This window comes from Neophocaena asiaeorientalis, unplaced genomic scaffold, assembly GCF_003031525.2.
Source record: "Neophocaena asiaeorientalis asiaeorientalis breed wild unplaced genomic scaffold, Neophocaena_asiaeorientalis_V1.1 scaffold407, whole genome shotgun sequence".
Lineage (NCBI taxonomy): Eukaryota > Metazoa > Chordata > Mammalia > Artiodactyla > Phocoenidae > Neophocaena > Neophocaena asiaeorientalis.
The window spans coordinates 293,151-364,055 of record NW_020174060.1 but is presented as its reverse complement, the minus strand read 5'-3'; the positions used below and the strand labels follow the sequence as shown (position 1 = coordinate 364,055).

The window sequence follows — 70,905 nt, the reverse complement described above, 5'->3', positions numbered from 1 at the left end:
TTCTGGGGATCAGAGTGGGAGGAGACTTACTTTTTACTATAGATCCTTTGATCTATTTCAGTATATTGTTCATTCAACAAATGAACAAAGAGACAAATAATAACATTTGTAATATCCTCCAATAAACAATAATTCCAAAGGCCCATTTCAAAAAACAATTGCCCAAGTCTCCTATTTTTCTCCACTTTCCTTTTCTAGGTGCCAACTTAAAATTCAAACAGCTCTGTGTCAGAAATGTTCCAGTTCCCCCTGCAGATCCACTCTCTTCCCTTTTCAGTCCTTCTTTGGCCGGGGACCACATCACTGGGCTCCACTGTTCTCTGTCTGTCTCTCAGGCCCCACCAGTGGGGCGGCCAGCAGAGGATCTGTGGGAGCTAGAGAACTAGATGAGGGAATTTGTCTCCTGGATCCCTCTCTACCTGGTCCGATCTGAGCAGCTGCCACCTCCAACCCAAGGTCCAGCCACAGGCATCAGGGGCTCTCAGATCTGACCAGTAAAATATACCTGTGTAGGAGTGTTGTCACGCCAAGCCTGTGGTGTGTCTGCAGTAAAACTTTTGACTGTTTTCTGGGGTCACAGCTTGACCTGGGAATGAATTTTAGGTTTCAAAAATGCCCCAGTCTGGTGATTAGGGTCAACGGTAAAGCTGTAAGAGGTAGCCATAAAATAAACAGACTAATTCTCTTTTGGCCTCCCTCACTCTAAGGTGCGTGCTACCAGAAGAGTTCCAGATGTATTGTGAGAAGGGGAAAGAGGGTTAGATCGCGTGCCTTAGCTCAAAGGGGGCAGATTTGAGTGTTGGTAATAATCTGACAAAACAACACAAAACCTTGTTAAAATAAAGTAATTGTTGAATATGGATTCATAGTCTCTGGTATGTTTCTTAACACATTGGTCTTGTTTACAGTGGCCTATATTCCTAAAACATTTTAAAGGAATCAAATATTTAAAGGATACAGTTTGAGAAATAGCAAGAAAGTATTTCTTCCCATGGGATTAATAATGTCATTATTTTCTTTCTTTTTTTTATTTAATTAATTTATTTATTTATGGCTGTGTTGGGTCTTCGTTTCTGTGCAAGGGCTATCTCTAGTTGTGGCAAGCGGGGTCCACTCTTCATCGCCGTGCACGGGCCTCTCACTATCGCTGCCTCTCTTGTTCTCTGTGGAGCACAGGCTCCAGACACACAGGCTCCGTAATTGTGGCTCACGGGCCCAGTTGCTCTGCAGCATGTGGGATCTTCCCAGACCAGGGCTCGAACCCGTGTCCCCTGCATTGGCAGGCAAATTCTCAACCACTGCGCCACCAGGGAAGCCCACCATTATTTTCTTTGTTACCTGAAATTCTATAGTTTATTTATCTATCATTTTTTATTATCCATTCATCTATATTTTCAAATTTATTGACATAAATTTATTCATGGAATTCTCTTAAAATTTTAAAAATCTCCTTTGAATATATAGTTACAATCTTTTTTTAATGCTTAGTATTTTTATTGTGTTCACTCTTTTTTTGATTTTGATCCATATTAGCAGAACTTTATTAGTCATTCAAAGAATCAGCTTTAGTTTTTAAATTTTGATATGCTCGTATGTGCTCTTTTATATTTCAATAATTTCTGTTCCTTTCTTTATTATCTCCTTTCTTCTGTGTTCTTTGGTTTTACTCTGCTCTCCTTTTTAATTCTTTTGCTTTTTATTTTCAAGTATACATATTTAAGATTATGAATTTCCCTCTAAATACTGCTGTAGCTTAGTCCAAAAGTTTTGATTGTTTCATTGTTATTCAGTTCTCAAAATAGTTTCATTCTTTAGGGGAATTACAAACTACTCTGCTCTGATTTCTGATAAAACATGAATTCCTTGAATTCAGGTGTACCTTTAAAATTTCAGTGAGAAGTTTATAAATTAGAAGAAGACCTAGATATAGTTCAAGGATATACGCAGTGTGGGAAGGGGTAGAGGCCCTGGTTTATTCACACAACACTGACTTGAACTTCACAGCTGTTCTAACCGGGGTGCTTTCCCTTCAGCCCCTCCTGCAGGGCCAGGGCAGGGTGATGTGCAGAAAGGAAGGGAAGGGGGATTCAAGTCTGAGTTCTCAGAGCCGCCAGCAGGGCCCTGCTCCCTGAAGAACTCTCAGCTACCTTTTCACCTCACCCGCCCGTCCGCTGTAACACAGGCCAGCTTCCTGCTGTTCTCCTCCCCTAGCCCTTGAGATCGGTTCCATGCATTCTGGGTCCTTACATGTATTGCCGCTTTATTTTATCCTGTATTTATGTCCTGTGGATGAGACTCATCCGCCTCCCTAGACTGAGGTCTTCTCTTACGAACACTACTGCACAGAGCTGAACACACAGAAGGTGCCTGGTGAAGAGCTGTATGAAGGAATGCGATAAAATGGGATGAAATGGAAAGGGGAGGGATAGGGTGGCATGGACAGAGCCAGTCCTGTCTCTGAGCAGAGGCATGACTTTACACTGACTACTGCAGGAAGCACCTTGCTCATGAGGACTGTTTTGTGTTGACACCATGGCCTCAGTGTCCCTTATGAGATATAAACTTGCCCACAAAGAGTAGCCACGGGCAAAATATTGTAAGGTGAGAAATGCTGGTCTTGAGCGTGGATCCTGTTCTCTGGGCTGCCCCCACTGCACCCACGCCCCATCCCTCCCACCTTACAGTCTAACCAGGACCCCTTGCCCGCCACACAGTCCCCCGGGCCTCCTCTCCTCTCACGGCGCCAGGTCCCCAGGACTTCCTGAACTGAGGTTCGAATAATGTATTAAGGTCCGTTCTTGGCCTCAACATCCAAGTTGCTCTGATCAAAGCCTCAGGACCTCCAGACCAGGCTCCCTCTCTCTTCCAGAGCCATCTCGTTCTAGAAAGGCTACCTCAGGTGCCCTAACAATGGTTTCCATGCCCTCTCTCTTTGGGAACCAGGACACCAAAAGAGAGCTTGTGAGCTCTGGGTTTTCAGGGGTGAAGATTGGGAGATGAGGTGTTGGCATCAGGAACAGAAGTGCAGAAAGGAGGATGAAAAGATAAGCCAGACGTTCTAGAGAGTTCTCCCACAGCTGTTCCTGGTCACAAGCCAAGGTATGGGAGTTCTCATCACAAGCCGTGGAACACATGCTACAATGTCCCATTCCATGATCAGTAGTATTCTATCTATTTCCTAAAAATTTCTTCTAATTTGGATTGCTTTCTCCAGGCTTTGGAATCCCCAGATTACCATGTTGCAGAAGATGGTGATGAAGGCAAAGAATATCAGCAGTTTTATATCAGTATCAACAGTGTCACCATCATCATCTCTACTACTTTTCTAGCTATCCCTCTCCATGAAGCAATTTATATTTTTGAAAATTCTCTTATCTCTACTGTTTTAATCGTCCTTCCAAGATCCCTGTGATGCGGTCCAATTAGATTTTACAATTTCTGTTAAAATATTAGGAACCTGGGGCTTCCCTGGTGGCGCAGTGGTTGAGAGTCCACCTGCCGATGCAGGGGACACGGGTCCGTGCCCCGGTCCGGGCCCGTGAGCAATGGCCGCTGAGCCTGCGCGTCCGGAGCCTGTGCTCCACAACGGGAGAGGCCACAACAGTGAGAGGCCCGCGTACCGCAAAAAAATATATATATATATATTAGGAACCTGAGGTTCGAATGATGTATTAAGGTCAACAGTTGGTTATGGAGTTGATGTCTAGTCCAGGCTTCTCTTTTACATATGTTCTCCTTCATTCTCCAGAAAACAACGAGTATTCTAAATAATATTTGCAACAAGACATTATAGCCAGGAACCAAAGTGATATTGACAAGCTAGCATCCTGCACTAAAACCAGCTGAATAATTATTTTAAAAATTCTTAAATGATAACTCTTCCAAAATTAAATTTAGAAGAACAGACTGGAGGTGTTAAAAATAGGATATTTTCACTGTATATTAACCTGGACATTTTCTGTGAGCTAACACGGAAGACGAACCAATGATGCAAAAAAGCTTTCATCAAAAATAAGCCCCTTTAACCCAGACTTTATTATCAGAAGTCCAGATCCGACAGGAAATAATACTGCCAACGGTTTGACTTGAGCCGACAACACATAGAAAGACATGGCCAATTCAGGGACTAGGTCTTGGATGGTATTGACAATTTGGAGTATTCAGGGGAGTGTAGCAAAGAATATTTTTAAAGTGTATAAAATAGCTATACAGAAAATAATGAAGGAACTGAATAAGAGTTTCCAGAAGAAGATACTTGGCGAGGAGGCGGATCTGAAGAAATTTGCGGGCTGTTGATGCGTAAAGCAGAAAACAGACAAAAGGGCTCATATTTCAGGATTTCTCCACCAAAAGGAGAATCTAAATAAGGTGTTCAAAAATGGAAGAGGGTACCATTAGCAAGAGAAGGTTACAGTTGAACAGAGACCTTGTAAAGTTTGATGATTTTAACCAGTGTAAAACGAGGTTAGGTCTTGCGTAAGAGAGTAATGTAAATGAATGCTAATATGTTTCTCATTTTATAGTTGATAATTTTGATTTCAGTCTAGCAGTCAGTCATCTATAGCATTAAGACAATATAGGATTAATGCAGGATTTGAGAGCCAAACTCTTTGATCTGCCCCCTTCACCCTCAAAAGTAACTCTTCTGCAAATATGCTCCAGTGCTTACATTTTTAACTCTTAGGAATCCCTTGCTTAGGGTTTCATTAATTATGACTCCACAAACCCCTGGTTTAGCACATGTGAAATATCTACGAATACAAGATACATGGTTGTAGGGAACGGAGCACGGGTGTCAGGGGGAGAAAACAACGGGCCTGAGAGAAATGAGTGCACACGAGAAGGTCAGGTTCGGATCTCTGTTCCGAGTGATAGGAGAGCCGTCTCGCTCACGTGACCCTCAGGAGACCTTATGAAGGCATTGCCCTCTCCAGTCAAGCTTGACGTGCAGGCTTGAAGGGTGAGCGGTGAGGTGCTGAATGGGGAAAATTGCACCCCATAGCCCCACCTGGCTACGAAGGATTCTGTTGTCTGGTCTTCTGGTGACATTTACCCATTTTTGCACTGTGTTATCTCATGAGGCTCAAGTGAAAAATGGAAAGGACTGTTAACATTTTTAAATGGTTAAACAAGGACAAGAATAAAAACAAACACATACCAAAGGAACAGTTATTGCCCGAAGTGCCAGTAAGCGATATCACCCAGAAACGTGGCTGACAGATTCCTTCCCTAACCCCTAGCATGGACAAGTGATGGTGAACATGTACCAAACTATGCCCACCTGTTCAGGGGTCGCTTGTCTCTGAACCAGCCCTGCAGCGTGACAACTGTATTCTGACCGGCTCTCTGAGGACCGAGTCAGCTTTGATGGGTTTGTGAGCTGGGGAGCGTGCTCCTGGGTAAGCGGGGGTGTCAGGCTCACTGGATATGGTCAGAAGGGCTGGGGAGCTCTAATGTCACAGGCCTTAGATCATTGGCCACAACCCTAATTTTAACCATAAACAAATGACGCTCAGAGGCCTTATGAGTCTTGCCCATAAACCACAGCGGCAGCCTGATGCCCACAGTCTTCATCTTCTGACCTCAGCCCACGTTCTTTTCACTCTACTTGTGTATTAACAGGAGGCACAAGTCCTGAGATGAAAATGGGAAAGTCCAACACTGAGGGGGTTCACGGGGAAAACCAGCAACGCTGAGCTGATGGGAAAGTCCTAAAGCCGCTCACAGGTTTAATGAGTACTGTGGTGGCACTCAGAGAGGGAAGATCTAATGTATTAGTAGGAAGAGGCGGAGACGATTTTAGGGAAAGTCTAGGAAAAACCCTTATATAGCTTAATGCAGTAGAACAAGGGCTTTTGGAGTTAATACACTCCCCTTTGTTAACCCCAGTATAGTTCTCCAGGTAGGAATTCAAGTTCCTGTCATTGTGTGAGTGTGTCTCACTGCCAGCGGGTCACATTTATAGGAAAGGGGGCCTTGCGACCATCTCTAACCACCCTAGCTTAACAGTCTACCTGCTGCCTGAAATGTCCTCCATCTCTAGGAAAAGGAAATCGTGGCCCAGTGTCCAGAATAAATTAACCTCTGAAGCAAATTCCTCCACAGAGGTGCTAATCCTTAGAAAGGGTAAGACCTGACAGCAGAAGAGGCTGGGAACAGACTGAGGGCTGAGCACCACAGTAGTGGTGTGTATGTGGGGGGTGTGTGTGTGTATGTGGTGTGTGTGTGTGTGTATGTGGTGTGTGTGTGTAGTGTGTGTGTGGTGTGTGTGTATGTGGTGTGTGTGTGTAGTGTGTGTGTGGTGTGTGTGTATGTGGTGTGTGTGTGTAGTGTGTGTGTGGTGTGTGTGTATGTGGTGTGTGTGTGTAGTGTGTGTGTGGTGTGTGTGTATGTGGTGTGTGTGTGTAGTGTGTGTGTGGTGTGTGTGTATGTGGTGTGTGTGTGTAGTGTGTGTGTGGTGTGTGTGTATGTGGTGTGTGTGTGTATGTGGTGTGTGTCTGTGTGTGGTGTGTGTCTGTATGTGGTGTGTGTGTGTGGTGTGTGTGTGTGTGGTGTGGTGTGGGGTGTGTGTGTGTGGTGTGTGTGTGGTGTGTGTGTGTGGCGTGTGTGTGTATGTGGTGTGTGTATGTGGTGTGTGTGTGGTGTGTGTATGTGGTGTGGTGTGTGTGTGGTGTGTGTGTGTGGCGTGTGTGTGTATGTGGTGTGTGTATGTGGTGTGTGTGTGGTGTGTGTATGTGGTGTGGTGTGTGTGTGGTGTGTGTGTGTGGCGTGTGTGTGTATGTGGTGTGTGTATGTGGTGTGTGTGTGGTGTGTGTATGTGGTGTGGTGTGTGTGTGGTGTGTGTGTGTGGCGTGTGTGTGTATGTGGTGTGTGTATGTGGTGTGTGTGTGGTGTGTGTATGTGGTGTGGTGTGTGTGTGGTGTGTGTGTGTGGCGTGTGTGTGTATGTGGTGTGTGTATGTGGTGTGTGTGTGGTGTGTGTATGTGGTGTGGTGTGTGTGTGGTGTGTGTGTGTGGCGTGTGTGTGTATGTGGTGTGTGTATGTGGTGTGTGTGTGGTGTGTGTATGTGGTGTGGTGTGTGTGTGGTGTGTGTGTGTGGCGTGTGTGTGTATGTGGTGTGTGTATGTGGTGTGTGTGTGGTGTGTGTATGTGGTGTGGTGTGTGTGTGGTGTGTGTGTGTGGCGTGTGTGTGTATGTGGTGTGTGTATGTGGTGTGTGTGTGGTGTGTGTATGTGGTGTGGTGTGTGTGTGGTGTGTGTGTGTGGCGTGTGTGTGTATGTGGTGTGTGTATGTGGTGTGTGTGTGGTGTGTGTATGTGGTGTGGTGTGTGTGTGGTGTGTGTGTGTGGCGTGTGTGTGTATGTGGTGTGTGTATGTGGTGTGTGTGTGGTGTGTGTATGTGGTGTGGTGTGTGTGTGGTGTGTGTGTGTGGCGTGTGTGTGTATGTGGTGTGTGTATGTGGTGTGTGTGTGGTGTGTGTATGTGGTGTGGTGTGTGTGTGGTGTGTGTGTGTGGCGTGTGTGTGTATGTGGTGTGTGTATGTGGTGTGTGTGTGGTGTGTGTATGTGGTGTGGTGTGTGTGTGGTGTGTGTGTGTGGCGTGTGTGTGTATGTGGTGTGTGTATGTGGTGTGTGTGTGGTGTGTGTATGTGGTGTGGTGTGTGTGTGGTGTGTGTGTGTGGCGTGTGTGTGTATGTGGTGTGTGTATGTGGTGTGTGTGTGGTGTGTGTATGTGGTGTGGTGTGTGTGTGGTGTGTGTGTGTGGCGTGTGTGTGTATGTGGTGTGTGTATGTGGTGTGTGTGTGGTGTGTGTATGTGGTGTGGTGTGTGTGTGGTGTGTGTGTGTGGCGTGTGTGTGTATGTGGTGTGTGTATGTGGTGTGTGTGTGGTGTGTGTATGTGGTGTGGTGTGTGTGTGGTGTGTGTGTGTGGCGTGTGTGTGTATGTGGTGTGTGTATGTGGTGTGTGTGTGTGTATGTGGTGTGTGTGTGTGTGGTGTTTGTGGTGTGTGTGTGTATGTGGTGTGTCTGTGTGTGTGTGTGGTGTGTGTGTGTGTGTGTGTGTGTGTGTGTGTACATCGGTTGCCACACTCTCTAAGGAGCAGCCTCGGCAGAGTCTAGAATGGCCTTTCCAGAAAAGCTAGTGCCTCTGCTCTACTCTTTGTGACCCTCAGACTCATCAATTCTGGAATCTGTCAAGACTGGAAACCAGGATTGAAGGGAAGTGTGTTCTCCTAAGACTGGGTACTTCAGACTCCCTGATGTAGTCGGGTAAGGAACTGCGGTCAGGAGTGTTAAAAAAAGACATTGTGAACCTGAATGTCCATCAACAGATGAATGGATGAAAAAGATGTGGTACATATATACAATGGAATTCCATGTAGCCATAAAATAAAGAATGAAATAATGCCATTTGCAGCAACATGGGTGGACCTAGAGATTATCATACTAAGTGAGGTAAACAAGACAGAGAAAGACAAATATACGATATTACGTATATGTAGAATCTAAAAAAAATACAAATAAGCTTATTTACAAAACAGATACAGACTCACAGACATGGAAAACAAACATGGTTACCAAAGGGGAAAGCGGGGAGGGATAACTTGGGAGTTTGGAATGAACAGATAGACACTACTATATATAAAATAGATAACCAACAAGGACCTACTGTATAGCACAGGAGACTATATTCAGTAGCTTGTAATAACCTATAATGGAAAAGAATCTGAAAAAGAATATATGTGTATGTATAACTGAATCATTTTGCTGTACACCTGAAAACTAAGACAACATTGTAAATCAACTATACTTCAGTTAAAAAAAAAAAAGACATTGTGCAAGAAAGAAGGAGAGGAAGTGAAAGAGACTGATACTGGGTAACACAGGATTGAGCAGAGTATGGGGGAAAAAGAGGGAGGGAGAGGGAAATGGGAGTTCACGCAGATAGATGGTAACTTCCCTCTTCTCCCAGCTTCACTTCCTTAATTTAATCTCCATGTACCAAATCAAGATTATGCAACTCAGCTTTCTCATGTGTCTGTTGCTCAAGAAACCCCCACTATAGGTCACAGTTCATACTTCTTGGCCTGGAATTGACAGATTTACATCAGGCTTCAAACTTTCTTCGTAGCCCCATCTCCATCTATTCTGCTACCTTATAAAGGACACAGCTGTAGGCTTGGGGTCCTGAAAGTTCCCTTCCCCGCTCTGGCCCCAAACTCATTCTCTAAGTAACGTTGTTCAAGTTATTCAATTTTCTGAATCTTATTTTTACTTCTTTAGATATGGAGATAATAATCTTTACTTCCCAGTGTGGCTGTGAAGTATTAAATGAGAAGAAGGTATGAAACACAGTGTTCAGCCAGAAGTAATCACGTGGTAGCTCACCTCTGCACTTTTCCCCACCAATGCAATGCTTACTTCTACCTTCAAACTATCGTTCATGCCATTTCCTCTCACCTGTCTGTCTCTCCACGTATCCCGTCCTCCCATCCTTTAGAGAAAACCTCCTCTCTGACCTCCTACCCAGCAACTTGAGATCACTGGACTCCTCTTTTCCACAGGTATCAGTCCTTGTCTTCTCATCAATATACGAGGACACCTGCAGAGATGAAGCCACATTGGTTTCTTCTTTTTTCCCTTACGTCGTCCTCTGACGCATGACAGGCACATCAGAGACATCTGACTCTACTTACTGTTTATGTACATGGCCACCTACTCTGATCCCCAGAATCACGGAAACTACCCCCAGGAGCTACTTTGCAGAATTACTGTGTACTAGGCCAGAGCTGCTCAACGTGCATGAATTGGAAACTCGTTATAAATGCAAAGTCTTGGGCTCCCTCCCCAACTTACTGAACCAGAAACTCTGGGAGTCCAGCAATCTGCGTTTTTTCAAACCCTCCAAGTGAGTCTGATGCAAGGTCAAATCCGAGAACCACTGGGCTAAGGCATTTTCTGTAGAAGGTCTTTCATCTCGGATTAAATCAGCTAACGGGAGACCATAAGCGGGATAGACAAAGCACATCTGAAATGTAAAGGTTTAGGGTGCGAAAGTCAGCATTGGACCCTCTCATCTGAGATGAACCTAAAAGAAAGAAAATGTAGAAGTGCTTTGGGCAATCAGGAAATGTCCTAGATGTCCTACATAGGGAGAAAGCCAAAAAGTTAAGGTGCCTCAGAGATAACCCCCCTACTTCTGTTTATAGTTGGGTAGAGGGCACCTGATGGTAACCCAACTTCAACAATACAAATGATGACAATGCCCTAGGGCAGCAGTCCTCAAAATGAGGTCCTTGGGCTAGTAGCATTCGTATCACCTGGGAACTTGCTAGAACTCCCACTTTTCGGGCTCCACCCAAATCCTACCTGTGTTTTCCCAAGTTCTTCAGACGATTCCGAGGCAGGCTAAGGCTTGAAAACCACGGTGCTAGGTGCTGGGGCTACATGCTTTACATATATTTTTCCATTTAATTCTGACAATCCTATCAGTAGTTTAAGTTTTTTCCCATTTGAAGATGAAGGAAATTAGAGTCAGATTTGCCTAAGGACACATAGCTGGTTAATGGCCAAACAGGAATTGAAATGGTCAGATTCCAAAACCCCATTGAGCATACGGAGGATGTCTTTTGGTCATCGGTGGTCACTGATGGGTAACTAAAAATGACGGAGCGGTTTGGGGGGACCTGTGGAAGACAGGAAGTTAGAACTAGAGCAAATAGAGCAATCTCTACAATTTCAATGGATAATATTTGTAGTGGAATAACTGAGGACATGGAAAGGAGACGTGACCCATAGGCCAGAACCCCTCTTCAAGGCAAGGGGCTGGCACCCCTCGGCAAACCAAGGGCGGGCGAATAAGCCAGGACTGCAGGCAGTCCTGGATACTCTGGGCACTGATCCATGAAATGACCTCAGTATAATCAGAACACAAGGAAACGTCCTTGTGCTACTTTAGTATAATCAGAATGATGGGAACACAAGGAGATGTCCTTGTGTTGCTTCTGAGCTCAAGGACGAAGCACGGCATGTCTTCAGGAAAGCCCACTGTTGCTTGTGTAATCAATAAAAGCATATGTTGCTGCTTTGGCATTTCTGGAATGTTAAGAAAGCGAGTCTTAAGATGTAAACATAGATAATGCGTAAATAAAAGCTACCACAGCAGGACGGACGGCGCTGTTTTGCCTGAGCGAGCGGCAGCCCTCTACTGCTGTGCTTCGGCACAGTTCATCCCGTGTGATGAGGTTGCTTTCGGAAACCCTGTCATAAGATAAACTGCAACAATATGGCACAGTTCATCCCGTGTGATGAGGTTGCTTTCGGAAACCCTATCATAAGATAAACTGCAACAATGTTCAAACCCAGGACCTGGCAGCATGTTAGATCTGAGGTGCCCATCTCTTTTAAAATATCCTACACTTCTGAGAGCAATGGGTCATAGGCTACACTAACCGAACCTTCCAGCCTATACCTGGTGTTTGAGGACTTGAAGCTTTACCTCTTCACTTGAACTACTTCAAGCCCCTTGGACATCCTTCTAAGTCTCTCCCTTTGTGCTGTTTTCTTTGCCTAAGCAAAGAGCTTTACTCAGAAGAGAGGAGCGACAGTTCAGAGATGGTGGGCTGCAGCTGAGGCTTGGCAGAGGGGATTTCAGTCCCTTCAGATCGTACCAGATAAATAGGCTCTCTGCCCTCTGGCAGGATGGAGCTTGCCTCAGGAGCAGCTCGGGGTCTTGTGGTTTCCTTTCACAGACAGAATCGCAAACAGTTATTTTTCACTCTTGGTTAAAAAGAAACACCCAGACACCAAGTTCTTCTCAAGACATAGTTGAACTTAGAACGAGAAGTGAAAAATGAAAGAGTCTTATGCAGGAAGTGGTTGGAAAGGAAATGAAGGGCTGACAGGGTGCTGAGCACTGGGGAGGGTGTTAGGAAATAGATTGGGGCAGAGACCTCAGTGGGCTCACCTCAAGGCTCACAGCTGGGTCCTTCTCCAGCTCACTTGAACCACGATAGTTCTGTTTCCGTGCACTGAGGGGGCGGGGTGGGTGGGGAGGCAAAGGATGTGAGAGAGGACATTGAGGAGGACCCCAAAAATGACACCCAAGTGCAGATGATGTAAAGCAGGATAAGGGACACGGTTTTCGAATCCATTCTTCACATAACTCACAATCGGGGCCGTGGCACTGCAACCCCAAGTCAATGTCAGAGTGAGTTTCCATTGTTTTGCAAGAAAACATTCAGGATCCAAACTTGACAACTGCCTGCTTCAATCTCCAGCCTCATTGCTACACAATCTGACTTCCTGCCTCTAGGTTCTAGCCATCCTCACCTTCCTTAATACCTGAGAGTTCCGTGCTGTCACTTGCCTTGGAATATGCTGCTACTTATTCCTGGAAACACCGCCAATCCCTTTCCTCACTCACTTTTCAAGTTCAGCTCAAACAATTTTACTTTTTCTCAGAAGTCTTTCCCAGCTACCCCCCTCCCATTAGTTTAGTTTATCCTTTATACATTCCCAATAGCACCCTGGCATTTTGCTTCGTAACATTCACTATGCTATAGTCTTTGTTTAACATCAGGCTTGCCGAAGAAAGGAAGAAGTGATGGTGAAAGGTAGTGATGGTAAAAAGATTGTTTTCTTAAAAGATAGAACCAGAATTCTTCTGGAGTGCAAGTATCTATTTGAGAAAAACACCATGGTTGATACGTTTGGAAGGAAAATGAGACCCCAAAACCAGATACAGCTAGAACCAGGCCAATCAACGGGAAAAGAATTTCTTTGTTTTAGAAATGAATAAGATCACTCATGAAGAAATGCAAAATTTAACTATTATCAAATAGAAGCCAGCAATAACTTAGATGAGAAAGATTAGTCCCAAATATGCAAAGAAGGTTCAACATCAGGAAATATTTTCATATAATTTAATGCATTATAAAGCTATGGAGCAACATAATCCAGTTATCACCTTAGTGTTGGAAGGTAATTTGGTAAAATTCAGCATCTAATAACTGGTTACTTTTTTTTTTTTGCGGTACGCGGGCCTCTCACTGTTGTGGCCTCTCCCGTTGCGGAGCACAGGCTCCAGACGCGCAGGCTCAGCGGCCATGGCTCACGGGCCCAGCCACTCCGCGGCATGCGGGATCCTCCCGGACCGGGGCACGAACCCGTGTCCCCTGCATCGGCAGGCGGACTCTCAGTCTCTGCGCCACCAGGGAAGCCCCCTGGTTACTTTTTAAATTTCCATCTCAACCTCAAAGCCCACACCTTATTTAACTGGAAGCATTGAGGTATTGCCACAAAAGTTAGAAACAAGTTAAGGAGGCCTACTATACTGGGATTATTGAACATTCTTCTGAATACTAGCCACAGAAAACAAACAGTGGACAAAATTGGATGGTTATTTTCAAAACTCCAAGAGGAAGAAGTAAAACGATCATTTTTGGCCACATAAAGAACTTCTACAAATCAATGTCAGAACGATTTACAACAGAATTTAAACATGAGTAACAAACACACGAGAAGATAATAAAAAAGGCATAGTTCTTTAACATACAAAAAATAACTCGACCACATTCATGGTGAGTAACGCATATAAAAATCACATGAATAGAAGTTTTCATTGATCAGATTGGCAGATAAAATCATGAACAAGGATATGGGGAAATTAACAAAATGCTGGTGTAACTAGCTTGGTTAAAATTTTTATTGTGGACAATCCAGTAATATCTCTCAAAATTACAAATGCATCTACCAATTGTCTAGCAATTCCATTTCTAGGAATCTATTCAGGTGATCCAATCATCTATTGCTATATAACAAATCACTCCAAAACTCAGTGGCATGCGGCTTCCCTGGCGGTGCAGTGGTTGGGAGTCCGCCTGTCAATGCAGGGGACACGGGTTCGTGCCCCAGTCCGGGAAGATCCCACACGCCGCGGAGCAGCTGGGTCCATGAGCCATGGCCGCTGAGCCTGCGCGTCCGGAACCTGTGCTCCGCAACGGGAGAGGCCACAGCAGTGAGAGGCCCACGTACTGCAAAAAAATAACAAAACTCAGTGGCAAAAGCAGTTTTATTATGGTCATGATTTTGTGCCTCAGGAAGTCGGGCAGAGCACAGAAGTTCTCCCCTGCCTCTTCTCCACGCAGACTGGGGCTTCAGTCGGTGGGGACACTGGCCTAGCTCCACACCTCTGTGCCTCCCTGCTGGTCAACTGTGTTCCTTGATTCCTCCCTGTTGCATCTTTTGGGGCTGGAATGTTCCAGGTGGCTTCTTCACGCCTTCACCAAGGTGACAGGACTTTACTCCTGGTGGTTTTGATTCCCGAGTTCACCATAGTAATGTAAAGTCTGAGGAATTTAAAGGGATTATTGTCAGCTTTGTCCATTGAGAGAGGAAGCAGATCAAAGAGCGGTCACTGTGGCTACTGAGTGCGGGTGACTTTGTGTGGGAATGAACTGGTGAAGGAGTGGGTAGAACAGTCCACACTTGAGGTATGTCCATGTCCAACTCCAAGGAGCTGACAACTATCCTTACCTCATGGTATGAGATGTTCCACAAGGAGACGATTGTGAGCCATCATTTGAAACCATAGACAAAGAAATGTGATGGAAGGAAACTCGAAACAGACATCTCTTTGGGTTCCCTTGCTTGCAAATGTACCTCTTTTTGTAATGTAATACTGCTGATAATTGCATCTTTTAGTGGAATGCTTCTGTTGATGTCTTGTTTGATGTAAAATGTCTAAAACTTTTTAAATTAAAATTTTAGCCATTAGGATCTTCCCTGGTTGTCCAGGGGGTAGGACTCCGCAGTCTCAAAACAGGGGGCCTGGCTTCAATCCCTGGTTGGGGAACTAGATTCCGCAGGCATGCTGCCACTAAGGGTTCGCATGCTGCAGCTAAAAAGCCCGCATACAGCAACTGAGACCCAGCACAGCCTAAATAAATATTTTAAAAATTGTTCAGCCATTAATCTTTACAGGTATTCCATGAGATGACCCTTCTTACAACTCTGAGCATCCTTTGGAACTAGGTCTTCAGCAGCTAGTTCTTTGCAATGTAAAGCTAACAGCTCCTCACACTTTTCAGTAGACAAGTCGCTCAGTCCAGCCTCTTTGAAAAGCTCCAGGTTGGGTCTTTCGTTGTTTGTTTGTTTGTTGGGGTTTATTCGTTTGTTCACTGAGTTTTTGCTTTGCACCCATCACTTCGGTGAAACTTTGAAAGTCAGGCGTCCGTCGTTCCTTCCCTGCTTCACCAGTTCACCCCATACACTTTCACCTGCACTGAACAGCCATTGTGACTTGTTTTTGATTTCCCTCCACCCTCCACAAAACCTCTTTTCTTTTTCTCTTCTTTTTTTTGCGGTACGTGGGCCTCTCACTGCTGTGGCCTCTCCCGTTGCGGAGCACAGTCTCCGGCCGCGCAGGCTCAGCGGCCGTGGCTCACGGGCCCAGCCGCTCCGCGGCATGTGGGATCCTCCCGGACCGGGGCACGAACCCGTGTCCCCTGCATCGGCAGGCGGACTCTCAACCACTGCGCCACCAGGGAAGCCCTATTTTGCATTTTCTTAGGAACCTCCATACTGTTCTCCATAGTAGCTATACCGATTTACACTCCTACCACCGCGTGATTTCTCCACATCCTCACAAACACGTCTCTCCTGTCTTTGTGATGATAGCATCCTAACAGGTGTGAGGTGATAACTCATCGTGGTTTCGATCTGCATTCCCCTGATGATTAGTGATGTTGACACCTTTTCATGTACCTGTTGGCTATTTGTATGTCTTCTCAGAAACAATATCTATTCAGGTCCTTTGCCCATTTTTTAATTGAGTTATTTGTCTGGATACTTATCCAATAACTTTCTTTTATAAACCAAAAATATTTGGGGTATTCAAAAGAGCAATATTTTAAGCTTTTGTTCTGAAAAAAATGTTTTTATATAGGTACTTTAGTGAATTTTACATGTGATTTAGAAAATCGATGGGCTTTGAATTTGATATTGCATTATACGTGTTTTCATAAAAAACAATAAGAAATAGGTCCCTGTTAGTATTTTGACACAGAATGGTTTGTTTTTAGGAAGAGATTACTGATATTAAGTAGAAGACTGCATAGTAAAGGATGTGGAAGAATGCAAAACGGTGATAATAGTTAGTGTGTGACAAAGCAGTGGTGTCCACCCGTGTCCCGGGACTCCACTGCGTTTCCAAACCTCTCTCATAATGAGGTCGGGGCCTGTGATTGTTTCTCATCAGTGGTTGGGAGAGAAAGCAAAGTGCACCACTACTAATCTGGGATATTTAAAGGCTATCTAAGTCCCACATTTTCTCTGCCCCTGCTGTGGTGAACATCATATAAATAAGGGGAAAAAAGCACTTGAGTGATTTCAGCTTTGACCCCTTGGGTCATTCTTCCTGAATGTAGAGACTCAGATTATTATTGTAGAAACTGCCTAGATCATTGCTTCCCAGGGGTGCCTCCCTGACATTGCAGAGCTGGACAGGAAGGAAAAGCAGGGAAACCATGAGTGAGTTATTTCCACATGCGCTGATGGACGTGACTGTTACAGTCAGACAGACATGGGCTTCTCCCGGGTTCCCCTTTCTGTACCCTCCCCGCTCTGCACAGTGCCCTGTCCTGTGCCCCTCACACCCAGGCTCTTTCTGCCCCCCAACCCAGCAGCACTTGCCTTTAGGACAGTCACTGCTACGGTGTGGATGAGGTGCCATTCCTGCTGGGAGGAGTTGAGGGGTGTTCATTCAGGCAAACCTGTAACTGCGGGGACACAGCCCGAGTGGGAAGGAAACAAATCTACCAGCATCCCTGGCGCCCCTTTTCTTCCTGTCCAGTTTAAATGATTCAAACATTGTTTTTTTCACTATTGAGAAAAGACCATTGTCCATGCGACAACAAATTATTCATTAAATTTTGCCATTTTAACTATTTTAAAAAAGAGAATCAGACACAGACATGTGCTGGGGCTCACTTGCAGTGAGGAAACTCAGTGGAGATTCGAGAGGGGAAGAAGCAGACTAGGTTTCCGGTTTTCTGGTTTGTTTGGTTTTCTTTTTCTCTTCAAGCTGAACGGGCAAGTCACAGATTTCACTGGGGAGGCTTCTGTTTCTTTCAAAAATAGGTAAGTCCACACTCAAGAAAGTTCTGCAGTGTTGATTTCTAGTTCCCAGGCTAAAGAAAAAAATTTTTAAACAAATTTGCCCTATTTTCAGGGAAACAATTTAGAGTGATGGCATTTGGCTTAAGTGAAGCCAGTTTACAGGGCCTGTAAACTTCACGGAATTTAGATTACCCATTACTGGCAAAGAGAGTTTTGTTTGCATAGAGCCAATAAAAAGTGCTAACTGGGAAGAATTTGGTCATTAACTCATGCATTTTCTCTGCCTTGTCGCTTGGTACAGGCTGCCAGTTTTAAGACACTTTTCCCTGCGTAGGAAAAGGAACTAACTGGCAAGGCTTCTACGTGGAAAGAGGAAAATTCAAGTAATTAACGGATCAAATGAAGTGTATTTCTGGTTTAAAGGACAGTGTACTTTTCTGGAGTCGTGTTCTTAATTCATTGAGCCTCTCAGCAAGGACGCAGCGTGGAGGGAGGGGTTGGGCAAGCTGGAGAAGGATCAAAAGAAAGAGCAGTCTGAACCTGGGACCCAAGGCAGACCTAGAAAGGACGCAGAGGGAAAGGAAGGTGGGTGGCCACGGAAAGCAAGAGTGGGCGCGGAGGTCCTTCAGGGAGGAGGGTTAGTGGAGGAGAGGTGGGCATGGAGATAAGAAGAAGTAGGTGGGGCGACAAGCGAAACCCATCTTCTGACGCACTGGGTTGACTCTGAGCAAGTTACTAAACTTCTCTGTAAAATAGAGATAGTACTTCTTTCCACCCACCTCCTCAGCCTTGTGTAGACAAAGGAGGCATGGTTGTGAACGTTCTCTAGAAATATACGGTTCTCTCATGAGTCGTAACTCAAAAATGATAGTTTTTTAATTGGTCTCTGGTCTCTCTGTCCCTCAGGAACTGCCATGAGCCAAAAGGAATGCAGTCACTCTGGTAAGAAAGTGACTTCCTCTCTGTGCCTCTTTACCCATTCTGTGCTTATGTTGTATAAAAATCATGCTATACTTTGAAGCAAAGCATAAGTGAGCAGCAGCTTCTTCACTAGAGAGGATCATTTCACAATGTTCATTTCAGTATTTCCCTGGTCTAACCATTTCACTGGTGGTCGGGACCACACCTCTGCCCAGCCACGGTCAGAGGAGCCGTCTTTGGTCCTGGAACAGTCAGGTTACTTCCCCCACCTGAAGACGGAACCCACTGTCTTGGCTACCCGTCTCTCATCTCCAGAACATTTGCCTTTTACAGGGCCAGAACTGGATGATATAGGCAAATTTTGAATGACAAGGTATGTTTTTAATTCTAACTCATCCTCCAGATATGTGTTTCTAGGAGCCAACATGGCAATGCCCTGCAGACCTAGAGAAATCTAGAGTTTTAAAAATCATTATTTTATTTGATAATAGAGTCAGCTTCTATTTCAGAAATGCCATACATTGTGAGAGTAGCTTTTCCCAGACTTTTCCTTATCATTAAAAATATTCCATTGGCATGATCAGTGTGGTAATAACAAAGCAAGCTTATTCTTTTTTTTTTCACCTTTGTTTTTTTTAATTGAAATATAGTTGATTTACAGTACTTTCAGTTTTACAACAAAATGATTCAGTTATACACACACACACACACACACACACACACACACATACATATGAATAGATTTTTAGATTCTTTTCCATTGTAGGTTATTACAAGATATCGAGTATAGTTCCCTGTGCTATACAGTAGGTCCTTGTCGGTTATCTATTTTATATATAGTAGTGTGTATATTTTAATCCCAAACTCCTAATTTATCACTCCCCTGCCTGTTTCCCTTTTGGTAACTCTAAGTGTGTGAGTCTATACCTGTTTTGTAAATGAGTTCATTTATATCATTTTTTTTAGATTCCACATATAAGCGATATCATACAGTATTTGTCTTTCTCTTCTAAGTAAACTTGCTCTTAGCAGGACCATATACAAAGAGTCAACAAGCTCAACATGCCAGAGGATCAGAGCTGAGAGTCATTCTGGTGGGCAAAACAGGAACTGGCAAAAGTGCTACGGGGAACAGCATCGTCGGGAAGGAAGCATTTGAGTCCAGGCTGAGCGCCCAGTCCTTGACGAAGACTTGCAGTACAAGTCGGGGAAGCTGGGGAGACAGAGAGATGGTTGTTATTGACACACCAGACATGTTTTCTGGGAAGGACCCCTCTGATTCCCTGTACAAAGAGGTACAGAAGTGCTACTTACTCTCCGCACCAGGACCGCACGTGCTGCTCCTGGTGACACAGCTGGGCCGATTCACCACGGAGGACCAGAAGGCTGTGAGGAAGGTGAAGGAGATCTTTGGAGAGGATGCCATGAGACACACAATTGTCCTCTTCACCCACAAGGAAGACCTCAAGGGAGGCTCCCTGATGGATTACATCCATGGCTCAGATAACAAAGCCCTAAGCGAGCTGGTGGCTGAGTGTGGGGGGCGAGTGTGTGCCTTTAGTAACCGTGCTAAAGGGAGCAATCGGGATGACCAGGTGAAGGAGCTAATGGACTTGACTGAGAGCCTAGTGATGGCGAAAAGGGGTGGCCACTACAGCAATGGGCTGTACAGCCTAGTAACAGGGTCAGAATGTGCAACTGTGCAGTCAGAGGAAAGATTACAGGACTTCAAAGAGAGCTTTGTAAAGTACACGGAAATTCAGAGGCGTTCAGCCATGGCCAAAGCCCTAATCCTAATAGTGATGTGTATTCAGGTGTTTGTCAGATTGCAAACTCTGTTATTTCGTGTCTTGCACGGAATGTGCAATTTCTTTTACCGCTTACTGTTTACCATGTGCCATTTATTCTGTCGCTTACTGTTAATTATACCCCAAAAATTAATGGTGATTTTTAGAAAGACCATTAGACTGGACCGCAAGACTCCTATATTATAGTTACAATCAGTGGTTCTCTATCCACTGTCATTTAGTGGGTGAATCACACACTGTACCTCCCCTGTAAAATACAGCGCCTGACAGCACCAGACGTTTGAGATTCTGTGAAGTGCTTAAATCTTAACATCATTCTATTTGTTAGTAAACCAAATGGTTTTAAAAGTTACTGTTTGTTTTGAAATATAGCTTTTGAAACTTGTAAACATAAAATTCCTCTCATTTGCAAATCTCTAAAGTCAGTTTTATGTCCCTAAAAACTACTTTTCTTCTTTATACTATTACTATTTCTACTGAATATAACAAAAATAACAATAAAATTTCTACTGGATACAGTACAATAACAAGTAAGCTGTAGAATTCCTGAGATCACATGTCTTTAATTCTGTGCTATGGTTTTATCCTCAGAAGATGGTAAGTGAACACGTGGCTCACTTCTGTAACACAACCAATTCGTGCTCAACAATCACACGCGGACACACTCACACATCAATAGTCTGTTTTATGTGCATCAAATTTGCTTAACATTGAAAGAGGCTCAGCCAGATTTTACCCCTGGTGCCCATTCCCAGTTAGCATTGAAACTCACATAGAGGCTTACGCTTCAGACAGGATGGTGGACTGAATAGTTTGGAGCATCATCCTGTTAAACGCAACTAGAATTTTTAAAAATAAACACAGGGCTTCCCTGGTGGCGCAGTGGTTGAGAGTCCGCCTGCCAATGCAGGGGACACAGGTTCGTGCCCCGTTCCGGGAAGATCCCACATGCCGCGGAGCAGCTGGGCCCGTGAGCCATGGCCACTGAGCCTGCGTGTCCGGAGCCTGTGCTCCACAACGGGCGAGGCCACAGCAGTGAGAGGCCTGCGTACCGCAAAAATAAAATAAAATAAAATAAGAAATAAATTAAATAAAATAAACACAATCTTTATGACTGATGAGCTCACTAGAAAATTAGGAAAACTCCAAGCATGAAGCAGACAATACACATAAAAAGGATGTGGAGCTAAAAGGGGAGTTGAGAGCCATGAGGACAGGCAAACCCAGAAGGCAAGGTTGACCTACAGACAAACGCCTACATCAATCCCAAGATGAAGAAACTCAACCTTGGGTTGTTGGTAAAGTTAGAGAGCTGATTCTGAGGTCTCTGATCCCCAGGCCCAAACCTATATTAAACCTTCCATAATATTATAGATTCTAATATAATAAATTAAATTTAAAGTATTTTTTAACCAAATGTAAAATATTCTGTTTTTTTATTTCTTCTTATGCTCATTTTTGTATGATGTGCTTTTCAAGGAATTTTTCCATTATACTCAAGTAGTTGAATTTATTTGCAGAAACATAAAATATTTTATCATCCCTTTAATATGTACAAGAGCTAAATTATTGGGTTGGCCAAAAAGTTCGTTTGGGAACCCAATACTTGTTCCTCTTCGAATTCTGATATTGGCAATTTATGATTATTTCTTTTTGTTTGATCAGCATGGCTAGAAGTTTAATTTTATAAGTTTTACAAAAATCTAACTTTGATTTTCTCCTTTATATTTTCTCTGTTCCATGCCATTGAGCACTTTTAAAAATGTCTTTTGCCCAGAATTTTTTAATTTCAATGAAATTCAACTCATCAATTTTTTCTTTCATAAATCATGCTTTTAGTGTTTTATCTAAAAAGTCATCACCAAACCCAAGATCTCCTAGATTTCCTCCAGTGTTATATTCTAGGAATTTTATAGTTTTACATTTTACATTTATATCCATGATCTCTTTTGAATTGATTCTTGTGAAAGGTATAAGGTCTGTGACTAGATTCTTTTTTTTTTTTTGCATGTGGATGTCCAGCATCATTTATTGAAAAGTCTATGCTTTTACAACCTAAGTGTCCATCAACAGATGAATGGATAAATAAGATGTGGCACATATATACAATGGAATATTACTCAGCCATAAAAAGAAACGAAATCGAGTTATTTGTAGTGAGGTGGATGGACCTAGGGTCTGTCATACAGAGTGAAGTAAGTCAGAAAGAGAAACACGAATACCGTATGTTAACACATATATATGGAATCTAAGGAAAAAAATGGTCATGAACAACCTAGGGGCAAGATGGGAATAAAGACACAGACCTACTAGAGAATGGACTTGAGGATACGGGGAGGGGGAAAGGTAAGCTGGGACAAAGTGAGAGAGAGGCATGGACATATATACACTACCAAACGTAAAATAGATTGCTAGTGGGAAGCAGCCGCATAGCACAGGGAGATCAGCTCAGTGCTTTGTGACCACCTAGAGGGGTGGGATAGGGAGGGTGGGAGGGAGGGAGACGCAAGAGGGAGGGGATATGGGGATATATGTGTATGTATAGCTGATTCACTTTGTTGTAAAGCAGAACCTAACACACCATTGTAAAACAATTATACTCCAATAAAGATGAAAAAAAAAAAGTCTATGCTTTTAGACAGACTCACAGTTATAGAAAATAAACTACTGGATACAGTGGGGAGAGGGAAGGGGGGTATAAAATAGGGATATGGGATTAAGAGATACAAACTATTATGAAGCAAATAGATAAGCAACAAGGATATATTGTATAGCAATGGGAATTATAGCCATCATTTTGTGACAACCTTAAATGGACTATAATCTATAAAAATACTGAAGCACTATGCTGTACACCTGAAACGAATATAATATTGTAAATCAGCTGTACTTCAATTTACAAAGTAAAAATAAATAAAAAATTTAAAAAGACTATGCTTCCTCCATTAAATTATCTTTGCTTCTTTGTCAAAGATCAGTTACGTTTAAAATAGCTATAGCTGGGCTTCCCTGGTGGCGCAGTGGTTCAGAGTCCGCCTGCCGATGCAGGGGACGCGGGTTCGTGCCCCGGTCCGGGAGGATCCCACATGCCGGGTAGTGGCCGGGCCTGTGAGCCATGGCCGCTGAGCCTGCGCTTCTGGAGCCTGTGCTCCGCAACGGGAGAGGCCACAACAGTGAGAGGCCCACGTACCGCGAAAAAAAAAAAAAAGAATTTAAAATAGCTACAGCTATGGTTGGATTTGCATCTACCTTTACCACCTTGCTCCTGCTTCTTATTTGCCCCATATTTTCTTTTTTTTTTCTTTTAACAAGTTTATATTCACGGACGTTGCAGAGAACCCTCAGAAGCTCCTTGCTGTTCTTGCTACTCCTCCTTCAAACCTGGGTCTTCTGTCTCTCCCTCCCCTAAGAGCTGCCTTTGTTGAATGGCGGCTGCAACTCAGACACTAGGCTGGGCACGTCATTCCCCATTCCTGTATCACTTGTTTATTGATTGTGACAGTGTGCCAGACACCGATAGGCACTTTAAACATGCTTTCTCGTTCATCCCACAGGGCAAGCCCGAAGGGACCAGTTATTATTATCCCGTGTAACTAGGCTGGCCTTCTGCAGGGCTTGGGTTGTTGATAAACTACTGCTCCTGAGCCCCTAGAGGCTGTGCATTATCTGAGTCCCCTCCCCTCCACATGCCCATCTATTTGTCTTCTCAGCCACACAGTAGGATTTTTTTTTAATTGGAGTATAATTGCTTTACAATGCTGTGTTAGTTTCTGCTGTAGAACAAAGTGAATCAGCTACATGTATACACATATCCCCTCCCTCTAGAGCCTCCCTCCTACGCACCCCCCATCCCACCCCTCTAGGTCAGCACAGAGCGCTGAGCTATACAGCAACTTCCCACTAGCTATCTACTTTACACATGGTAATGTATATATGTCAGTGCCACTCTCTCAGTTCGTTCTGCCCTCCCCTTCCCACACTATGTCCACAAGTCCGTTCTCTACATCTGCATCTCTATTCCTGCCCTACAAATAGGTTCATCTGTACCATTTTTCTAGATTCCACATATATGCGTTAATATACGATATTTGTTTTTCTCTTTCTGGCTTACTTCACTCTGTGTGACAGACTCTAGGTCCATCCACATCTCTACAAATGACCCAGTTTTGTTCCTTTATATGGCTGAGTAATATTCCATTGTAGATCTGTACCACATCTTCTTTATCCATTCATCTGTTGATGGACGTTTAGGTTGCTTCCATGTCCTGGCTATTGTAAATAGTGCTGCAATGAATATTGGGGTGCATGTATCTTTTTGAATTACGGTTTTCTCTGGGTATATGCCCAGTAGTGGGATTGCTGGGTCATATGGTAGTTCTATTTTTAGTTTTTTAAGGAACCTCCATACTGTTCTCCAAAGTGGCTGTATCAATTTACATTCCCACCAACAGTACAAAAGGGTTCCCTTTTCTCCACACCCTCTCCAACATTTATTGTTTGTAGAGTTTTCGATGATGGCCATTATGACTGCTGTGAGGTGATACCTCATTGTGGTTTTGATTTGCATTTCTCGAATAATTAGTGATGTTGAGCATCTTTTCATGTGTTTGTTGGCCATCTGTATGTCTTCTTTGGAGAAAGAAGTCTACTTAGGTCTTCTGCCCATTTTTTGATTGTGCTGTTCTTTTTTTAATATTGAGCTGCATGAGCTGTTTATATATTTTGGAGATTAATCCTTTGTTGATTCGTTTGCAAATATTTTCTCCCAATCTGAGGGTTGTCTTTTCGTTTTGTTTATGGTTTCCTTTACTGTGCAAAAGCTTTTAAGTTTAATTAGGTCCCATTTATTTATTTTGTTTTTATTTTCATTACTCTAGGAGGTGGGTCAAAAGGATGTTGCTGTGATTTATGTCAAAGAGTGTTCTGCCTATGTTTTCTTCTAAGAGTTTTATAGTGTCTGGCCTTACATTTAGGTCTTTAAGCCATTTTGAGTTTACTTTTGTGTATGGTGTTAAGAAGTGTTCTAATTTCATTGTTTTACATGTAGCTGTCCAGTTTTCCCAGCATCCGTTATTGAAGAGGCTGTCTTTTCTCCATTGCATATGCTTGCCTTCTTTGTCAAAGATGAGGTGACCGTAGGTAGGTGCATGGGTTTACATCTGGGCTTTCTGTCCTGTTCCATTGATCTATATTTCTGTTTTTGTGCCAGTACCATACTGTCTTTATTACTGTACTTTTGTAGTATAGTCTGAAGTCAGGGAGCCTGATTCCTCCAGCTCCGTTTTTCTTTCTCAAAATTGCTTTTGCTATTTGGGGTCTTTTGTGTTTCCATACAAACTGTGAAATTTTGTGTTCTAGTTCTGTGAAAAATGCCAGTGGTAACTTGTTAAGGATTGCATTGAATCTGTAGATTGCTTTGTTGCCCGTATTTTCATTGTTCCTCTTTTTTTCATTTTTGTGTGTTGATTTTTTCAATATTATTCCATTTCCTCTCCTCTTTTGGACTTTTTTTTTTTAAGTGATTGCTCTCAAAACTAAAGTATTTATCCTTAACATATTATTCTCTACCTTGACTTAAGAGTGGACCATTTCAAAGAAGATATTAATATAAGAACCTTATAAAAGTGTACTTGCATCTAATCTCTACCCTTCCTTTGTGATCTTGTCATTTTTTGCTTCTCCGTATGTTAGAAACCCACAATAGGTTATTAATATTTTGCTTTAGTCTATTTCATTTTTAAGAAACTGAGCAATAATCAAAATAGCAGTCTTTTCATATTTCCCACATATTTAATTTTTCCAGAAAACTTTATTCTGGAAAGAAGTGTGGAAATAGGGAGGGGAGGAAGCAGGAGCCCTGGGTGGTTCTGAGACCCAGGAGTCTCAGGGCCTCGGCCTTGGATAGGTTTCCACAACCGATGGCAAGTCGGAGAATACCAGGGGACCAAGCCCAGAGACAATGGCAAGTAACCAAAAGCTAATCTAATCAGAATGCAGAGGAAAATGGAGACAGACAGTTACTTTGGGGTAGGAAAGCGATCCCAGAAAGCACTAGTAGGGCCGTGGGAATGTGAGAGAGGGAAGGGAAAGGAGCCGACCCAGGTTGTGTTGATGAGCATCTTACCACTGTAGACAATGATAAGGGGGTTTCCACCACAGACCACTGGGTCTCCGTCCTGCCGGGGACCACAGCAGTTGGTCCAGAATATACCTCAGAATTATCTCACTTGGTGGGCAGTGCACAATTTAATAAGCAAGGAAACTGGGGTATCAATCCACTAACTTCCCACTGTCACGGATTGAGGTCTGCTCCTGGGGACCTTAGCTCTCTGATGGGTTCAGGCTGCTCCGCGCACTAGCCAAGCATCTTCTTGTAACCAGGTGAATCCTCAGGCAGAGAGTCACAACTGGTTGAAGGAAGACACCACATGCATGCATGAGAACACTGAACGGCAAGGAGATGTCAAAGAGGCACTGAAAGCATCTTCATGAAATGCACATGTTGGGTGTGAAAGACTTAGTCAAGACTGGTCTATGTGGCTTGGACCGGGGTGAAGCCAGTGAGGAGCCATATGCACCTCAGTCTTAAGGAAGTACTCACTTCCAGGGCCATTCACCCGTAGGGTTGGCACTTGAGAGACCTTGGTAGTGACTGCCGCCTTCAACTTTGTGCCCTGGACACCAAACTCGCCTCACACTAGTCCTGGCACTGCTGATCTAGTGGGAGAATGAGAGACTCCTGGCTTCAATGATGCTGAATGGAAACAATGGGAGTGTCAGTAATTCGAGAGATTCTGTCCCCGAAATAAAGAATGGAAAATAGTGGAAGTTGGGTCTCTTTCCTACCTGAAAAAATGGGCTGGAAAGAAAGAGATGAAAAAGCAGGTCCCAGTCAGTAGATTAGGGCTCAGGACAGCCCTCCTTCCCACACATAGGGACAGTCAACTCCAGAAAGTTTGAGTTAGGTTGGTGACCTGACCAGTCCTAGGGCCAGTCCTTTTGTAGCCTGTTCACCACACCATTGGCTCTTTTGCTGACCTCACTCTCATGACCCTCTTGAGAGAAGACAGAACAACTAGAATGGGTGACACCAGCACAGACTAAGCCTCCTCATTAGGCTAATTTAGGAATTGTGTAAAGGTACCCATCCTCAACATACCGGCTGGCTTCAAGTCCTTCAGTAGCTGAGACTTCCTTGCTCAGATAAAACTCTGCTTCTGGATTTTTCTGACAGACTTGACCCCAGAGGAGCCCTGGCCACATGGATGTCCAGTCAATGGACAGCTGTTGAGAAAAGCTATCATGTTCTTTGTTCTGGGGCAGGAGGCTCTCTGGACTTATTTGATATGGGGGGAAAATGCCTACAGGGTAAAAAGTCATTGAAGATTAGATCACTGAACAGTTCTAGAAGGAGAGTCAGGCCTCGGGGTCCTACAACACCCTTCCCTTCCTCAGGTATGACAAGATATTTGGTATCGAGGGGCCCTGCTGGAGACACACACCACATTAGTCACACCAGGAGGGAGGTTTTGTAAGGGAAATGCTTTAACCCACAGTGAATGTTCCTGTCCCTTTAAGTCGTCACCACCACCTAACCCTCCCTCTGCGCTTTCCAGAGCTCTGAGTCTCAAAGGTCTGAGACTTCCTCTGTGCACACTGGGAGAAAACAGCCTGCAACACTCACAACCAAGGGGAAAGCAGAGATCAGGGCTTTCTCAGATCACCTGTCAGAGTCTGTCACCAGGAAAAGTGAGCCCCGGCAAGGGACAGGAGCTGCAACCAACCAGAAGGAACATGGCTGTGAGAGCATTTACTGTGTGAGCACCTGGGTTCCACCAGGCACCATGTGAGTAAGTGAAAGCCAGAGCCGTTAAGATGGGGCGTCCGGATTTGTAAAGATGTCACAAGTTTCCAGTAGAGGAAGTTCAAAAGAAGGTTTATGAGCATATTCTCCAGTCTGGAGGACACACATTCCTGTCTCCTTCCACACTCCCTCCATACAGTGAGAGAAATGTGTGCTGGAACCACATCTAGGAATAAAATACATTTTAAAAGGCATTCAACATTGCCCAAATGGCATTTTCAGCACAGACAGAAGATATTCCTGTGGCCCCGAAAGCAGTCTAACTTCAGAGCAAGTTACAATGTGGTGAGTCAGGATACCATCAGAATTCACCCCCCAGATTCTCCCTGTCCCCTCTGTCCCACAGGAGGAAACCCTCCAGAAATTTAAGAGGTACAGAACTAGGTCTTCAACCCCTCTCCCTGTATGATCCCTTACACGTCTGCTCCCTAATTCAGGTCTCTCCCACACCAGCTGCAGGGACACCTCAATTTCATCATCTGTACAGTGAAGGGGTCTGAATAAATAGCTCATTTCCAAACTCTGATTTGTGGACTGATTACATCAGATACATCAGGTTCATAAATCGGAATTTCTGAGCATGGTCCCCCCAGAATGGACATTTTTAAAGAACACTCAAGTAATTCTGAAAAACAGCAAATCTGAGAGGCACTAAACTACATGAACTTTGAGTTTTCAGAGGATTCCGAATACAGGATTCTACATGTTTTTTTGTTTGTTTGTTTTTTGTTTTTGCGGTATGCAGGCCTCTCACTGTTGTGGCCTCTCCTGTTGCAGAGCACAGGCTCCAGACACACAGGCTCAGCGGCCATGGCTCACGGGCCCAGCCACTCCGCGAATGTGGGATCCTCCCGGACGGGGGCACGAACCCGTGTCCCCTGCATCGGCAGGCGGACTCTCAACCACTGCGCCACCAGGGAAGCCCAGGATTCTACATGTTTTACGTAGCTCAATAACTAAGAACCATTTGTCGTCCCAGATTGCAGTGGGAGCTCACCTCCTTCTTGAAAATTATTTTAAATGATTTTAACCCCCATTTCAAACGATATGGAAAGTCCAGTCACCTATTCGAGAGTTCTGTGGATTCCCCATAACCCACTTCCTCATTTCCAGCTTTGACAAGGACATCTTGCTTTAGCTAAAGTTTTCTTCTTGGCTCTGAACCTTGTGGGCTCTTTCTTCATTTCTGCTCTGGTGTCAATTATGGGAGTTTGTTGATTTCTAGACACAAAATTAATGGGGGGTGGGGGTGGTGGCAGGAGAGTTACTGCAGAAACACGGAGAGCTTTGGCTTGAGTTCTAGGCAAACCTGCCGTCTGAGTCCTTTGGCCAGAGACAGGTTACTCAGCCAACCTCTCCCTTTGTTTTTGCGTCGTTGTTGGTGCCAATAGGGGGAGAACACAGTTACCTGTAGGAACCAGGTGGGCGACATGAAGAGGTAGAATTTGAAATGGGCGTCGAAGCACAGACAGGACTCAGGCAGAAGTGTGTGGTGGGATGAATGGTCCACAAGGTGGGTTGGAAAAGGCCCTGCAATCTGCTGTTTGTGGAGGGGCTGACTGGGGAGGGGATTAGGTGGGAATGAGGCTGGAGTAGACTGAGGGGAAACTGTGCTCTCGTGTTCAGGCACTCGTGTGATCAGGCAAACTTGACCACAGAATGTTTAATTGCATTAAATAATGTTTGAGTGGGTAAGCTCACTTTACTTTGAGAAGCCTCAGGTTTGAGGCAAGAACATAAAAACCTGGAAGGGAGCATCCCAATCTCACCCTATTTAGACATATTAGGACGAGCCAAATCATGTGGTTTTCTGAGAGCAGGAGCTCTCCAGACCAGTTTGGGAAATATGTCTGTGTTCCGATTTCCAAAAACAAAATTCCAATTTTCTTCTTGTTTGTTTCCCAGGCCAACAAACCTAAGGTAGGTCCTAAGTCAGTGAGCAAACTTTCTTGTTCTCAGGGTTTTCCAAAGCCCCCCACCCCACCCCTGGCCGCTGAATCTCCTGGGAAAACTCATTGTCTACCACTTATGTCACTAACATAAAATTACCTGGGAAAATTAATATCTAAAGCTTACTCATTGACATAGAGTATTGTCAAATGCACTCTGCTCTGTGCATTTCAAGGTCCTGAAGGACAAAACAAGCTCGCCAAGTGTTCTCACAGTATCATCCCAGCCCCAGGCCAGGCTCTTCCAATGTCTTCCCTAAATTCTGATGCTCAGAGAGGGCAGGAACTAGGACATTTTCACTATGGTGTCACCAGCTCTTTGGATTTTGCCTGACACATTGGAGGTAGTTATACTTATTTGATGAATGAATGATTGAACAAATGGTGTTTGGGACTCTTTCAGTTAACCATGAGAGGACAGAAAGCAGCAAGAGATGAAGAAAATGACTATGGTAAGAACACGTCTCACAACGCGTGTTTGCCCCCAGGTGTGAGCTCCGGGTAGTAAGGGGGATGGGCTATCTCAACACTGAATGGAGGGAAGCCCCAGAGGTTTCTCGATGCTGGGATGAAACAGCAAGAGCCCTGGGGCTGGCATTTGACCTAGATCTCTGCCCCTGAGATCAAAGATATTGAGTTCTTTGACTAACCTGCACCTCCGTTCCCAAAGTAAAATGAATAAACCTCCTCTGATCTCCACAGAAGGGGCTGTAGAGGGAATCCAACTATATACTAGAGGGAACATAATTCACCAGGTAGAAGGTGTTAGGGAACAAGGATGGAGGGTTAACCAGGTATCTTATTAGGCAGCAGGTTTAAGAGAGAGGAGAGGATGAGGGGGGAAAGAGGGAGGGAAGAAGAGGTGGTCTCATCTTATCCTCCCAACAGCCCTATGAGGACGGCGCTACATTAATGATCCCATTTGTGCAGAAGAGGTTTAGCACTTAGATTAAGCATCTTCCCAGGGTTACACGGCTGGCAGGGGGTGGGGCTGTGATTCAGACCGAGGGTGTGGGACACCAGACAGCCCTCACAGCGAGGCCCACTGCCCCTCCTGCCTATCTTCGGTAAGAGGGTATCTGGGGAAGTAAGGCAGAGGCCACTGAAGTTGTCAAAAACGGTCCAGCTCTGCCCAGTGTGGATGACAGATAATTTACAGCCTTTTATTTGAAGAGGAAAGTAATCTACTGAGAGTCAAGTGACTTTCTAAGGGTAAAACATGGCAAATCAGAACTGGAACTTATTTTTCCTCACTGTCCTATAGGAAGAGTTTCCTTAACCAGATACAGAGTCAAAATACCAAAATTTCTCAAAAACTGTCTAAGTGAAAATATATGTATATATATTCATATCAACCACATACATCTCCTCTCACCTTTTCTTTTATCTCTTCAAGCTTAAAAATTCCTTGATCATGTACTGATGAAGTTTCTTTCATATTTCCATGCCCAGTTGCCTGGATCTGTTCTCATTTTATCTAAAGAGGTTCATATTTGGCTTACTTACGAGAGTTGTTTTTGGCCATGATGAGTTTGCCAAGCAGAAGATTTCAAACAATGCATACCCTCTTACATAGTCTCGTACAATATTCAGTATTGTACAATATTCAATATTCTGGTACAATATTCAATATTCAACTGCCTGGCCGGGCAGATGCCACCACTCTTTCCAGAGAATACCCAATGGATTGAATTTCCTAGAAGAGGAATTCCTGTAGGTCCTTGGGGAAGCCAGAGCTATGATTCAAGACTCATTTTTTTTTAAGCTTTTTTTAAATTTATTTTTAAAAATTTTTATTGGAGTGTAGCTGCTTTGCAATGTTGTGTTAGTTTCTGGTCTCCAGCAAAGTGAATCAGTTATACGTATACATATATCCCCTCTCTTTGTAGATTTCCTTCCCATTTAGGTCACCACAGAACATTGAGTAGAGTTCCCTGTGTTATGCAGTAGGTTCTTACTAGTTATCTATTTTATACATACTAGTGTATATATGTCAATTCCAATCTCCCATTTCATCCCACCCACCCCCATCCCCCCTTGGTATCCATATGTTTGGTCTCTACACCTGTGTCTCTATTTCTGCTTTGCAAATAAGTTCATCTGTACCATTTGTCTAGATTCCACATATAAGCAATATTATACGATATTTGCTTTTTTCTCTTTCTGACTTGCTTCACTCTGTATGACAGTCTCTAGGTCTATCCACATCTCTGCAAATGGCATTATTTTGCTCCTTTTTATGGCTGAGTAATATTCCATTGTACATATGTGCCACTTCTTCTTTACCCATATTGCTCTGTCTATGGACATTTAGGTTGCTTCCATGTCCTGGCTATCGTATTAGTGCTGCAATGAATATTGAGGTGCATGTATTTTATCTTTTTGAATTATGGTTTTCTCCAGGTACATGCCCAGTAGTGGGATTGCTGGGTCATATGGTAGTTCTATTTTTAGTTTTTTGCAGAATTTGCATTTCCCGAATAATTAGTGATGTTGAGCATCTTTTCATGTGTTTGTTGGCCATCTGTATGTCTTCTTCAGAGAAATATCCGTTTAGGTCTTCCACCCATTTTTTGATTGGGCTGTTTGTTTTTTTGGTACTGAGCTGCAGGAGCTGTTTGTATATTTTGGAGATTAATCCCTTGTCGGTGGCCTCGTTTGCAAATATTTTCTCCCATTCTGAGAGTTGTCTTTTTGTTTTGTTTATGGGTTTCTTCGCTGGGCAAAAGCTTTGAAGTTTCATTAGGCCCCATTTGTTTATTTTTGTTTTCATTACTCTAAGAGGTGGGTCAAAAAATATCTGGCTGCAATTTATGTCAAAGAGTGTTCTGCCTGTGTTTTCCTCTGAGAGTTTTATAGTGTCCAGCCTTACGTTTAGGCCTGCGATCCATTTTCAGTTTATTTTTGTGTATGGTGTTAGGTCTTTTTTTTTTTTTTGGTGCACTGGGAGCCTTCATCTGTTAGTGGCAATGTTTGCCTTTTCTTATACAACTGCATTTGTGCTTGTTTATTCCAGCAATAAAATATTTTGAGATTTTTTCTAAATTTGTCTTTTACCTCTATTTTATTTTAAGTAGTTATCTTCCAAAATGATGTATTTTGTTTTAATCATTATTTGGGGTCTTAATTATCTTTATACCTAACACTCAAGCTCATTCTTGGCCCAACTCTTATTTATTTTACATTTCCTTTCACTCTTTCTCTTCTTTGATGCACAGCGGCTCCAGCAGGGCGGGGGCGACCCCCATGGAGAAGGTCACGTGCGCTACCTGGCCAAGGTGTGGTCACATATTGCAAAGCAAAAGCAAGACCTGAAAGAGGCCCAGAGAAACCGCGCCTTCAAGGCGCTTCTGCGAGTCAAACACTGGATCGTTTCTCACATCGGAATATTTGCTGTTTTTGTTATATGCTTTTTGAGTTTTGTTGCCATTTTAATTAGCTTGTGTAGCACTCACGGATGCTGAGCATTTTCAGATGATACCTGCCATCAGCTTCCATTTTTTCAGAGTCAGTACCTTTGTCTATGTTGATAAGGAACTTTATTTGCTTTTTACATAATTGCACTTTCAATTTCCCTTCCTTGCATCAGACACACCATCCATTTTCTTCAGTTGCTTTTTATTTTCTATCCACCTGACCCATCCATAGATCAGTCCAGAACAGGCTGTTGTCCAATGTCTGGAAACAGTTCTTTTACACAGGCATACCTCGGAAACATCGCAAGTTTGGTTCCAGACCACCACAACGAAGTGACTATCAAAAGTATCACACCAAGTTCTTGGTTTCCCTGTGCACATAAAAGTTATGTTTATGCTACACTGTAGTCTGTTTAGGGTGCAATAGCATTTTGCCCAAAAAACAATGTATATACCTGAGTCTAAAATTACTTTACTGCTAACCATCATCTGAGCCTTCAGTGAGTCATAATCTTTTTGCTGGTGGAGGGTCTTCCTCCATGGTGATGGCTGCTGACTCATCAAGGTGGTGGCTGCTGACGTTTGGGGCAGCTGTGACAATTCCTTAAGATAAGACAGCAGTGGACTTTTCCACATCAATTGACTCTTCCTTTCACAAATGATTTCTCTGTAGCACACAATGCCATCTGATAGCATTTTACCCACCGTAGAACTTCTTTCTACGAATGGGTGGAAAGAAGAATTGGAATCAGTCCTCTCAAACTCTGCTGTTGCTTTATCAATTAAATTTATGTAATATTCTAAATCCTTTGTTGTCACTTCAACAATGTTCACAGCACCTTCACCAGGAGTAGATTCCATCTCAAGAAACCTCTGTCTTTGCTCCTCCATAAGAAGCAGCTCCTCATCTGGTAAAGTTTATCATGGGGTTACAGCAATTCAGTCACATCTCAGTCTCCACTCCTAATCCTAGTTCTCTTGCTGTTTCCACCACATCTGCAATTACTTCTTCCACTAAAGTGTTGAGCCCCTCAAAGTCGCCCATGAGGTTTGGAATCAGCTTCTTCCAAACTCTTGTTAATATTGATGTTTTGACATCTTCCCGTGAATCATGAATGGTCTTAAGGGCTTCTAGAATGGTGAGTCCTTTCCAGAAGTTTTTCAATTAACTTTGCCCAGATCCATCAAAGGAATCACTATCTCTGGCAGCTATAGCTTTACAAAATGTATTTCCTAAATAATAATACTTGAAAGTCAAAATTACTCCTTGATCCATGGGCTACAGAATGGATGAAATCTCAAACTGCTTAGAACTGCTTTTACGGCATCCCATAGGTTTTGGGTCATTGTGTTGTTGTTGTCATTTGTTTCTATGTATTTCTTTATTTCTTCTTTGATTTCTTCAGTGATCTCTTGCTTATTTAATAGCGCGCTGTTTAGCCTCCATGTATGTATGGCTTTTACAGCTTTTTTCCTGTAATTGATTTCCAGTCTCATAATATTGTGGTCAGAAAAGATGCTTGATACGATTTCAATTTTCTTAAACTTTCCAAGCCTTGATTTGTCACCCAAGATGTGATCTATGCTGGAGAAAGTTCCACGTGCACTTGAGGAGAAAGTGTATTCTGCCACTTTGGGGTGGAATGTTCTATAAATATCAATTAGACCTATCTGATCTATTGTGTCATTTAAAGCTTGTGTTTCCTTATTTATTTTCATTTTGGATGATCTGTCCATGGGTGTAAGTGGGGTGTTAAAGTCCCCTGCTATTATTGTGTTACTGTCGATTTCCCCTTTCATGGTTGTTAGCATTTGCCTTGTGTATTGAGGTGTTCCTCTGTTGGGTGCATAAACATTTATAATTGTTACATCTTCTTCTTGGATTGATCCCTTGATCATTATGTAGTGTCCTTCTTTATCTCTTGTAACAGTCTTTAAAGTCTTTTTTATCTGATACAAATATTGCTACTCCAGCTTTCTTTTGATTTCCATTCGCATGGAATATCTTTTTCCATCCCTTCACTTTCAGTCTGTATGTGTCCTTAGGTCTGAAGTGGGTCTCTTGTAGACAGCATATACATGGGTCTTGTTTTTGTATCCATTCAGCCAGTCTGTGTCTTTTGGTTGGGACATTTAATCCATTTACATTCAAGGTTATTATCAATATGTTTGTTCCTATTACCATTTTCTTAATTGTTTTGGGTTTGTTTTTGTGGGTCTTTTTCTTCTTTTGTGTTTCCTGCCTAGAGAAGTTCCTTTAGCATTTATTGTAAAGCTGGTTTGGTGGTGCTGAATTCTCTTAGCTTTTGCTTGTCTGAAAAGCTTTTGATTTCTCCATTGAATCTGAATGAGATCCTTGCTGGGTAGAGTAATCTTGGTTGTAGGTTTTTCTCTTTCATCACTTTAAGTATATCCTGCCACTCCCTCTGGCCTGCAGAGTTTCTGCTGAAAAATCAGCTGGTAATCTTATGGGGATTCCTTTGTGTGTTTTGTTCTTGTTGTTTTTCCCTTGCTGCTTTTAATATTTTTTCTTTGAATTTAATTTTTGTTAGTTTGATTAATATGTGTTTTGATGTGTTTCTCCTAGGGTTTACCCTGTATGGGACTCTCTGTACCTCCTGGACTTGGGTGACTATTTCCTTTCCCATGTTAGGGAAGTTTTCTACTATAATCTCTTCAAATATTTTCTCAGACCCTTCCTTTTTCTCTTCTTCTGGTACCCCTATAATTCAGTCAAAACACACACATTTATCAGTTAAGTTCACTGTCCTACATGGGTGCAGTTCGTGGCACCCCTAATCAATTATAACAGTAATCGCAAAGACAACTGATCACAGATCACTGTGATGGAAGGGGGCATGGGGAAGTCATTCTGGCTTATACGTGATTTAACTTGAACTTTATGCTAGCTAGAACAGTCTGTTTTGTGGCGTATTAAATGTACATTGTACATCTGCTTTAACCATTAAAGAAAAGAATGCATTTAAAAATCACAATGGAGGGAATTTCCTGGTGGTCCGGTGGTTAGGGCTCTGCACTTCCACTGCAGAGGGCATGGGTTCAATCCCTGGTCGGATAACTAAGATTCCACAGGCTGCACAGTGCAGCCAACAAATAAATAAACAAAAATAAAAATAAAAATGGAATGACTGTGGTTCAGGTATTCAAAATGGAGCCGGGTGGCCATCGTGGATGTGGTTTCAGACACACTCTTGCATCACTGAGAACTTGAATCTGCTGAAACGTATCAAACTCAAGGATACCACCAGCTGTTCTCAAAATATACCTGCTAGCCACTGCCAGCTGCATCTTTATGGCTTCAAGGTCCCCCTTGTAACTATGAAACCATTTTGGTCCCCCAACCAAACCTTGCTTAACAAGCACCTTTACTTCTTGCCAGCTCCAGTTATAATTCTTGACAAATAATTATGTAATTTTACGATTTTTGCCTTTATAAGCCCCCCATTTTGTAGTAGCAGAACACAATTCAAATGCTTTTGGAGCTGTGTCTCCCAGGCTATAGTTCTCAGTTTGGCTCAGATAAAACTCTTTTCTATTCCTATTGTAGACTGTTTATGGATTGCTCCCATTAACACCATAACAAATACAATAATATTGAAAAAAGTTATAAATATTGTGAGAATTACCAAAATGTGGCATAGAATATGAGCAAACACTATTGGAAAAGCGGCACTGATAGACTCGCTCCACGCAGAGTGGCCACGAATCCTCAATTTGTAAAAACCACAATGTCTGCAAAGCACAATACAAAGAGGTCTGCCTGCATCTCTTTCTCTAGTTTTCTGCTTGTTAATGGAAAAAGGTAAATAATAACACAAGTTACTCCATCATAGACGAAACCAGAAGACTCCTCCCTCATTTCTTCTTTATGCCAAGTATTAATCGAAGACACTAGACCTTTGTACTATAGATCTCCCCACATTCTGAATTTTGCTGCTTACATCGTTGTGATGTCATTTAACGTGTTCCTCTGCCTCACCGTTTTTGTAAACGGGAAGTTAGTTGTGGTTAGTTTGATCAGACAGATCAGAATAAAGTTCAATTTTTTTTACAATGTTACTTAGAGATGATAGTTTATATTTCCATAGGGGGTACTCAACGTCTGGTTTTCCCTCTTTTTATGTTAGCACTCATTGGTGATCATTGTGTAGATCCATTATTTTAATAGGTATTAAAAATGGTGATATCCTGGGCTTCCCTGGTGGCGCAGTGGTTGGGAGTCTGCCTGCCGATGCAGGGGACACGGGTTCGTGCCCCGGTCCGGGAAGATCCCACCTGCCGCGGAGCGGCTGTGCCCGTGAGCCATGGCCGCCGAGCCTGCGCGTCCGGAGCCTGTGCTCCGCAACGGGAGAGGCCACAACAGTGAGAGGCCCGTGTACCGCAAAAAAAAAAAAAAAAAAAGGTGATATCCTATTCTAAAATTTCTTTTTCATTAAGTAGCTAGAATATTTCTATTAGGATATTCTTTCCTTCTTCATGTATTTAGTAACCTGAAGTATAGTTTATGCAGGAAAGACAAGATAAATGCTTGATAAGCACCAGGATATATTACAAATGAATAAATGATTTAAATGTTAGCAAAAAGGAAAATTTTAAAGTCCTAGAAGGAAACAGAAAAGTGTTCCACTACATGTAATCTGTACATGTGGAAGGTCTTTCTAATGGTGACTCAAAACCCAGAACACACGGATAAATTTATTGATTAATTTGCCTATATAATAGTGATACATATCTACATTACAAAAGTAAAATTTGGGGGACTTCCCTGGTGGCACAGTGGTTAAGAATCCACCTGCCAACGCAGGGGACACAGGTTCAATACCTGGTCCGTGAAGATCCCACATGCCGTGGAGCAACTAAGCCCGTGCACCAACTACTGAGCCTGAGCTCTAGGGCCCGCATGTGGCAACTACTGAGCCCACGTGCTGCAACTACTGAAGCCCACACACCTGGAGCCCGTGTTCTGCAACAAGAGAAGCCACCGCAATGAGAAGCCCGCGCACCACAACGAAGAGTAGCCCCCGCTTGCTGCAACTAGAGAAAGCCCGCGGGCAGCAACGAAGACCCAACACAGCTAAAAATAAATAAATAAATTTAAAACGTTAAAAAGAACATTTTTTTAAAGTAAAATTTGAATGACAAGCTAGAAAATAGTATTTGTAACTCATCTAATAGGCAAATGTCTAGTCTCTCTAACATGTAGAGTTCCTAGGAAATTGAAAAATAAAAAACCAACAACCCATTGTAAAAATGGACAAAACAATATAAAGAGAATCAACAGAAAAACAAATATATTAAACATATGAAAAAAGGCTTAATGCCACTCACATGGAAAGAAGGGCATATCAAACAATTCTTCGATGTGATTTCTCTCCTATTTGGTTTTCAAAACTCGAAAGTATGAGACAAACAGGTGCCTTCGTACTTCATTAGTGAAAATACAAAACTGCATGACACATGTGTAGGGAAATATAGCAAAGAATGCAATGTTATTTCAAATAGCAAAGGTTGGAACAATCCCCAAAGGGCCATCAACTGAGACATGTGAAAAAATAACCCCCTGTCTAGATACTGATATGGGAAGATCTCCATGACATATTGTTACATGAAAAGAACAAGATGTGGAGCTGTAAAAATAGTACGCCACTTTTTACGTTTAAAAAGGAGAATAAATTAAGAATATATACTCAGATATGCTTATATTTGCAGAAAGAAACAGTGTAAATATACTCAAGAAATAAAGTGATTAATTTTAGAGAACTGTGGGAGAATCGGGTGGACAAGGTAGAACCCAAATCTCTTAATATAGGCTTTTCCATAACTTTTTATTATGGTAAAAAACACATAACATGACATACACCCTCTTAACAGATTTTTCAGGGTATAGTACGATACTGTTAACTATAAGAACAATGTTGTACAGACCTCTAGAACTTTTTTTATCTTGCATGGCTGTAACTCTAGAACTTTTTTATCTTGCATGGCTGTAACTCTGTACCCATTGAACAGCAACTCTCCATCTCCCCCTTCCCTAGCCCCTGGCAAATACTCTTATACTTATTGTTTCTAAGAACTTGACTACTTTAGATATAAGTGGAATCACATAGTATTTGTACTTCTGTGACTGGCTTTTTTCATTTAGTATAATGTCTTCCTGGTTCATCATATATTGTAGCATTTTAACAAGATTTCCTTCTTTTTTTAATCACTGAACAACATTCCATTGCATATACATATATATAGTATATAATATCTCTTCACACCTGTTACAGTGGGCTATTATCAAAAAGACAAGAGAGAAATAGTGTTGGCGAGAATGTAGAGAGAAGGCAACCCTTGCGTGCTATTGGTGGGAATGTAAATTGGTGCAGCCACTATGGAAAACAGTATGGAGGGTCCCCAAGAAATTAAAAATAGAGCTATCATATGATCCAGCAACCCCACCTCTGGGTAAATATCCCAAAGAAATGAAATCAGGATCTCAAAGAGATATCTGCACCCTTATATTCATTGCAGCATTATTCATAATAGCCAAGATACGGAAACAACCTAAGTATCTATTGATGGATGAAATAAGATGTGGTAAAAACATACAATGGAATATTATTCAGCCATTAAAAAAAAAAGGTAACCCTGACATTTATCACAACATGGATGGAACTTAAGGGCATGATGCTAAGGGAAAACAGCCAGACAGAGAAAGACAAATACTTGTGATATGACTTATATGTGGAATCTAAAAAAGCCGAAGTCATAGAAACAGAGAACAGAATGGTAGTTGCCAAGGCCCAGGGGAGTGGGAGAAATGGGGAGATGTTGGTCAAAAGATATAAACTTTCAGTTATAAGATGAATAGATTTTGAGGATCTAATGTTCAGCATGGTAACTATAATTAACAACACTGTATTATATACTTGCAAGTTGCTAAGACAGTATATCTTAAATGTTCTCGCCATCAGAAAAAAAGGTAATTATGTGAGGTGATGGAGGTGTTACCAACCTTATTGGGGTAGTCATTTTGCAATATATACATGTATCAAACTCTCATGCTGTACCCCTTAAAGTAATGCAATGTTATATGTCAATAACATCTCAATAAACCTGAAAGAAAATTCTTTTGGATAAATATCCAGAAGTAGAATTTCATACTTTTTGAATTTTGAATCATTTGAATGTATTTTTCTCTTCAAAAATTAAATTTTAAAAAGTCCCCAATCTTCTTTACAGTCGTATTTTTTATATTTACATTTTTAATTTTATTTTTTAAACACAAAGGAACTTGAATGTAAAACGTATGCTGTGTTGTAGGTATGAGAGCAGGCTGCCCCAATAACCAGAGGTTATTATTATACCTACATACGATTATTCATACGGAATTTGATTCTCAGATTGAACCTCAAGACTTTTACTATCTGTTTTAACTCACAAATGTAAGAAAAAAAACATGGATTTTTCAGAAACTATCACTCATTAAAACTTTAAGTCTAACACAAATATCAGAAGCCCTAGAAATCATTAAAAGATTTTTGTACTGGAAGGAATTAAGTAGTAGGTAGCTGGATTAATTCCTTAGTTCATTCATTTTTTTAAGAAAGGAACATATTATAATGTAAACAGTTGAAATCAGAGCACATTTTTTTTTTTTTTTTTTTTTTTTTTTGCGGTACGTGGGCCTCTCACTGTTGTGGCCTCTCCCATTGCGGAGCACAGGCTCCGGACGCGCAGGCTCAGCGGCCACGGCTCACGGGCCCAGCTGCTCCGCGGCATGTGGGATCTTCCCAGACCGGGGCACGAACCCGTGTCCCCTGCATCGGCAGGCGGCACTGCGCCACCAGGGAAGCCCCAGAGCACATTTTGAGGAAGACAAATGAGACTGAAATATTTTGATATGTTCTTGCAGTGCCTAGGCCACCAAACACGACCCCTGACAGCCTTAGAAAAACCTTAGCTTGCAATGCCGTTGGCTTTGTGCAAACCCATTTTTTTAAATATTTGAATCTGAATGTTACCTTGATTTTTCTCTTTGCTTTTCTCTTGTAACTAAACATACCTTACTTCCCTAAGGACAGATGGGTGCCTCAGACAGACTTGACCCACGTTCACGTGCTTAGAAAGACAAAATCGTAAGCGTGTTAATAAATTTTGAACTACTATTCACATTCCAGATGTTACTGTTTAGATTCAGAGCATCAATGAGCCCCTTCTTCCCTCCATAGCTTTGACTCACAGCCATGCATACAAAGAACTGGCACCGCAGCCCCGCAGCTCCTATCTTCCTAGCAGCACTGCCTGGGCCTCCAGAGGCAAGAGGCTATGGCAGGAGCTGACGACCCTCAGAATGTCTGATCTGACAGAGGAATTTCTACCTTCCCTGAAGCAGACAATTTTTTCAAATGGGTGGGGACCATCCATGGCACAGCTGGCCAGTATATGAAGACCTGAGGTATATGCTCTCCCTGGAGTTTCCCAGGGGCTATGTGTCCACCACAGTGACGGTCCTCACACCCTGCTACCACCCCATCGGGGACACACAGGGTAACATCTGTCTGAACATCCTGAAGGACAAGTGGTCCATCCTGTACGATGTCAGGACCATTCTGCTCTCCATGCAGAGCCTGCTAGGAGAACCCGACACCCATAGCCCTTTGAACATATGCTGGCAACCTCTGGAAAAACCCCACAGCCTTTAAAAAATATCTGCAAGAAACCTACTCAAAGCAGGTCTCCAGCCAAGAACCCTGACCCAGCTGTCTGGCTGCTCTCCTTGTATTGTCTTTTTGATATTTTCCTTAGATGGTCTGTCCTTTCCTTGATTTCTGTATAGGACTATGTATCTGAAACTATGCTGTTGAGATAGGTTGGGACCTGGGACGCTTTACCAGAGTGCTTGCACTTGGCCCTGGACAAACAACTACTGCAGCAACAGCACACAAAGAAACTATAAGGAAGTAAAAATAACTGCATGCATGTGCGGTCGAAGTCGGGGCAATTATGAACAATACGATACACTTCTGAGTAGGGTACTGGCATGATCCCTGCACACAGCATCACCAAGGGGGAGGGCAGACCACCTAAGCCACCCCTCCAGCCCGACCCACTGATCTGCCTCTACCCTCACCGCACTTAAGGGACCAGCATGCCTTCCTTGGAGAGTGAGCAAGGGCCCCTGTTTCTTGTTCTCGCTCCCTCCTGCTGTAGCATGAGTCCAATAAAACTTTGCCTGAGTTTCTCATCTGGCTTCTTATCAGTTTCTATTGATTAAAGTGTCCAAGGACCTGGGTTGGTAACAGTGTCATCTTTGTTTTGTTTCTGGTTTTTTTGTTGTTGTTTTTGTTTGGTTTTGTTGTCTTTTGAGATGATTTTTTTTGAATTTTATTTATTTTTTATACAGCAGGTTCTCATTAGTTATCCATTTTATACATATTAGTGTATATATGTCAATCCCAATCGCCCAATTCATTGTTTCTGCTTTTTAAGTCTCTGGTTGAGCCCTTGTGATGAATATATTAAATCAATACATTTTGGATTTGGAAAAAAAAAAAGGCGAGTCAACTGGGCCAATTATCACCTTTTCATCCAAAGCACAGAGCCCCCTAGTGATGGGCTCTTCATCCCTAGGGATGAAGAAGTGCAGCAGGAATCAAAGGTCATAATGGCATTTCGCAAACCACCTCCCTGAATGGGAGAGGGCTGGTCCAGAGCTGGTCTAACAAACATCCGGACCATGTGAGACTCGGGAGAGTAAGCCTGAGGAGGAGAGACTAACCTGAGTCTGCCAGAAACAGATCTTCTCTGGTCAACTTAGAGCATGGAAACAGGGAGCACCAAGCAGACTGCACATGGGCACAGGGGGACCCAGGAACACAAGAGAGGGGATGTGGAGCCTGCTTCCTGATCTGAGGCAAAGAAACTGTTGCAGAAACTCAGCCTCTGTTCACCCATGCCGAATAGAAATGCGGAGACAGGGTTTTGGGTGACGTAGAAAAGAGTAGCTTTTATTGCTTTGCCAGGCAAAGGGGGCCACGGTGGGCTAATGCCCTCAAGACTCAAGACTGTGTGACCCACCCTGGAGAGGGTAGTGAGGAGTTATAGTGTTCAAGGAGCAGGGTGTGATCGGCTCATGGGCAATTCTCGGATTGGTTGGCATCAAGGTGAAGTTTCAAGCATCGTCAACCTTCTGGTTCCAACCAGTCTGGGGTCCATGTGCTTGTGGTCAGCAGTTTTCATCTGGTGGGTCAGCTTCCTGTACAAACAACTTAGGAATGTGTGTCAGGCCTTTATCTATGTCTTTCAGGGAACTGGGAGTTCCGTGATTCTGCAATGTGGCAGAATTATAGTCTAAATTGTTACCAGTTCCCCAGCCCAACAGCTATTGTCTCTACATCTTCACATTTCCCAATCATTCACTCTTGAGTCAGCATTTTGCTTCAAAAGACAAGGACTTTTGTACACGGTTTCAAAACACTAGTCCAATGTCTGGATCAGTGGATGTCAGGCTTTCCCCCAAGTTCTTCCCCCTAAATTACTCCTCATTCTATGAGAAGGAGTGAATACTCTTCCCAGGGAGTGGAATTTAAATACGAATTTCTCTCCTTTGGAAACTGAGGTGCAAGCAATTCTCTCTGAAAAGCCTAGGGGGTTCTTGGAAAGCTGTTCTTTGAACAGTCCCTCTCAGAACCCAGCTGCCATGCTATGAGAAGCTCAAACTGTATGAAAAGACCACACACATGTGGGCCCTAGGGTAACAGCCCCGGCATCACTGACCAGCCATGTGAGTCATGCATCTTGTACATCGCAGCTCCATTGAGATCCCAGATAACTACAACTCCAGCCAATGTCACATGGAGCAGAACCAGCTCCTGTCAATCCACAGATTCTTGAAAGATAATAAAACGTTGGAAATGTTATAAATAAATTATGACTATATTCGATTATATATTACATATAAATTTAGTTGGCAAAAAAGATCAATGCTTTTGTATTATCCCCAGGACCTCAACCGTACAATCGGATGTGTATGTTCCTGAAAATAAGGGTACGCCTTATTTTATTAGAGTAAATCTGCACCTGACTTTAGTGGATATCATGAAACTTTAGCCACAAAAGTGTCTACAGCCAATAAAAATTCAGAGCTATAGAATGTAAAACAACTGCTGTGCTAATAGCTAGCACAGATGTTGACAAAACAACAGTTTCCAACTGTGGATAACAAACATCCTTCTACACTGCAACAAATGAAGCAAGTGCAGTAAAGCAACTACCAAAACGTGACCCCATTTATGATGAGTTTGACTTTCTAGCCAAACTCTTGTCAAAGCAAAAATTTGCTTGTTGCCACTTGCTATGTGATTGTAAATCTCACTTTGGAACTGGTTTTATAATGCAGTCTAGTGAAAGCTTCATACAGCCATTAGTACTACATGGGTTTGGAAATCAAGGAGACAAAGGGAGGTGCGGGGTGTAAAAAAAGATATTTTCAAACCAGTGGCCTCTGTTTTACAGACTGCAGATGAGGAGGGGCGCAATGTAACTGCATTCTACTAGCTTTGTTTTGCATACGCACAGCCTGTAATCAAATGCAGAAATACAGCCGCTTTCTTAGCAAACATTTTCTTAGTATTTCCAGTGGAATGAGTAATTTACAAAGCAGTTCTAAGTGAAGTACCCAGTGAAGAGCTTGGAATGACTTTTAGAAATTCAGCCCTAAGAAACAAACAAGTACTCTTCTCAAGCTGCATGAGAAACCACCCCAGAATATGAAACCACAAAGGCAAAATAACGATATCATAAACAGCCCCTACACAATAAAGAAGAATGAGGCCGAAAGCTGCAAAACAGGAAGCACATCACAAAATATCTTGTCTCAGTCATCATCATGAGACCCTGAGATAGAGGGGGAAAGGCAGGAACCTAGAGAAGAACCTGAAAGTGTTACCGACCAGGGTTTTTGACCTTCCCCAGTCAATAGAAATTGACCAGAGGCCGGAAGAGAAATTCAGGCAAGGCTTTATCGGGGCCCCTGCTGCAGCAGGGGGGAGGGGAACAGACAGCAGGTTCCCTTGCTTGCTCGCTCCCCAAGGGTGAGGGTAGGAATGTGTCTGGGGGTCGGGCCAGAGGGGTGGCTTAGATGTTTTGCCCACCCCTCTGGTGGTTGAGTGCAGGGGGCATGCACAGTACACAGCTTTTGCTCCCAACACCCTGTTTTTGCTCCAGGCTCTTCAAAAGTGGCAGTTGTGGGGTTTTTTGTTTGTTTTTTGGTCTCTTTGTATCCTTTGGGTCCAGAATTTGCCCCAACTGCGAGCGCACGCAGTTATTTTTAGTCCTATATAGTTTCTTTGCATTTTGTAGCTTGAGGAGAGGTGTGTCCAGGTGCAATGTTTGCAGCATTGTAGCAAAGGGTCTCAGGTCCCAGCCTGTCTCAAAAGCAATCAAATAACTTGAAACAACAGGCAGCAAACAGAAAAAAGAAAAAAAAAAAAACAGTTGGAGAAAATTCAAAAAGAGACAGACCTTCTCCAGGAGCTACAAGATTTAGAATTGAGTCTTTTAAATATTCATAGAAAACAAGTTGGATACCAGAAATAAGTACAAATATATCTTCTTGTTAAACCTCATGGAGTACCTCAAATATTCTTTGGCCCACATTTGATGTTCATCTTAGTTTATTTAATATTCTGAATACACGGGAAATGTTTCAATGTTTGTTCAATTGTTTTTCCAACCTTTCAATATAAAGTGGGAAGGATGAGGAGTAAGGTTTTATTTATTTATTTATTTATTTATTTATTTATTTATTTATTTATTTATTTTGCAGTACATGGGCCTCTCACTGTTGTGGCCTCTCCCCTTGTGGAGCACAGGCCCCGGACGCACAGGCTCAGCGGCCATGGCTCACGGGCCCAGCCGCTCAGCGGCATGTGGGATCTTCCCGGACCGGGGCACGAATCCATGTCCCCTGCATCGGCAGGTGGACTCTCAACCACTGCGCCACCAGGGAAGCCCATGGGGTTTTTTTCTATATTGAGTTGTATGATTTCTTTATGTATTTTGAGTAATAACCCCTTATCTGGCACATCATTTACAAATATCTTCTCCCATTAAGTAGGTTGTCTTTTTGTTTTGTCGACGGTTTCCTTAGCTGTGCAAAAGTTTTTAAGTTTAATTAGGCCCCGTTAGTTTATTTTTGCTTTGTTTCCCTTGCCTGAGGAGACAGATCCAAAAAACTATTACTAAGACTATGTCAGAGTGTTCTGCCTATGTTTTCTTCTACAATTTTTATGGTTTCCAGTACTACATTTAGACACTTAATCCATTTTCAGTTTGTTTTTGTATACGGTTTGAGAAAATGTTCTAACTTCATTCTTTTACATGTAACTGTCCAGTTTTCCCAATGCCACTTATTGAAGAGTGCCTTTTCCCCATTGGATATTCTTGCCTCTTTTGTTGTGGATTAATTGACCATATGTGCGTGGGTTTATTTTTTGGCCCTCTCATCTGTTCCATTGATCTATGTGTCTGTTTTTGTGCCAGTACCATACTGTTTTGGTTACTGCGGCTTTGTAGTATAGTTTGAAGTCAGGAAACGTGATACCTCCAGCTTTGTTCTTTTTTCTCAGGATCTTATCTCGTAGGGCAGCTCTGCAAGTAATAAATTCTTTCCACTTCTCTTTATCTGGGGATGTTTTAAATTTCTTCTTAATTTTTGAAGAACAGTTTTGCTAGATAAAGAATGTGGGGTCGATAGTCTTTTCTTTCAGCACTTTGAATATACGATCCTATGGACCACTGGCTTCTATGGTTTCTGATGAGAAATCAGATGTTAATCTTGTTGAGGATCCCTTGTATGTTATGAGTCACTTCTCTCTTGCTGTTTTTAAGATTCTTTGTCTTTGTCTTTTGTAGTGTGATTCTAATGGGTGTGGGTCTCTTTGAATTTATCCTACTTAAAGTTCATTGAGTTTCTTAGATGTGTACATTAATGGTTTTCATCAAATTTTGGAAGTTCGCAGCCATCATTTCTTCAAATATTCTTCCTGCCTCTTTCTTCTCTCCTCTGGCAATGTACATCACATTGTTCAGCCCACACATTCCCCACCTCACGCAGGTCCAGTGTCACCTGCTCAATCGTGGGTAGCACTCTGGGATTTGTTCCTGCCTTCAAGCTGAAGGGAAGCTCTGGGAAGAGGCGCAGAATGTCTTCTAGACTTTATTCTTCCCAGGTACCTGGCTCTAATACTGGTTACATCTGTTTGTCCTTGCTCAGAGTAGAAGATTCCTGAACTGGCAGAGGCCTAGTGAAGTGACTGTCACCCAGTTTAAAGGTTTTTAGGCATCAAAGGTGCAAAAACCACCAGAGTCAGGGTATTTAAACATTTTCATTTCCTCTCCATGGAAGCATGCTCTTCCCCCAAGTCAGAAAAATAGGAATCAGAAAGAAGAGGTGAATTCATAATATAATTCATCTTTATTATTTCACTCAGCTGAATGTATTTATACACACTTACCAGAATTTGTCGTATTAAGGGTTATGCAGAGTACAAAAGTATTAATGGTGACATTCCATGCTCTTATAAATGGGTTAATCTTGAGGTAACCTGATACTTTGAAATTTTAAAAAAGCAGATGATGTCCTAGATCATGTCCTCAAAGCATGTGTAAAGCGGTTAATATTGAAAACATCTGGCCTTACATCTAACTGGGAGAAGACTCCATAGTTCTCACATGTCACCCACACCAGGCAGCTCTCAATATAACCTGCTTAGCCGTGAGTAGGACACCACCATCTTGGAACCGTAAGAAGCAACCTTAAGTATGGAGGCTGCATGCCGATGAGTGGGGGGCAGAAAGGCAGAAAGAAGCTGGAACGTTGATGCTGCACTGGTCTCAGACTGCCTACTCCCTTGCTTAGCCGTGAGTAGGACACCACCATCTTGGAACCGTAAGAAGCAACCTTAAGTATGGAGGCTGCATGCCGATGGGTGGGGGCAGAAAGGCAGAAAGAAGCTGGAACGTTGATGCCGCACTGGTCTCAGACTGCCTACTCCTGGACTTCTTAATGTAAGACACTATAAACCCCTAATGTGTTTAAGCCATTATTATTTGACCTCTTTGAGTTTTTTGGTTTTTTTTTTTTAGCGGTAAGCGGGCCTCTCGCTCTTGCGGCCTCTCCCGTTGCGGAGCACAGGCTCCGGACGCGCAGGCTCAGCGGCCATGGCTCACGGGCCCGGCCGCTCCGCGACATGTGGGATCCTCCCGGGCTGGGACACGGGTTCGTGTGTCCTGAGTCGGCAGGCAGACTCACAACCACCGCACCACCAGGGAAGCCCCTCTGTGAGTTTTAACCTAATTCCTAAGCCTCAGGGACAAGGAGGGTGGGGGAGAGAGGGAAAAAGAAAGGGAAAGAGAGAGAGAAGTATAAAGGAGTTCTCAATAACTTTTTCTAGAGGAAATCTAGAATTTTACTTAGAATTTTTGCAAGATCGTCTAATCTTGGCAATTTTACCATGCTTCTAATTTTTGTTCTAGTCTATTTCACTGTGAATGATTGGCAATAAAATCTTTTGATACTTCACAGACTCCTGTTCATTTCCTCAGGGACAGCAAAGGAAGGTAGACTAGGTCCCACTTTCCATTCTAGCTTGGACTGGGGAAAGAAGTAAGGAGTGGCCATCGTGTGAAGAAAGGAAGGCCCTGAGTGCTGCCGCAGTGGAGACGGAGAGCTCAGGGCACCTGGCAAGCAGTGCTGGGCATCAGAGAGGCCCACAGGAGTTCAGCTTCTCCATTCTGCCACACCCAGGAGTTGACTGGACATTGTCTTACCTTCATGTATCTGAATCCTCTGGTTCTTGTGTGACTCTGTATTCTGACCCCAGGCTGGCCTTGGCCCCAGTCCCAGTGTCTGTCCTGACTCCGATCTGTCTACACAGATGAAGTGATTCTTGTGACTTGATTCTGATCCTTAATATCAGCCTAATTAATCTCTGAAGGCTTTGCTCAGATTTCCCCGCCTTATTTTTTCTTTCTCCTTTGTTATCCCCTATTACCTGCCCCAGCCTGACAATTTATTTACCTACAAAGAGCTGAAGCACCACAGTGTGATATGCATTTACCTCTCAAGCCCTCAAAGTCATGGACCCTCTTCCCATCCCACCAGTCCTACCATGCCCCCCACCATGCTTGTAGCCTGAGGGTATCTCTAACTTAAAGAGACCCCGGGCATTTCAGCTTGCTATAGTAACTTACCTTTTAAATTATTTAGTAATGTGGGGCTTCCTACACTAACTTACCCTTTAAGTTATTTAGTAATTTTATAGTAATGTACTTTTTAAATTATTCAGTAATTTTGGGGGCTGAAAATTTTTCATTATTTTGCCTACATTCCCCCATGGGTGGCGATATTCATGCTCTCTACGGCACTTTATCAGGTTAGTAACCTCTGACAAAAGCTCTCTTGCCTGCTCTTCCCTGGCTTGGCCAGTTTCTTTGTTATTAAAAGCACAATATCTCCCCTTACATTTTTCAATTATGTCCCTAAGATATCTGTTATCTGTGTTTTTGACATAATCTTCAAGCTTCCCAGTCTCTAAGTCTTCCTTCCGGGTAAACAGCACAATCGTGTATTTCATAACTTCCTCTCCAAAGATGGTCTTTAATTCCGCCACTGCCTTTTTGTCCTCTCGCGTGATCCGTCCTATTTGTAACACCAGGACCAGAACCGTACTCCCTTCTTTATAGTAGGACAAACAGCGTGTGACCTCCTCATCGACCTGGGATGGACCCTCTTCAGCTCCAGACACCAGGCAGGGCAGGGGAGTGTCCACAACCACAACATCCTGCCCATCCCACGCCCTCCAGCCGCTCTGGCATGTCTTGGTGACCAGCTGTGCTTCCAGCTGAGAGTGGAACTCCGGCCTCCCGAGGATGGTGTTCCCACTGGCACTCTTCCCAGTTCCGCTCCTCCCCACGAGGATAATGCACAGGGACTCTGCAGAAGAGAAAGCAGGAAAGATTCGTGACCATGGGCTGATCTGGCTACAACTTTCATCTCAAGGTCAAGACTACTGCCATTAATCACAGCAAAGGATGCTCGGAAAGTTCCATCCCCAAGCACTGGAACAGCCTGTCAAAATTACACAGTCTGGGGCTTCCCTGGTGGCGCAGTGGTTGAGCGCCCGCCTGCCGATGCAGGGGACACGGGTTCGTGCCCCGGTCCCGGAGGATCCCACATGCCGCAGAGTGGCTGGGCCCGCGAGCCACGGCCGCTGAGCCTGCGCGTCCGGAGCCTGTGCTCCGCAACGGGAGAGGCCACAGCAGTGAGAGGCCCGCTTACCGCAAAAAAAAAAAGAAAAAAATTTCCCTATAAATGAGATGATAGATGCAGAAAGATCTTGCAATATGTATTACTGGGGTTCTCCTTATGACTTTGCACTTGTACTGTGATCTCTCTCTTCCGTTCAGGTCTCACAGTTCTCGATTGTGAGTTTTTACCAAGTTACTGATATCTGCCTCAAAACGAAGAGAGAGGAAAGCCCATCCCACGTTCTTCCTTCTGGGAGAAATTACTCAATTGCTTATCCTGAACCCACAATCTCATAGTTAAACATACAGGATTAAAAAATAGATTAAGTCCCTCTTCCATGCCCTCGGACGGTGTGGTTCTCACCCCCTCGGCAATCTGGTCTAAACTCCCCATCCCATATCTAGAGGCGTGAGCCCTCGTCTCCATCAAGACCACGCCCCTTTGTCCTCTCACAAGTAGATGCTCAGTTCTACCTCCTTGCTTCAAGTTGCTAGTGTACTCTCTGGAGCTTTGTACTCAGCCATGCAAACTCTACCCGTTCTCCAAAGCCTGTTTCAAATCGTGCTTCCTCCACGCAGCCCCTCCTGACTTTCCCACATGTCTGTGCTTTTAGGAGGCTGCCCAGCACCTGGCTCCCCATTAAGAATATGAAAGGGCACAACAAACAGATATGCCCCTTTTGGTCTGATGTTCTTCCCAGGTGAGGATCTTTGAAGCAGAAGAGAACGGGATGAGTAGAATGGGAAGAATCTCAGCTCAGGTCAATAGAATTTGTAGCACTGAGTGGACTACAAGGGGACTTCTGCTTGAGCAGTAGGTAAGTTAGTGTGGCTGGACTAATAAAGCCCACCTAGTGCCATGTGGGGCACGACCGTCATGAGGATTCAGGCTCCCTGTCCTTGTCCGGTCAAAACAGCCCCCCTTCTCCAACAGAGGGAAGAGTAAAGAACCAAGAGAGTAAACAAAAAGGTCAAGAAAGGCGGAGGGCAGGGAGGAAAGGAAGAGGCGGGGGGTGGGGGAAGGGGAGGAAGGAGGGAAGGGTAAAACCAATGAACCAGGACTGTCTCGGCACCAGAACTGAGTGCTAAGCCCTGGGCAACAGATACGCTGTGGGGAAGACAAGAGACTGGAAAAGGCCAACCCCTTCCCTCAAGATGCTCACCATCCAGTTGAAGAGATGGGAGAAGAGTCAGGAGACAATTATAGACCAGGTCAGGACAGTGCACGTACAGGTACATCAATTTAGTAAAATTTGAGACAGAAAGGAGAAAGAGTCGGCTAACAGAAGAGACCTGTCCTTTGGACCTCCGCTATGCCCTTCAGAAAACAAAGTTCCCGTACATTTATATCTATTTTTAAGTATGCAGAAAAGGTTTTCTAGACAGCGTTTACCTTTCCCCCTGAAGGTGCACGGCTTGCCCCCATGCTGCTGCGCCACGCTTACAATTTTTTGCAGGAGCTCGTCCACCTGGCACTGTTCCTGTTCTCCCGTTGCTCTATAGTTGAAGATGCTGCATCGGTGTTTACATTCCTTGAGGAGCTCGTAGAGCCCTTTAGCTCTGCTTTTTAAGAACGTATCTAGATCTTGATTCCCTAGATCTTCTTTCCTGGTGAGGAGAACAGTCATGTACTCAATGAATTTATCTCCAAAAATGCTCTGGATGGTACTCAGCACCATGTGATCTCTCTCGTTGAAAGAGCCCAGTGGGGTCACCAGCAGGAAGGCATGGGGACCTGGAAAGGTGTTGTTCAAAAGGTCTTGTTCAACATCCTTTGCAGATGAGAAGTCTGGAGTGTCAATGATCAAAACTTTCCTCCCTCTCCAGGTTCTGCTCTCGGACTTACACCTCTGGGTTACTGGCTTTTCGCTGTATTGGGTCTCAAAGACCCGCCTCCCCAGAAGGCTGTTTCCGGCTGCACTTTTCCCCACACCATGCTTCCCCACGAGCAGGACCTTCAGTGCTGACGGCTCATGGTTCGGCTCACCTCCTGTAGCCTGGTGATGCTCCGCCCCTAGCCCTGGGACAAAAGGACAGATTCAGAGTCTCTTCTTACATTTGAATACAGAGATGTGGACGGGTTTTAGGATTTCTCATAAATCTCTTTTGAGATTTTAGAAATCTCTTGTCAGATTTTATAGAGAATGGCAGTGGTCCTCTGAACCAGTAGAACTCTAGACCCAGTCAGAAGCTACCCATCAAAGTGAAAGCCATGAAAAGGGCCATGAACAACTTAAGGGAGGTGTAAAGGGCTTCAGATTTCCCAGGAACATGAAAATGTTGAACTTGGCCTTCACTGGTCATGAGCCTCGGGATCCCTCTTATTTTGCTACCGAAGTTAACTACTGGGGTGTGAAGTTCACGGGCTAAGGCAGAACTGGGGAGAATGAGTTTAAAATGCATCGTAGTGGGGGGCTCCCCTGGTGGTCCAGTGGTTGGGACTCTGTGCTTCCACTGCAGGGGGCACGGGTTCGATCCCTGGTCAGGAAACCGGGAGTCCCACATGCCGTGGAGGGCGGCCAATCCAAATAAGAAAATAATAATCCAATTTTTCAAAACTTAAATAAAAAAATGCATCTCAGGAGTATGTTCATAAAATAGAATACAACTCGGCAATTTAACGAAAAGTGATGTACTGACATGCAGCCTGGATGGATCGCCAAAACACGCTAAGTGAAAGAAGTCAGACACAAAACCACATGCTACGTGATGTCATTATCTGAAGTGCAAGAACACACAAGATTAATCCATGTTGATAGAAGCCTAGAGAGCGGTTCCCTTTGGGGAGGGACAGTAAGAACTTCTAAGGTGATGGAAATGCCCCATATCTTTATCTAGATGATGTCACATATGTGTAGATATGTAAACAACCCTCGAGTTGTACACGTAAGATTTGTGCATCTCACTCTATGTAAATTATACCTCAGTAAATTACTGTAATAGCCTGCACCACAAAACTGTCTCTCCACACATACACTGTCCCCACCACTTCTCCCATGATCCCAAGTCAATACCAGACCCACTGGGCACATGACAGAGCCCACGGTTACAAGGATAGTCACCGAGCCTGTATCACCCAGGGCACTATCAGAGAGGATGATCCTCAGCGTCTGAGCCCCGAGTCTGGGAAGGGGAAAGAACACAGCATTTAAAGAAAGCAGCTGAAATGCTCGTGACACCATGTCCGTGTTATGCTGCCTTGGGAGAGTTTCTACTTCCCCCCAAATCACTTCACACAAGCCCACATCCTATAAAAAGTCTTCGCCAACACCCTCATTCAGAGATGCTCCTTGGTCCCCATGATGTGCTATATTCCCTCACTGCCACAAGTCAGTCCACCCAGTTTTGTTCAGTAACAGGAATATTCCTGGGGGTCTTGGCTGACGGGCATCGACAGAATTTTAACTCCCTACTGCTGTCTAAGTTCACGTATTTCTGGCTAAATATACTCAACTGTAAAACGAAAATAACACCGTCTTTATAGGATTGTTATTAAGGGCTATATTGTGAGGTTATGAGGATTATATATTATATGCTACTAGAATTGAATAACTTATATTATATATATATATATCCCAGCATATAATGTCAGTTGCAATAATTATCATTAAAATTTTAATTTTAATTATGATTTGGGGAAGTCCTACAAGGACAGAGATCTCATCTACCTTATTCACTACGAAATATTCAGTTCTTGCACAGAGCTGGCCCAGAAATAGCCCGAAAGTCCAACAACAAAGAGATGGGTGAATCTGTCACGTATGCGCATACCATGGACCACATTACGTCCACTGAACAGAACAAGGTAGCTCTACGTGTACTGACGTGTGCAGTGTGCACGATGCACCCTTAACGGCAATCATCACACAGATACTGAGCTCCATCTCTGAACTCTGCAGGTGTTATTCTGTTTAGTGTTATCCATGAAGAAGTGATTTCTGCCTCCCGGTAGGAGTCCAAAATTGGGTAGTGCTGGGTCCCAGGCTGGGGAGAAGAGGCTGAGTCAGGGAAGAAGCTGCAAGAGACAAGCCCAGCTCTGTAACATTTCAGGGAAGGCCGGGGACACCCGCGCGGGTGCCGCACCTACTCACAAGGGTTAGCAGTTCCCTGGGAGGCAGACTGTGGGCACCAACCTGAGCTAGGGCTCCAGGGTGCATTTTTGTTCTGACTTCTCTAGATAATTTTTCCACTTTATTTTGATGCATGATGCATTCCAAAGAATACAGATATGGGCTTAACATTTTGTTAAGAATTATCTTACCATGTGGATGGTCCTCCCTCTGAGATGTAGCTTCATTCACACAATCCTAGGAAGAAAATAAAGAGGCATATGATGTGCACAGACCTAAAGTCTCAGCTTTTCACAAAGTAAAGGAACGGAGACACAAGTATATAATTCAGAGTAATTCGATGATTAGGATGTGGCCAAATGAACGTCATGGTCATGGTCATGGTCATGGTCGCTGCTGGCATGTGTAGTCCTGTCCATGATGAAGCTGACCTTGAGACCCCGCTGCCGCTGCAACAGGTTTCCCAGAAGTAAGAAGGGGGGTTTTGTTCTCACTCAGAGGAGCCCCACAAATGCCATCTAACCCAGGCATTGTTCCTGAAGCACTTTCTAACTTTACTTCTCCGCAGTCCCCAATAGTAAGAGTAATTCTTTCCAGTGTCTCCCAGAGTTCCTGCTATTCCTGGAGAAAATCCAGATGCTTAAGAAAAGCTTCTGGACTCCCTGGAAGAAGAAACTAGTCAAGTGATGGATGTGCGGTACATTTGAGGGACAGGGGAAGGGAGGAGATTGGAAATCAAGCTCCCCATGTATCTCCAATGTCTTCTTCCCTTACTGCACCCCCAGTATAGAGATGAAGCTTCTTCAAACGTGAGATCCAGTAAAATTTGGAACCTTCCCCATCCACATGGGCAAATGGAGACAATGAAGGATGAAGAGCTAAACACATAATTAACATCCCCTTCACCTGCCTGGGGAAGCCTCACTCCCAACATTTAAATTGGCATGAAATCAGAACTTTTAAAATCAACTAAAATATCAGTCTGGCTATTGTGTGTGAAATGGATGGGGATGGGGAGGGTAAGGCACAAGAATAAATTAGGGGGAAATTGTTATGCAAATATGTGTAAAATAGTACAGGCAAGAAAAGAGGTTGCCCTGGACCAGATGGTGGTAGTGGAGACAGAGAGAAGCAGGTGGATTCCAGGTGCCTTAATCACACAAGACGATGATCTCCTGGAAGTCGGATGCAGGCTGGCCGTGGTATCAAAGCTGACATCTGGGCTTAGGTTTGAACAGCATGATGGGCAGGACAGCCATTGACAGAGCTGAGAGGAAAACTGAAGTCTCAGAGATTCAAGAGGGAAAAACAAAAGTCTGGACGTGTTAACTCTGAGATTCTTTAAGAGAGTGATGTCAGATAGCAATTGGATGGACAAAGGAGTCAGAACTCAAGAGGAAAGACCTGGACTGGAGTTACTAATTTGGAAACTGTTCGCAACAGATGAAGCTCAAAGTTGTAAAAATGTGGAATCACCTGAGGACACAAGTATAGAGGAGGGAGGAAGGGCAAGAACCAAGCCCTGAAGATGCCAGCTGTCAGGTCACTAGAGGAGGACTCAGCACTCTCTGGAGTAGCAAGTGAGGACGAAGAAACAAGAAGAGGATAGTTTTACTGAAGCCAAGGGAAGAGAGGGTCTAATGAGTCATTTATGTGTCCAATACTATGAGGGGTAAAGTCAGATAAGCTCTTAAATATATCCATTAATTTGCCAATAAAGTATAACACTCAAAGTAGCCTCATCTTTCCAGTTTATGGATAAATATCCCTTTAAACAAAGCCTCTGCAACATTTCACTTATTTGTGCCTCTATCCCGCTAGCTCTAACAACAGAGACCCTTGGAGACCTTCACAAGAATCCTCACCTGGAATCCACTGTCTTCATTTCTGAAGTTCACCCAGTATGGTCCTTGGTTCTCATCCACCAAACACTGGACCTTGCAGAGGAGGTCCTTCACCTGGGCGTCCCGCTCATCCTCACTTGCCTTGTTGTTGAAAGCGCAGTATCGGCCGCCACAGTTTTGAACTAAGTCCCTAATAGACTTGTCACTTTCAATGTAATCTTCCAGCAAGCCATCCATCAAATCATCCTTCCAAGTAAAGACTATAATGATGTGCTTCCTGGCTTTAGCTCCAAACACCTTCTGGATGCCCCTGATTGTTTCTCTGTCCTCCACCTTATAATGGCCAATGGGAACTACCAGAAGCAAGGCGTCTAGCCTGGGAGCTGAGAGCTCCAGGCAGCACTCAATGTAGCCTTCCGTGTCATTGGCACAAGCTATTGAGGAGAAAAGGTCAGGAGTGTCGATGACCACAACCTCCCTCCCCTGCGTGGCCCCACTCTCTCTCTGGCACGTTTTAGTCACCATCTGCTCACTGAACCTGGACTTGAACACAGCTTTGCCCAGAATGGTGTTTCCTGTGGCACTTTTCCCTGCGCCATGTTTCCCTAAAAGAAGAAGCCTCAGTTCCAACATGGAGCAGTCCAGCTCTGACTCTCTCTCCTGACACAGGTTTCCACTGGTTCTGTTGGGACAAAAAGCAACACAACAATGTTCAACTCACAAACAGAGTGGATAGAAGAACAACAGGAAAGTACCTTCCGGGCTTCCCTCGTGGCACAGTGGTTGAGAGTCCGCCTGCCGATGCAGGGGACACGGCTTCGTGCCCCGGTCCGGGAAGATCCCACATGCCGTGGAGCGGCGGGGCCCGTGAGCCATGGCCGCTGAGCCTGTGCTCCGCAACGGGAGAGGCCACAGCAGTGAGAGGCCCGTGTACCGCAAAAAAAAAAAAAGAATTACCATATGACATAGCAATCCCACTACTGGGCATATACACAGAGAAGACCATAATTCAAAAAGACATGCACCCCAATGTTCATTGAAGCACTATTTTCAATAGCCAGGTCATGGATGCAACCTAAATGCCCATCGACAGACGAACGGATGAAGAAGATGTGGTACATATATACAATGGAATATTACTCAGCCATAAAAAGGAATGAAATTGGGTCATTTGTAGAGACGTGGTGGGACCTAGAGACTGTCATCCAGAGTGAAGTAAGTCAGAAAGAGAAAAACAAATATCGTATATTAACGCATATATGTGGAATCTAGAAAAATGGTACAGATGAACCGGTTTGCAGGGCAGAAATAGAGACACAGATGTAGAGAACGAATGTATGGACACAAAGCGGGGAAGGGTGTGGTGGTGGGATGAATTGGGAGATTGGGATTGACATATATACACTAATACGTATAAAATAGGTAACTAATAAGAACCTGCTGTATAAAAAAATAAATAGAATAAAATTCAAGAATTTTTTAAAAACTTAAAAAAATGAAAGAAGGAAAGCTTTCTCCAGAACTCTTGTGAGACTCTAAAGCAGGCTCCACCTTCTTCCCAGGATAGAGCCCAAGGGGGACGAGGCTTCAGGCACCCAAGCAAAGCTTCCAGTGATGTAGGGATTTGTCCCACGTCAGGGGCAGTTCAGGTGCACAGAAAAAGGTGGTCAGAGAAGCTTCCAGAGCCCAGCCTGGAGAGAACTCAGTCCCAGCCCGGCAGGAGGAAGGAAGGGAGTTCATGGGTGAAAGCCCAGGAGGCTTAAATTTAGATAAAATCAGAAAGAGTGTTTTTGGCAAACACTGACCACTTTCAACGATCAGTTAATGGAATCCTGATTGTGCAAGGGTTGGGAAATATCACGAGAGTGAATGTGGAAAATCCGTGTCCAAACGGCCAGCTTCCCTGCCCGCTTCTGCTCAAGGAGGCAGGCAGCTCCCGCTGACTTCCCCGGGGTGAGGGTGGGAGTTTGCTTTGTGTCGCAGTTGTAAAGTCAGGGGATGCCGGAGGAGCGGACCTACCCCCCTTTTTCTTCCAGGCCTTCATCTCAGCCCTGGGTGGGGCGAGCAGCTCCCTCCCAGACCCGCCTCTTCCTAGGAAGCTGCGCACAGACACGACTCCCCGGGGAGGGGGGTGACCTCTGTGCCCCCCCAGGCTAGGGAGACCTGCGCTGGGGCGGGAAGAACACCCCAGAGCCCCTGAAATCAAGCCTTCCAGGTGGCTGTCTCCCCGCCCTGCGTCGGCCGCCTTTCCCATCCTCATGTTCACGTCCAGCACAGAAACCACCACCACGCACATACGTACCTCGGTCCTGTCCCCTGACCTGTCACAGTCTCAGAACCTCCAGGTTCCGCGCGCCTCCGTCTCTGCATCGCTTGGCTGGGTGAAGCGGCTACTCTATCCCCTCAGAGGATGGAGCAGCGGCGCGGGGAGAGGAAAGCAGGGTCTGGACCAGCTTCGCAGGCTCAGGATCTTCCTGACATAGTGTTTCTGAGGAGGAAGAGCCTTTTAGAAATAGGTGTCCAATGCAGTCGGAGGGGAAGTTCAGAAGTGATGCCAGATCGCAGGGTGAGAACGTCTGGGTCAAGGCGGTCTGAGCCAGGAAGGGACCGCGCCCACCTACCCGGCGCGGTCAAAGGCTGGTGGGAGGTGGAGGGCGGAGGCTCCGCTGGGGCTGAGGGGACCCGGGCTGAGCCCCAGCCGAGCTTCGGAAGTGTCCCTCGAGAAGGATCGCTGTGCCGACGGCACAGGCAGCTGTGCGGAAAACAATCGGGGGCATTTCAAGGCTTTGCGCAAGCTGGGGGTGGGGGGAGGGCCCGGAGCCCGGAGCAGGTGTTTCTGCCCCAGCAGGTCCCAGCATTCACCGCTCAGCCCTGCCCTTTCCCGAGATTGGGGTGAAAACCGAAAGACATAGTTTACCTTCTCCCACCAACTCCTCGCCCTCCGTCTGCCCTGCAGCAGCCCCTACAGCTTCCTGTAACAGCTCCTCTCCTGCCTTCCAGAGGGCTCTCCCCGAACGCCTCCTCCGGAGAAACTCGGGGCCTCGGACCAGCGCTGCTTCCCAGGAGAAAGTGTTCTTTCCCGGAGCTAGACAAACATTTGAAATGCTAGAACGTTGATGCTTTCCAAGAGTTCATAAAACGAAACCCTATTGTGAGCCATAAGCGTTCAAAGCTTTCTTCTAGAGAAGGAAGTGAAACACAGAAAAAGACCTTATTTTATTTTATTGTGCTAAAAAAAAAACAAAAATAAAAACAACCACACACATAACATTGACCATCTTAGCCATCTTTAAAGGTACAGCTCAGCAGCTTCAGGTGCGTTCTCGACATCGTGCCGAGAGAGTTCCAGAACGATTCCATCCCACAGCCTGGAGCTCTGGCCCCATTAGATGCCAATACTGCTCCCCCCTCCCCAGCCCCTGGTAACCACCGTCTACTTTCTGTGTCTATGATTTAGATACTTCCTGTGACTGGAATCAGACAGTATTTGTCCTATGTGACTGGCTTTTTTCACTTAGCTTAATGTCCTCCGTGTGAGAGGACTTTCAATCACGGTGCAGAGGCCCTTGAGCTCACACTGTCACTCCAGGCTGGGTCTATGAATTGTCTGACGTGGGGCTGAGCCTTCCAGAGACTCCATGGAAGGAGGAGCAGTGGGGGCTGGACTGGGCTTTGAGGGGCTGCCGTGTCTCCTGGGATCCCCCTCCCCTCTGGTCTTCAAGTTAAGTCTGCTGGCACCGCTACCAAGGGCTGGGGTGACACGGCTACACCTTGGAGGGGAAACCGAAAGAGGGTCTCCCATGCCCCCACCCTCTTAGTAGGGAGGACCAGGTCCAGGAGGAATCCCCACCCTCCCTGGGGCACTAGATCAATTCACATAAGATCAACACATCAAAACCATCAGACAGGGGCTTCCCGGGTGGCGCAGTGGTTGAGAATCTGCCTGCCGATTCAGGGAACACGGGTTCGAGCCCTGGTCCAGGAAGATCCCACGTGCCGCGGAGCAACTAGGCCCGTGAGCCACAACTACTGAGCCCGCGCGTCTGGAGCCTGTGCTCCGCAACAAGAGAGGCCGCCATAGGGAGAGGCCCGCGCACCGCGATGAAGAGTGGCCCCTGCTTGCCGCAACTAGAGAAAGCCCTCGCGCAGAAACGAAGACCCAACACAGCCAAAATTAATTAATTAATTTAAAAAAAAACCCAGCCATCAGACAGAAACCTGTCACGTGGCCAATCAGTCATCCCAGCTGTGTCACTCCCAGAAGTGGAGGTCAGGTGAAGGCAGGGTCACAGGCCTGGTGGGATACCATATCCCCAAAACAGAGAACACAGTAAACTGAGATCAAGAAAAGCTCCCTCTTTCTTAGATGAAATATGAAGCTTTGGGGGGCGCTCTGAATAAAACCAAAGCCTCAGATAACTCCTCGATGAGTCAGCAGTTGGTTATTCGCTGAGTCAACGATTTTGCAAAAACGATCCTCAGCACACCAGCTTTTGGAGAATGGACTTCTGTGGGGAAGGCGGCTGATTCTGGTTGGGCCCGGATCTGGGGAAGGATGGGGCTTTCCTGCTCCCTAGTGGCTGTGTGGGTAATGACAAGGGCAGCAAAAGCACTCCCCAGGTGGCTCTTGCAAGGACTCTGCAGGTAAGACACCCCTCTTTCCCCTTCCCCTCCGAGACTCTCAAAGGGGGCGGGAGGGAGAGGGACTGGATTTCCAGAAAGTATATATGTAACATGTGTACTTCCTCCTGGAAGGCACAAGTTATGCGAACAAGGAGGAAGCTACCAGGACCCAGCACTGTATCAGACACAGAGGTTCAAAGACTCTCCAGACACATCCCTGGCTCAAGGAGCTCAATCAAATGACGGGAAAAGAGACTAAAGCTGTGGATATGAAAAGTGTACATGCGCTGCCATAGAAGCGTGTTCAGGAGGCCATGGGAGCAAAGAGGAAGGCTGTCAACTCTGCAAGATGGAGAAACAACCAAGTGGGAAGCAAACTTATCAACAAACCCATAAACCAGCCCTTTACTGTGCCAGGGACTTTAACGGAGGAGATTAGCAGGCAGTAGAGGCAGAAGCTACACACGGGAGCTTAAGCCTACCCGCAGTCTTGAAGGGCAGGTAGAAATTTCCCTGGGAAGGACACTCAGGCAGAGGGAGAGTGGCAAATGCCACAGGCAGTCAGAGTGATGAGAGCAGCTTGGGCACGTGGACGAAATGGGGTCAGGCTGCAGGACCACTGAGAGGCTACTGCAATAGTACAAGCTAGAAACAAGGACATGAACGAAAATAGTGACAGTGAAAATGGACGTGGAAAAAGGAACAGATTTACGATAGATTTAGGAGCTAGAAACAGCACAAGAATAAAAAAGAGTCATTCAGGACTGCTTTTACAAGTGTTCCAAGTTGTCACATCGAAGGGAGTGCTACTCACAACATAGACATTCCTTATTTCAAAAAAAAATTTATAGATTGTTTTATTTCCAAGATAGGACATGTGTGCTTACTACAATTTTGACAGATGGCAGTAAAAGTGTCTTGTAACTAAATTTGTACATGTTGACAGTTTTCAGATGTAATTAAAATGTCTTATTCAAACAGACTCCTTGTTTGTTACAATATTTATTATTAAGAAATAATATGCAGCCCTGAACCAAGATGGCAGAGTAGAAGGACGTGCTCTCACTCCCTCTTGCGAGAACACCAGAATCACAACTAGCTGCTGGACAATCATCGACGGGAAAAGAATCATCGACGGGAAGACACTGGAACTCACCAAAAATTATACCCCACATGCAAAGACAAAGGAGAAGCCACAATGAGACGGTAGGAGGGGTGCAACCCCAGTAAAATCAAATCCTACAACTGCTGGGTGGGTGACTCACAGACTGGAGAACACTTACACCACAGAAGTCCACCCACTGGAGTGAAGTTTGAGCCCCACGTCAGGCTTCCCAACCTGGGGGTCCGGCAATGGGAGGAGGAATTCCTAGAGAATCAGACTTTGAAGGTTAGTGGGATTTGATTGCAGGACTTCGACAGGACTGGGGGAAACGGAGACTCCACTCTTGGAGGAAACACACAAAGTAGTGCGCGCATCGGGACCCAGGGGAAGGAGCAGTGACCCCATAGGAGACTGAATCAGACCTACCTGCTAGTGTTGGAGGGTCTCCTGCAGAGGCGGTGGGTGGCTGTGGCTCACCATGGGGACAAGGCCACTGGCAGCAGAAGTCCTGGGAAATAGTCCTTGGCGTGAGCCCTCCCAGAGTCCGCCATTAGCCCCACCAAAGATCCTAGGTAGGCTCCAATGTTAGGTTGCCTTGGGCCAAACAACCAACAGGGAGGGAACCCAGCCCCACCCATCAGCAGTCAAGCGGATTAAAGTTTTACTGAGCTCTGCCCACCAGAGCAACAGTCAGCTCTACCCACCACAGGTCCCTCCCATCAGGAAACTTGCAGAAGCCTCTTAGACAGTCTCATCCACCAGAGGGCAGACAGCAGAAGCAAGAAGAACTGCAATCCTGCAGCCTGTGGAACGAAAAACACATTCACAGAAAGACAGACAAGATGAAAAGGCAGAGGGCTATGTTCCTTCATCACAAGATGAAGGAACAAGATAACACCACAGAAAAACAACGAAATGAAGTGGAGATAGGCAACCTTCCAGAAAAAGAAGTCAGAATAATGATAGTGAAGATGATCCAGGACCTCAGAAAAAGAATGGAGGCAAAGATCAAGAAGATGCAAGGAATGTTTAACAAAGACCTAGAAGGATTAAAGAACAAACAAACAGAGATGAACAATACAATAACTGAAATGAAAACTACACTAGAAGGAATCAAGAGCAGAATAACTGAGGAAGAAGAACGGATAAGTGACCTGGAAGACAGAATGGTGGAATTCACTGCTGCGGAACAGAATAAAGAAAAAAGAATGAAAAGAAATGAAGATGGCCTACGAGACCTCTGGGACAACGTTAAACGCAATAACATTCACATTATGGGGGTCCCAGAAGGAGAAGAGAGAGAGAAAGGACCAGAGAAAATATTTCAAGAGATTATAGTCGAAAACTTCCCTTACATGGGAAAGGAAATAGCCACCCAAGTCCAGGAAGTGCAGAGAGTCCCATACAGGATAAACCCAAGGAGTAACACGCCGAGACACATAGTCACCAAACTGACAAAAATTAAAGACAAAGGAAAATTATTGAAAGCCTCAAGGGAAAGACGACAATGAATTGACATGTATACACTGATGTGTATAAAATTGATGACTGATAAGAACCTGCTGTATAAAAGAAGAAATAAAGAAAAGAAATAATATGCCTTTATGCATTTGTATAAATTTATACATTTATTTATTTATTTTTGGCTGCCTTGGGTCTTCGTTGCTGCGCGTGGGCTTTCTCTAGTTGCAGAGAGCAGGGGCTACTGTTCATTGTGGTGCACGGGCTTGTTGCAGAGCATGGCCTCTAGGTGGGCGGGCTTCAGTAGTTGTGGCTCGCGAGCTCTAGAGCGCAGGCTCAGAGTTGTGGCGCACGGGCTTAGTTGCTCTGCGGCATGTGGGATCTTCCGGGACCAGGGCTTAGCTGTGGGATGTCAGGGGTCACAGCACTTTCTAGTGGCCTTTGTGCAGCTGTGGCTGTGAGAGACTGGGGTTTTCCGGGAAGACAAGCGCCTCAGCTTGGGGACACTGAGTCTGGGGCACTAGAGGCAGGGCAGGCAGAGAAAGCCAAAAGGTCATGACTGATTCCTGTTTCCCATGTTATTCACACCAACCCTCCCACTGAAAACAACTAAAACAAAACAGGATAAAGATGAGTATGTGTGTATAACTCAATCACTTTGCTATATAGCAGAAATTAACACGACATTGTAAATCAACTCTACCTGAATAAAATAAACTAAAACAACAACAACAGCAACAGCAGCAGCAGACAAAGGCGACCAGGCCAGGAAGACTGTTCAAGGCTCTGATAACAGGAGAGAGAGGCCAGAACTAAGACCGAACCCACCGCTGAAACACCAGGAAGGATGTTCAAGGCTGGGGTGAGCTGCTGGAAAAGTACTGGGGGATGTCAGAGGAGCTGTCAGTGTAACAAGGCCATGTGTGCTGACTGGAGCCCATCAAAGTCAGGCTTGACCCTCCCGGGGAGAAGGGAGATGGGGCGCTATCTCCCTTGGTGGTTACATTTCAAAGGGATGGACCGCTCCCACATCCTTGAGAAAGATAGATCTGCGTTGTAAAACTGGCAGGAGGCTTTTAAAAAGAGTTACATCTCAAAGGGGCAGAGAAAGAGTTTGCAATTACAAGTTTTCTGAAGTAAATGCTTCAAGGAAAGGGAGGTCAAGAGTCAGGAAGAGGGCAGTCTAAGGCTGTCAGGCGGAGGAGAACATGAACAAGCTGGGTGAAACGTGGGCCGATTCATCAACACCATGCCTGCGCCTGCACCGCTGAGGGCGCCGAGGGGAGACACACAAACCTACTGGCGGAAGTGACTTTACACTAGGGTCACCATCCTCAACGGGCTCTAACGGGGCATCATCCCTCTGTGTTGTAGTCCATTCACCTCCCCCGCCCCCCAGCCCCATAACTCTCCTACCTTCTCCTCTCCCATCTTTAAAGAAGAATATTCTCTCACCCCGCTTCCCCCTCCAGCTGCCATCTGACTTCTCTCCCCTTTCTGTCTCATGATGCTGAGGTCAGTGTCTAGACTCAGCATCGCCTTGGGAAGAGGCGTCTCTCGGGGCTGTAGTCCCCTCGCTGGGAGGGAGGCCGGATGGTGAATGCCAAGGGCCGCTGCTCCATGCGCAGGTGCTATCATCACATCTGGCAGGACTTTTCTACCACCTTGGTATTATCAGAAGGACATCTGTCCCTGCCACCCAGGCTGCTGGCTGGTGGGGAGGCAAGAGCAGGATTTTTAATGAGCAGAGGAAGGCGACATGGGTGCACCAGGAACAAGTGGGGCCGAAACACAAGTGAGAAGCCAGGGACTTCCCTGGTGGGGCAGTGGTTAAGAATCCGCCTGCCCATGCAGGGGAAATGGGTTTGAGCCCTGGTCCGGGAAGATCCCACATGCCGCGGAGCAACTGAGCCCGTGCACCACAACTACTGAGCCTGCGCTCTAGAGCCCGCAAGCCACAACTACTGAGCCCGCGTGCCACAACTACTGAGCCTGCACTCTAGAGCCCGTGCCCCACAAGAGAAGCCACCGCAATGAGAAGCCCGCGCACCTCAATGACTGCTCACCGCCCGTGTGCAGCAACAAAGACCCAACGCAGCCAAAAATAAATAAATTAATTAAAAACAAAAAAAGAAACAGGTAAAAAGCCAGGAGCCAGAAGGGACCTCAGAGGCCGATTACTTCTTGCATCTTAAACCCAGGTGCTCCTGCTTCATTGGCTGAGGGCCAGCGCCCGGGCTCAGACAGACCACAGCCAAGCCATGGCCCACTTCCAGAGCATTTTATTTATTTTTTAAATATTTATTTATTTGGCTGTGCCGGGTCTTAGTTGTGGCACACGGGATCTTCTTTGAGGCACGTGGGATCTTTCATTGCAGCACATGAGCTTCTCTCTAGTTGCAGCATGCAGGCTGGAGAGCGAGTGGGGTTCAGTAGTTGCAGCACACGGGATCTTCTTTGTGCCACACGGGATGTTTCATCGCAACACATGGTCGTCTCTCTAGTTGCGGCATGCAGGCTCTAGAGAATGTGCACTCAATAGTTGCGGAGGGCGGGCTCTCTAGTTGTGACATGGGCTCTAGAGCACGCAGGCTTAGTTGCTCCGTGGCATGTGGGATCTTAGTTCCCTGAACAGGGATCAAACCCGCATCCCCTGCATTGGAAGGTGGATTCTTAACAACTGGACTGCCAGGGAAGTCCTCCAGAGCACTTTAGATAAGTATGGATAGATAATGAAGAACAATTCAACACTCCTAAGAACTTTTATTTTTAATTTATTTTATTTATTTATTTTTAGCTGCATTGGGTCTTCGTTGTTGCGAGCGGGCTTTCTCTAGTTGTGGAGATCAGGGGTAACTCTTCATTGTGGTGCGTGGGCTTCTCATTGCAGTGGCTTGTCCTATTGCAGAGCACGGGCTCTAGGCGCGCGGGCTTCAGTAGTTGTGGCGCATGGGTTTAGTTGCTCCGCGGCACGTGGGATCTTCCCGGACCAGGGCTCGAACCCGTGTCCCCTGCATTGGCAGGCGGATTCTTAACCACTGCGCCACCAGAGAAGCCCTCCTAAGAACGTTTGAGATAAACAAAAACATCCCCAAAAGCCTAGCTTGAGCCGGTGGCCTTGGGGTCCCCACAAGCCTCTCTCTTTGGTGCCCAGGACTGAGTCAGCACCTTCTGAGAAGCAGAGAATGAGGTTAACCTCATTATATACTTGAGAGTCGTTAAGAGATTAGATGATAAACGTTATCACTACACACACAAAAAGGTGAGGGGCAGAGGTGTTAACTAACTCCATTGTAGTAAACATTTTGCAGTATATACGGTTATGAAATGATCGCATCATACACCTTAAACTCACATATATGATATGTCAAGAATATCTCAATAAAGCTAGATAAAATTAAAAAGTCACCCTTCTATTTAATAAAAAATAAAGTTCACCACAAGGTGTGACACCCAGGTCCCCTGACTTCTCATCACAATGTTTTCTGTCTTTCACTACATGCGTTCCAGAAGCCTAATGAATTATAAGAGAAGCTGGGCATCAGGCATCCAATCTTCCTGCAGCTTCTCCAGGGCCCCACAGAGCACCTGGAATTAGCTGTTCATCGGAAGATGTTGGCAACTCTCCTAAAAATAACCCACCAAGTAATCACAAGCTACATCAGTGAAAACAGGAAGCAGATTTTATTATCTTGCTTTTAGAAAGGGAGAGCTTGCCTGGGGAGGTACAGAAAATCCTGCGGGGTCCCAGCTGGCAACAGTGGAGCAGGTGTCTGGCCACTTCCTGCAGCTCTGGGCTTTCTCCAGAAGTGACCCTTTGGTCGCCAACTTGAGGGCATCACCCCTCCTTGCAGATGGTGGATCCAAAGCACTCCTCAGTCTCAGTGCCTCTCTGCCATCTCCCACCAAGGGGATTCTGGCTTTGGGCCCTAGCATCTTCCCCGCAACCTCCAATCCCACCCTGCCTGGAGCCGCCTTCCAGGCACACTTGGTCTGACTTTGCCCTTCTCTCCTCCAACTGCCCAGGGCCCAGAAACCCACTGGGCTGGGCCTGTTGCAAGAGTCTAGCTTGAGTGGACCCTCCTTTGGGTTGGTTCAGGCATTTCCCCTGGGAGCCCAGCACTAGGATCTCTCCACACCCACCCTCCTGCATCCTCTCTCCGTCTCCAGGCCTACATTCTTTGCATCCTCTCTCGGTCTCCTCCACACCAGCCCTGTACGTGGTTTTACTTTTGTGCAATGAACTTACAGCACTTCCCTCAAACATCTTGTACATTGCCTTCAACCAAGATATACCTGTTACAGATGAGGCCTCAGACCCAAACAGACTGGGGTCTTTCCAGCCCAATTGGACCTCCTCAGCTCCCCTGTTTCTGGATGGCACAGTGCCCACCACAGCTCACGGCCTTCTTCGGATCTCATCTGGCCCCAGGACGATTCCAGCCAGAAAGGAGGGATCCGGGCCTCACCAGGTGGGACTGCAGTATCTGGAAGGGGAAGATGAGGTGTGGGGGCCATTTCAGACTCAGCATCCCACCCAATGGGGCGGACTAACAGCTGGAAGGTGGCACCAGTAGAAGGGTTTCAGGCACTAAGTCCAACCCAAGGAAAATTTGCCTCCATTCTATTCACTGTGGAAGCGAAGAAACGTCTGGAGCCCCAACTTCCATTTCTAAAATCCTTCAAATTAGAGAAACAGAAATTCCTCATTTTATTCTTCCAGCCTCGAGTGAAAGTTTGGGAGGGTTTATTGGGGCCCTTTTAGAAGTCCTGGAAATCTCAACCCACTGACAATTCCACTTCCATCCCCCTACCCAGGTTCAGGTCCCTGGGGCCAGCCATGCCCCTCCGGGCCCGAGGGTCCCCCTGACTTTCCCCATCATGCAACTCCTCCACCTGCTGGGTGGGAAGCAGGTGGCCAGGAGGGGGTAGTGCCTGTGCTCAGCTGGGACGGAGGATTGAGGGGTGCAGCCTGGAAGTGGACATCGAAGGAAGTGCTTTGGAAAGAGGGGGACACATCATCCTGAGTGAAGCGAGCCAGGCGGAGAAAGACAACTACCATATGATAGCAGTTGCATGTGGGATCTGAAAGGATGCAGATGAACTTACTTACAAAATAGAAATAGACCCACAGACATAGCAAACCAACTTATGGTTACCAAAGGGGAAAGGTGGGGAGGGATATTTTAGGAGGATGGGATTAACATATACACACTACTATATATTAAATAGATACCCAATGAGGACCTACTGTCTAGCACAGGGAACTATACTTAATATTTTGTAATAACCTATATGGGAAAAGAATCTGAAAAAGAACAGATATATGTGTATGTATATATATGTGTGTGTGTGTGTGTGTGTGCGTGTGTGAGTCACTGTGCTGTACACCTGAAACTAACATGGCATTGTAAATCAGCTGTATTTCAATTTTTTTTAAGTTAGCAATAAACAACAAAAAAAGAAAGAAAGAGGGGGATGCTCGCCAACAGGCATTCGTGCCTTACTTCAGGCAACCTTTGGAGTGCAGAGAACCAGACAATTCCTGTTAGGAGCCAGTTTCCCCAAGATCACAGCTAGAAGTGGCAGAGCTGGGATTCTAACCCAGTTTTAACACCAAGACCCATGCTCTTCCTACCACAGCCATTTCTGTCTAGTGGCCACTGAAAAGTCAGCGGAAGCCTCTTCAATCCAAATACCTGCTTCTACCAGTCCCATGGCACCACCTCCCGCCCCACCTTGTCCAGAAAGAAGACCCAGAGCGTGGAGCCCAGAACCTGTCTCTATTGGAAGTTGACATTAACGCTGCATTTCTTGATGTGATCCCTAGTCATTTCTAGTGTTCCTCAGAATTTTTTCTAAATTAGGGCAAATACGGAAATTACTTCCAAAAATTCACTCACAGTATTGTTACAGCTGGGCATCAACCTCTGAATTACCGGCAGGGGCTCAGTGTCCCCCACCTGCTCTCTTACTGTTCCAGAGGCACCGCGCTGCCCTCCCCCGCGGGATCAGAGCAGGGACATAGTCACTCTAAAGAACTGGGATTCTCTCAAAAATTATTTATGTCATTTTTCCTTTTAAAAACATTTAGTTCAAAAACAACAAAAAGGGGCTTCCCTGGTGGCGCAGTGGTTGAGAGTCCACCTGCCGATGCAGGGGACACGGGTTCGTGCCCCGGTCCGGGAAGATCCCACATGCCGCGGAGCGGCTGGGCCCGTGAGCCATGGCCGCTGAGCCTGCCCGTCCGGAGCCTGTGCTCCGCAGCGGGAGAGGCCACAACAGTGAGAGGCCCGCGTACCGCAAAAAAAAAAAAAGAAAAGAAAAGAAAAACAACAACAAAGACCCTCAAAGCATTCCAACGTAGAATTAACATTCTAGAGGTCAAAAGTCGGTTCATACTCAACTATCTGATGCACAGCAAAGAGGTCTTTGCTGCAATCTTATTTCCTCAGTAGCATTTGGAAAACTTTTCAGATTTTCCAGTTAATCTATCCGTAAGTCAATCCGACCACAAAATGATTTGGCTCAGTTATCTAATGAGATCATCTTTCCCCATCTTGAAAGGACTAGTAGAATGACATTACCCCCTATGTAACTTAAGCAGGGCATCTTCTTAGCCCCTCCCCCTTCTCAGCCATCCTGATCTCTTGGACAAAAGGAAAGGGCTCAAAACCAACACTCCCAGTCAGCCTCAAACACCTCCTCTGCCCCAAAACATCCACAACACTCCCGCTTTTTCGGGAGTATTAAGAAGGGAACTTTCAAAAAGCCAGAAGGATTAGGAAAAAACGTACCTCAGCTGGTTATTAAGGAAGTTTTCCAACACACAACAATGGTAGACAGAAGGCGCTAATGAGTCCCGGTCCCCTCTCGCCCAGCCTCAGATCATCAACACATAGTAAACACTGTTTCATCTCTAACTGCACCTTCTCACGCCCATGCCCCAGACGATTCTGAAACAAATCCCAGAGATCATTTCATTCCCTATGTATCTCTGAAAGCTAAAGATCCTTTTATTACATAAGCACAATAACCTAATTGTAACTGAGAAAAAATGAACAATTCTGTATTATCGAGTATCCAATAAGTGTTCAAATTTCCTCAATAACATCTACATTTTATCAATATTTTTTATTGAAGTATAGTTGATTTACAATGTTGTGTTAATTTCTACTGTACAGCAATGTGATTTGGTTATACATATACACATTCTTTTTTATATACTCTTTTCCGTTGTGATTTATCACAGGATATTAAATTTAGTTCCCTGTGCTCTACAGTAGGACCTTTTTGTTTATCCATTCTATATATAAAAGCTTACATCTGCTAACCCCGACCTCCCACTCATCCCTCCCCCAAGCCCCTGCCCCTCGGCAACCACCAGTCTGTTCTCTATGTCTGTGAT

General features: G+C 44.7%; 2 protein-coding genes and 1 pseudogene across 15 annotated transcripts; 2 read left to right on the top strand and 1 right to left on the bottom strand.

Moving 5' to 3' along the window:
• Positions 1–16,676: 16,676 nt before the first annotated feature.
• On the top strand, positions 16,677–20,776 carry GIMAP2 (GTPase, IMAP family member 2). Of its 12 annotated transcripts, none has more exons than XR_003004444.1 (5): positions 16,677–17,138; positions 17,419–17,702; positions 18,024–18,059; positions 18,372–18,411; positions 19,071–19,206. XR_003004444.1 is itself a non-coding variant. In XM_024754428.1 (4 exons), the coding sequence occupies exons 3-4, from the start codon at positions 18,032–18,034 to the stop codon at positions 20,030–20,032; spliced, it is 1,008 nt and encodes a 335-aa protein (XP_024610196.1). In that variant the 5' UTR covers positions 16,820–17,138; positions 17,452–17,702; positions 18,024–18,031; the 3' UTR covers positions 20,033–20,774. The 12 variants fall into 12 exon arrangements, 8 of the variants coding, with proteins under 8 accessions (XP_024610196.1, XP_024610194.1, XP_024610197.1 ...); XR_003004446.1 differs by having other exon boundaries at positions 19,068–19,203; XR_003004443.1 differs by lacking the exon at positions 17,419–17,702.
• Positions 20,777–30,068: 9,292 nt separating this feature from the next.
• LOC112405896 (ubiquitin-conjugating enzyme E2 C pseudogene) lies at positions 30,069–41,838 on the top strand (annotated as a pseudogene).
• Positions 41,839–48,014: 6,176 nt separating this feature from the next.
• Positions 48,015–59,389, bottom strand: GIMAP8 (GTPase, IMAP family member 8). Of its 3 annotated transcripts, none has more exons than XM_024754486.1 (6): positions 59,226–59,389; positions 58,611–58,796; positions 56,330–56,990; positions 54,656–54,701; positions 51,788–52,414; positions 48,015–50,080 (listed from the first exon to the last, which is right to left on the bottom strand). In XM_024754486.1, the coding sequence occupies exons 2-6, from the start codon at positions 58,676–58,678 to the stop codon at positions 49,404–49,406; spliced, it is 2,079 nt and encodes a 692-aa protein (XP_024610254.1). In that variant the 5' UTR covers positions 58,679–58,796; positions 59,226–59,389; the 3' UTR covers positions 48,015–49,403. The 3 variants fall into 3 exon arrangements, with proteins under 3 accessions (XP_024610254.1, XP_024610253.1, XP_024610252.1); XM_024754485.1 differs by lacking the exon at positions 59,226–59,389 and adding an exon at positions 58,930–59,086; XM_024754484.1 differs by lacking the exon at positions 59,226–59,389 and having other exon boundaries at positions 58,611–59,085.
• Between the last annotated feature and the right edge of the window lie 11,516 nt (positions 59,390–70,905).

Excerpts from the sequence above, each read along its gene's own strand:
- GIMAP8 (XM_024754486.1), bottom strand. The coding sequence starts at position 58,678 with ATGCAGAGACGGAGGCGCGCGGAACCTGGAGGTTCTGAGACTGTGACA. Across the intron at positions 56,991-58,610 it reads GGTCAGGGGACAGGACCGAG|AACCAGTGGAAACCTGTGTC; the intron begins GTACGTATGTGC and ends TTGTCCCAACAG. Across the intron at positions 54,702-56,329 it reads ATGAAGACAGTGGATTCCAG|GATTGTGTGAATGAAGCTAC; the intron begins GTGAGGATTCTT and ends TTTTCTTCCTAG.
- GIMAP2 (XM_024754426.1), top strand. The coding sequence starts at position 18,032 with ATGAGCCAAAAGGAATGCAGTCACTCTG. Across the intron at positions 18,060-19,052 it reads AAAGGAATGCAGTCACTCTG|TAAACTTGCTCTTAGCAGGA; the intron begins GTAAGAAAGTGA and ends TTCTCTTCTAAG.